We start from the raw sequence: 72,089 nt of genomic DNA, 5'->3' as shown, positions 1-72,089 counted from the left end.
ATTCCATTCCATTCCATTCCATTACATTCCATTGCATTCCATTCCATTCAATTCCATTCCACAAGGGTTGATTTCCTTCCTTTCGATTCTGTTCCATTCCATATCACTCCGATTGATTCCATTCCATTCCTTTCCATTCCATTCCATTTGATTCCATTCCATTCCAATCCAATCTGGTTGCTTCCATTCCATTCCATGCCGTTCCATTTCATTCCATTCCATTTCATTCCATTCCAGTTGATTCCATTCCATTCCATTCCATTCCATTCCATTCCACTACATTCCACTGGGTTTGATTCCATTCCATTCCATTCCATTTCATTCCATTCCAGTTGATTCCATTCCATTCCATTCCACTACATTCCACTGGGTTTGATTCCATTCCATTCCATTCCATTTCATTCCATTTCACTCCATTCCATTCCTTTCCAGTCAGGTTGATTCCACTGCATTCCATTCCATTCCACTCGGGTTGATTCCATTCCTCTCCATTTCATTCCAATTCATTCCATTCCATTCTATTCCATTACAGTTGATTCCATTCCGTTCCATTCCATTCCATTCCATTCCATTCCATTCCACTGCACTAGAGTTGATTTCATTCCATTCGATTCCATTCCATTCTGTTCAGGTTGAATCCATTCCATTCTTTTCCATTCCACTAGGGTTGATTTCATTCCATTCGAATCCATTCCATTCTATTCAGGTTTAATCCATTCCATTCCATTCCATTCCATTCCACTCGGGTGGATTCCATTCCATTGCATTCCATTCTATTCCACTGGGGTTGAATCTATTACATTACATTCCATTCCATTCATTTCCATTCTTTCATTCCATTCCATTCCATTTCACTCAGGTTGATTCTATTCCTTTCCATTTCATTCCATTTCACTCCATTCCACTCATCTCCACTCAACTCCGCTCCACTCCACTCCACCCTCCACTCGGTTTGATTCCATTCCATTATATTCCACTCCATTCATTTCCATTCCATTCCACTTGGGTTGATTCCATTCCATTCCATTCCATCCCATTCCATTCCATTCCATTCCATTCCGTTCCATTCCGTTCCTTTCCATTCCCTTCCATTCCACTCCTTTCCATTCCTTTCGAGTTGATACCATGACATTCCATTCCATTCCATTCCATTCCATTCCATTCCATTCCACTCCATTCCACTCGGGTTGATTCCATTCCATTCCATTCCATTGCATTCCAATCCACTCCATTCCATTACACTCAGGTTGATTCCTTTCGATTCCATTCCATTTCATTACACTACATTCTGTTCCATTCCTTTCCTCTCGGGTTGATTACATTAACTGTATTCATTCAATTCCATTCCACTCCATTCCATTCCATTCCATTCCATTCCATTCCATTCCATTCCATTCCACTCCATTACATTCCATTCCATTCCACTCGGGTTGATTGAATTCCATTCCATGCAATTCCTTTCCATTCCATTCTATTTTATTTGATTCCATTTCTTTCCATTCCTTTCCATTTTCCATTCCATTGCATTCCAGTTGATTCCATTCCAATGCATTCCATTCCATTCCATTCCATTCCAATCCATTCCATTATATTCCGCTCGGTTTGATTCCATTCCATTCCATTCCTTTGTATTCCATTACATTCCATTCCATTCCCTTCCAGTCGGGTTGATTGCATTCCATTCCATTCTTTTCCACTCCATTCTATTCCATTCCATTCCATTCCATTCCATTCCATTCCATTCCATTCCATTCCATCCCATTCCATTCCATTCCATTCCATTCCGTTCTACTCGGGTTGATTCCATTCTATTCCATTCCATTCCATTCCATTCCATTCCATTCCATTCCATTCCATTGCATTCCATTTCGTTCTACTCGGGTAGTTTCAAACCCATTCCATTCCTTTCCATTCCCTTCCATTCCACTCCTTTCCATTCCATTCGAGTTGATACCATGACATTTCATTCCATTCCATTCCATTCCATTCCATTCCATTCCATTCCATTCCATTCCATTCCATTCTACTTCATTCCACTCGGGTTGATTCCATTCCATTCCATTCCATTGCATTCCAATCCAATCCATTCCATTACTCTCAGGTTGATTCCTTTCGACTCCATTCTATTTCATTACACTACATTCTGTTTCATTCCTTTCCTCTCGGGTTGATTGCATTAACTATATTGATTCCATTCCATTCCATTCCGTTCCATTCCATTCCATTCCATTCCACTCCATTCCATTCCATTCCATTCCATTCCATTCCGTTTCATTCCGTTCCGTTCCATTTCATTCCATTCGGTTCTTCTCGGGTGGATTCCATTCCATTCCATTCCATTCCATTCCGTTTTACTCGGGTAGATTCCATTCCATTCCATTCCATTCCATTCCATTCCATTCCATTCCATTCCATTCCATGCCATTCTTCTCGGGTGGATTCAATTCCATTCTATTCCATTCCGTTTCGACCCGTTCCGTTCCATTCCGTTCTGTTCTACTCGGGTTGATTCAATTCCGTTCTATTCCACTCCATTCCTTTGCAATCCATTCCATTCCATTCCATTCCATTCCATTCCATTCCATTCCATTCCATTCCACTCCGTTCTACTTGGGTAGTTTCAAATCCATTCCATTCCATTCCATTCCTTTCCATTCGATTCGATTCCATTCCATTCCATTCTATTCCATTCCATTCTATTCCATTCCATTCCATTCCATTACATTGCATTCCATTCCGTTCTACTCGGGTTGTTTCAAATCCATTCCATTCCTTTCCATTCCTTTCCATTCCATTACATTCTCTTCCATTCTGTTCCATTCCATTCCGTTCTTCCCGGGTGGATTCCCTTCCATTCCAATCCTTTCCATTCCATTCCACTCCACTGCATTCCTTTCCATTCCATTCCATGCCATTCCATTCCATTCCATTCCATTCCATTCCATTCCATTCTGTTCCGTTCTACTCGGGTAGATTCCATTCCATTCCATTCCATTTCATTCTGTTCCATTGCATTCCATTCCGCTCCATTCCATTCCGTTCCATTCCATTCCATTCCATTCCATTCCATTCCATTCCATTCCATTCCATGCCATTCCATTCCATTCTATTCTATTCCATTGCACTCTTTCCATTCCATTCCATTCCATTCCATTCCATTCCATTCCATTCCATTCTCCTCGGGTGGATTCAATTCCATTCTATTCCATTCCGTTCCGACCCGTTCCGTTCCATTCCGTTCTGTTCTACTCGGGTTGATTCAATTCCGTTCTATTCCACTCCATTCCTTTGCAATCCATTCCATTCCATTCCATTCCATTCCATTCCATTCCATTCCATTCCATTCCATTCCATTCCACTCCACTCCGTTCTACTCGTGTAGTTTCAAATCCATTCCATTCCATTCCATTCCTTTCCATTCGATTCGATTCCATTCCATTCCATTCTATTCCATTCCATTCCATTCCATTACATTGCATTCCATTCCGTTCTATTCGGGTTGTTTCAAATCCATTCCATTCCTTTCCATTCCTTTCCATTCCATTCCATTCTCTTCCATTCTGTTCCATTCCATTCCGTTCTTCACGGGTGGATTCCATTCCATTCCAATCCTTTCCATTCCATTCCACTCCACAGCATTCCTTTCCATTCCATTCCATGATATTCCATTCCATTCCATTCCATTCCATTCCATTCCATACTGTTCCGTTCTCCTCGGGTAGATTCCGTTCCATTCCATTCCATTTCATTCTGTTCCATTCCATTCCATTCCATTCCGTTCCACTCGGGTAGATTCCATTCCATTCCATTCCACTCCATTCCATTCCATTCAATTCAATTCCATTCCAATCCATTCCATTCCGTTCCATTCCATTCCATTCCATTCCATTCCATTCCTTTCCATTCTATTCCTTTCTTTTCCATTCCGTTCCATTTCATTCCATTCCATTCTACTCAGGTAGATTCAATTCCATTCCATTCCATTGCATTTTGTTCTTCTCGGGTGGATTCCGTTCCATTCCATTCCAATCCATTCCATTCCGTTCCATTCCACACCATTCCATTCCATTCCATTCCCTTCCTTTCTACTCGGGTAGATTCCATTCCATTCCATTCCATTCCATTCCATTCCATTCCATTCCATTCCATTCCATTCCATTCCATTCCATTCCACTCCATTCCATTCCGTTCTACTCGGGTAGATTCCATTCCATTCCATTCCATTCCATTCCATTCCATTCCATTCCACTCCATTCCATTCCGTTCTACTCGGGTAGATTCCATTCCATTCCATTCCATTCTATTCCATTCCGTTCCGTTCCGTTCCGCTCCGTTCGGTATCGTTCCATTCCATTCCATTCCGTTCCATTCCATTCCATTCCATTCCATTCCGTTCCATTCCATTCCTTTCTGTAATACTCCGGTAGATTCCATTCCATTCCATTCCATTCCATTCCATTCCATTCCATTCCATTACATTCCATTACATTCCATTCCGTTGTACTCGGGTACATTCAATTCATTCCATTCCATTCCATTCCATTCCGTTCCGTTCCATTCCATTCCATTCCATTCCATTCCATTCCATTCCATTCCATTCCATTCCGTTCTACTCGGGTAGATTCCATTCCATTTCATTCCATTCCATTCCATTCCATTCCATTACATTATATTGCATTCCATTCCATTCGATTCCATTCCACAAGTGTTGATTTCCTTCCATTCGATTCTGTTCCATTCCATATCACTCCGATTGATTCCATTCCATTCCTTTCCATTCCATTCCATTTGATTCCATTCCATTCCAATCCAATCTGGTTGCTTCCATTCCATTCCATGCCGTTCCATTTCATTCCATTCCTTCTATTTCCATTCCAATTGATTCCATTCCATTCCATTCCATTCCATTCCATTCCACTACATTCCACTGGGTTTGATTCCATTCCATTCCATTCCATTTCATTCCATTTCACTCCATTCCATTCCTTTCCAGTCAGGTTGATTCCATTGCATTCCATTCCATTCCACTCGGGTTGATTCCATTCCTTTCCATTTCATTCCAATTCATTCCATTCCATTCTATTCCATTACAGTTGATTGCATTCCATTCCATTCCATTCCATTCCATTCCATTCCATTCCATTCCACTGCACTTGAGTTGATTTCATTCCATTCGATTCCATTCCATTCTGTTCAGGTTGAATCCATTCCAATCCATTCCATTCCACTAGGGTTGATTTCATTTCATTCGATTCCATTCCATTCTATTCAGGTTGAATCCATTCCATTCCATTCCATTCCACTCGGGTTGATTCCATTCCATTGCATTCCATTCTATTCCACTGGGGTTGAATCTATTACATTACATTACATTACATTCATTTCCATTCTTTCATTCCATCCCATTCCATTTCACTCAGGTTGATTCTATTCCTTTCCATTTCATTCTATGTCACTCCATTCCACTCATCTCCGCTCCTCTCCACTCCACCCTCCACTCGGTTTGAATCCATTCCATTATATTCCACTCCATTCATTTCCATTCCATTCCACTTGGGTTCATTCCATTCCATTCCATTCCATTCCATTCCATTCCATTCCATTCCATTCCATTCCATTCCATTCCGTTCCGTTCCATTCCGTTCCTTTCCATTCCCTTCCATTCCACTCCTTTCAATTCCATTTGAGTTGATACCATGACATTTCATTCCATTCCATTCCATTCCATTCCATTCCACGCCATTCCACTTGGCTTGATTCCATTCCATTCCATTCCATTGCATTCCAATCCAATCCATTCCATTACACTCAGGTTGATTGCTTTCGATTCCATTCCATTTCATTACACTACATTCTGTTCCATTCCTTTCCTCTCGGGTTGATTCCATTAACTGTATTCATTCAATTTCATTCCATTCCATTCCATTCCATTGCATTCCATTCCATTCCATTCCACTCCATTGCATTCCATTCCATTAGACTAGGGTTGATTGCATTCCATTCCATGCAATACCTTTCCATTCCATTCTATTTTATTTGATTCCATTTCTTCCCATTCCATTCCATTTTCCATTGAATTGCATTCCAGTTGATTCCATTCCAATGCATTCCATTCCATTCCATTCCATTCCAATCCATTCCATTATATTCCGCTCGGTTTGATTCCATTCCATTCCATTCCTTTGTATTCCATTACATTCCATTCCATTCCCTTCCAGTCGGGTTGACTGCATTCCATTCCATTCTTTTCCACTCCATTCTATTCCATTCCATTCCATTCCATTCCATTCCATTCCATTCCATTCCATTCCATTCCATTCCATTCCTTTCTACTCGGGTAGTTTCCATTCCATTCCATGCCATTCCATTCCATTCCATTCCATTCCATTCCATTCCATTCCATTCCATTCCATTCCATTCCATTCTGTTCCGTTCTACTCAGGTAGATTCCATTCCATTCGTTTCCATTTCATTCTGTTCCATTGCATTCCATTCCATTCCATTCCATTCCGTTCCACTCGGGTAGATTCCATTCCATTCCATTCCACTCCATTCCATTCCGTTCCATTCCATTTCATTCCATTCCATTCCATTCCGTTTTTCTCGGGTGGATTCCATTCCATTCCTTTCCATTCCATTCCATTCCATTCCATTCCATTGCATTCCATTCCATTCCATTCCACTCCATTGCATTCCATTCCATTCCACTAGGGTTGATTGCATTCCATTCCATGCAATACCTTTCCATTCCATTCTATTTTATTTGATTCCATTTCTTCCCATTCCATTCCATTTTCCATTGAATTGCATTCCAGTTGATTCCATTCCAATGCATTCCATTCCATTCCATTCCATTCCAATCCATTCCATTATATTCCGCTCGGTTTGATTCCATTCCATTCCATTCCTTTGTATTCCATTACATTCCATTCCATTCCCTTCCAGTCGGGTTGACTGCATTCCATTCCATTCTTTTCCACTCCATTCTATTCCGTTCCATTCCATTCCATTCCATTCCATTCCATTCCATTCCATTCCATTCCATTCCATTCCTTTCTACTCGGGTAGTTTCCATTCCATTCCATGCCATTCCATTCCATTCCATTCCATTCCATTCCATTCCATTCCATTCCATTCCATTCCATTCTGTTCCGTTCTACTCAGGTAGATTCCATTCCATTCCTTTCCATTTCATTCTGTTCCATTCCATTCCATTCCATTCCATTCCATTCCGTTCCACTCGGGTAGATTCCATTCCATTCCATTCCACTCCATTCCGTTTTTCTCGGGTGGATTCCATTCCATTCCTTTCCATTTCATTCTGTTCCTTTCCATTCCATTCCATTCCATTCCATTCCATTCCATTCCATTCCGTTCCGTTCCGTTCCATTCCATTCCATTCCATTCCACTCCATTCCTTTCCATTCCATTCCATTCCATTCCATTCCATTCCATTCCATTCCATTCCATTCCATTCCGTTGTACTCGGGTACATTCAATTCATTCCATTCCATTCCATTCCATTCCGTTCCATTCCATTCCATTCCATTCCATTCCGTTCTACTCGGGTAGATTCCATTCCATTTCATTCCATTCCATTCCATTCCATTCCATTCCATTCCATTCCATTGCATTCCATTCCATTCGATTCCATTCCACAAGTGTTGATTTCCTTCCATTCGATTCTGTTCCATTCCATATCACTCCGATTGATTCCATTCCATTCGTTTCCATTCCATTCCATTTGATTCCATTCCATTCCAATCCAATCTGGTTGCTTCCATTCCATTCCATGCCGTTCCATTTCATTCCATTACATTTCATTCCATTCCAGTTGATTCCATTCCATTCCATTCCATTCCATTCCATTCCACTAAATTCCACTGGGTTTGATTCCATTCCATTCCATTCCATTTCATTCCATTTCACTCCATTCCATTCCTTTCCAGTCAAGTTGATTCCATTGCATTCCATTCCATTCCACTCAGGTTGATTCCATTCCTTTCCATTTCATTCCAATTCATTCCATTCCATTCTATTCCATTACAGTTGATTCCATTCCGTTCCATTCCATTCCATTCCATTCCATTCCACTGCACTAGAGTTGATTTCATTCCATTCGATTCCATTCCATTCTGTTCAGGTTGAATCCATTCCATTCCTTTCCATTCCACTAGGGTTGATTTCATTCCATTCGATTCCATTCCATTCTATTCAGGTTGAATCCAATCCATTCCATTCCATTCCACTCGGGTTGATTCCATTCCGTTGCATTCCATTCTATTCCACTGGGGTTGAATCTATTACATTCCCCTCCATTCCATTCATTTCCATTCTTTCATTCCATTCCATTCCATTTCACTCAGGTTGATTCTATTCCTTGCCATTTCATTCCATTTCATTCCATTCCACTCATCTCCACTCAACTCAGCTCCACTCCACTTCACCCTCCACTCGGTTTGATTCCATTCCATTATATTCCACTCCATTCATTTCCATTCCATTCCACTTGGGTTGATTCCATTCCATTCCATTCCATTCCATTCCATTCCATTCCATTCCATTCCGTTCCATTCCGTTCCTTTCCATTCCCTTCCATTGCACTCCTTTCCATTCCTTTCGTGTTGATACCATGACATTTCATTCCATTCCATTCAATTCCATTCCATTCCATTCCATTCCATTCCATTCTACTCCATTCCACTCGGGTTGATTCCATTCCATTCCACTCCATTGCATTCCAATCCACTCCATTCCATTACACTCAGGTTGATTCCTTTCGATTCCATTCCATTTCATTACACTACATTCTGTTCCATTCCTTTCCTCTCGGGTTGATTCCATTAACTGTATTCATTCCATTTCATTCCATTCCATTCCATTCCATTCCACTCCATTCCATTCCATTCCACTCCTTTCCATTGCATTCCATTCCACTCGGGTTGATTGCATTCCATTCCATGCAATTCCTTTCCATTCCATTCTATTTTATTTGATTCCATTTCTTTCCATTCCATTCCATTTTCCATTCCATTGCATTCCAGTTGATTCCATTCCAATGAATTCCATTCCATTCCATTTCATTCCAATCCATTCCGTTATATTACGCTCGGTTTGATTCCATTCCATTCCATTCCTTTGTATTCCATTCCATTCCATTCCATTCCCTTCCAGTCGGGTTGATTGCATTCCATTCCATTCTTTTCCACTCCATTCTATTCCATTCCATTCCATTCCTTTCCATTCCATTCCATTCCATTCCATTCCTTTCTACTCGGGTAGATTCCATTCCATTCCATGCAATTCCATTCCATTCCATTCCGTTCCATTCTTTTCCATTGTACTCGGGTAGATTCCATTCCATTCCTTTCCATTTCATTCTGTTCTATTGCATTCCATTCCATTCCATTCCATTCCGTTCCACTCGGGTAGATTCCATTCCATTCCATTCCACTCCATTCCATTCCATTCCATTCCATTCCATTCCATTCCTTTCTACTCGGGTAGATTCCATTCCATTCCATGCAATTCCATTCCATTCCATTCCGTTCCATTCTTTTCCATTGTACTCGGGTAGATTCCATTCCATTCCTTTCCATTTCATTCTGTTCTATTGCATTCCATTCCATTCCATTCCATTCCGTTCCACTCGGGTAGATTCCATTCCATTCCATTCCACTCCATTCCATTCCATTCCATTCCATTTCATTCCATTCCATTCCATTCCGTTTTTCTCGGGTGGATTCCATTCCATTCCTTTCCATTCCATTCCATTCCATTCCATTCCATTCCATTCCATTAAATTCCATTGCATTCCATTCCGTTCCACTCGGCTAGTTTCCATTCCATTCCATTCCATTCCATTCCATTCCATTCCATTCCACTCCATTCCATTCCATTCCATTCCATTCCATTCCATTACGTTCCATTCCGTTCCATTCCATTTCATTCCACTCGGATCTTCTCGGGTGGATTCCATTCCATTCCATTCCATTCCATTCCATTCCATTCCATTCCATTCCATTCCATTCCATTCCGTTTTACTCGGGTAGATTCCATTCCATTCCATTCCATTCCATTCCATTCCATTCCATTCCATTCCATTCCATTCCATTCCATTCTTCTCGGGTGGATTCAATTCCATTCTATTCCATTCCACTCCATTCCTTTCCATTCCATTCCATTCCATTCCATTCCATTCCATTCCATTCCATTCCGTTGTACTCGGGTAGATTCAATTCATTCCATTCCATTCCATTCCATTCCGTTCCATTCCATTCCATTCCATTCCATTCCGTTCTACTCCGGTAGATTCCATTCCATTTCATTCCATTCCATTCCATTCCATTCCATTCCATTCCATTCCATTCCATTCCATTCCATTCCATTCCATTCCATTCCATTGCATTCCATTCCATTCGATTCCATTCCACAACGGTTGATTTCCTTCCATTCGATTCTGTTCCATTCCATATCACTCCGATTGATTCCATTCCATTCCTTTCCATTCCATTCCATTTGATTCCATTCCATTCCAATCCAATCTGGTTGCTTCCATTCCATTCCATGCCGTTCCATTTCATTCCATTACATTTCATTCCATTCCAGTTGATTCCATTCCATTCCATTCCATTCCATTCCACTACATTCCACTGGGTTTGATTCCATTCCATTCCATTCCATTTCATTCCATTTCACTCCATTCCATTCCTTTCCAGTCAGGTTGATTCCATTGCATTCCATTCCATTCCACTCGGGTTGATTCCATTCCTTTCCATTTCATTCCAATTCATTCCATTCCATTCTATTCCATTACAGTTGATTCCATTCCGTTCCATTCCATTCCATTCCATTCCATTCCACTGCACTAGAGTTGATTTCATTCCATTCGATTCCATTCCATTCTGTTCAGGTTGAATCCATTCCATTCCTTTCCATTCCACTAGGGTTGATTTCATTCCATTCGATTCCATTCCATTCTATTCAGGTTGAATCCAATCCATTCCATTCCATTCCACTCGGGTTGATTCCATTCCGTTGCATTCCATTCTATTCCACTGGGGTTGAATCTATTACATTCCCTTCCATTCCATTCATTTCCATTCTTTCATTTCATTCCATTCCATTTCACTCAGGTTGATTCTATTCCTTTCCATTTCATTCCATTTCATTCCATTCCACTCATCTCCACTCAACTCAGCTCCACTCCACTTCACCCTCCACTCGGTTTGATTCCATTCCATTATATTCCACTCCATTCATTTCCATTCCATTCCACTTGGGTTGATTCCATTCCATTCCATTCCATTCCATTCCATTCCGTTCCATTCCATTCCATTCCATTCCATTCCATTCCATTCCATTCCGTTCCATTCCGTTCCTTTCCATTCCCTTCCATTGCACTCCTTTCCATTCCTTTCGAGTTGATACCATGACATTTCATTCCATTCCATTCAATTCCATTCCATTCCATTCCATTCCATTCCATTCTACTCCATTCCACTCGGGTTGATTCCATTCCATTCCACTCCATTGCATTCCAATCCACTCCATTCCATTACACTCAGGTTGATTCCTTTCGATTCCATTCCATTTCATTACACTACATTCTGTTCCATTCCTTTCCTCTCGGGTTGATTCCATTAACTGTATTCATTCCATTTCATTCCATTCCATTCCATTCCATTCCACTCCATTCCATTCCATTCCACTCCTTTCCATTGCATTCCATTCCACTCGGGTTGATTGCATTCCATTCCATGCAATTCCTTTCCATTCCATTCTATTTTATTTGATTCCATTTCTTTCCATTCCATTCCATTTTCCATTCCATTGCATTCCAGTTGATTCCATTCCAATGCATTCCATTCCATTCCATTTCATTCCAATCCATTCCGTTATATTACGCTCGGTTTGATTCCATTCCATTCCATTCCTTTGTATTCCATTCCATTCCATTCCATTCCCTTCCAGTCGGGTTGATTGCATTCCATTCCATTCTTTTCCACTCCATTCTATTCCATTCCATTCCATTCCTTTCCATTCCATTCCATTCCATTCCTTTATACTCGGGTAGATTCCATTCCATTCCATGCAATTCCATTCCATTCCATTCCATTCCATTCCATTCTTTTCCATTGTACTCGGGTAGATTCCATTCCATTCCTTTCCATTTCATTCTGTTCCATTGCATTCCATTCCATTCCATTCCATTCCGTTCCACTCGGGTAGATTCCATTCCATTCCATTCCACTCCATTCCATTCCATTCCATTCCATTTCATTCCATTCCATTCCATTCCGTTTTTCTCGGGTGGATTCCATTCCATTCCTTTCCATTCCATTCCATTCCATTAAATTCCATTGCATTCCATTCCGTTCCACTCGGGTAGTTTCCATTCCATTCCATTCCATTCCATTCCATTCCATTCCATTCCACTCCATTCCATTCCATTCCGTTCCATTCCGTTCCATTCCGTTCCATTCCGTTCCATTCCATTTCATTCCACTCGGTTCTTCTCGGGTGGATTCCATTCCATTCCATTCCATTCCATTCCATTCCATTCCATTCCATTCCATTCCATTCCGTTTTACTCGGGTAGATTCCATTCCATTCCACTCCATTCCATTCCATTCCATTCCATTCCATTCCATTCCATTCCATTCCATTCCATTCTTCTCGGGTGGATTCAATTCCATTCTATTCCATTCCGTTCCGACCCGATCCGTTCCATTCCGTTCTGTTCTACTCGGGTTGATTCAATTCCGTTCTATTCCACTCCATTCCTTTGCAATCCATTCCATTCGATTCCATTCCATTCCATTCGATTCCATTCCATTCCACTCCACTCCACTCCGTTCTACTCGGGTAGTTTCAAATCCATTCCATTCCTTTCCATTCCTTTCCATTCCATTCCATTCAGTTCCATTCTGTTCCATTCCATTCCGCTCTCGCCAGGTGGATTCCATTCCATTCCAATCCTTTCCATTCCATTCCACTCCACTGCATTCCTTTCCATTCCATTCCTTGCCATTCCATTCCATTCCATTCCATTCCATTCTGTTCCGTTCTACTCTGGTAGATTCCATTCCATTTCATTCTTTTCCATTGCATTCCACTCCATTCCATTCCATTCCGTTCCACTCGGGTAGATTCCATTCCATTCCATTCCATTCCACTCCATTCCATTCCATTCCATTCCATTTCATTCCATTGCATTCCATTCCGTTTTTCTCAGGTTGATTCCATTCCATTCCTTTCCATTCCATTCCATTGCATTCCATTCCATTCCATTCCATTCCATTCCACTCGGGTAGATTCCATTCCATTCCATTCCATTCCATTCCATTCCTTTCCGTTCCATTCCATTCAATTCCATTCCAATCCATTCCATTACGTTCCATTCCATTCCGTTCAATTCCATTCCGTTCTTCTTTGGTGGATTCCATTCCATTCCATTCCATTCCGTTCCATTCCATTCCGTTCCATTCAATTCCACTCCATTCCATTCCATTCCATTCCATTCCTTTCTACTCGGGTAGATTCCATTCCATTCCATTCCACTCCATTCCATTCCATTCCATTCCGTTCCTTTCTACTCGGGTAGATTCCATTCCATTCCATTCCATTCCATTCCATTCCATTCCATTCCTTTCCGTTCCATTCCATTCCATTCCACTCCATTCCTTTCCATTCCATTCCATTCCATTCCATTCCATTCCATTCCATTCCATTCCATTCCATTCCATTCCATTCCGTTGTACTCGGGTAGATTCAATTCATTCCATTCCATTCCATTCCATTCCGTTGCATTCCATTCCATTCCATTCCATTCCATTCCGTTCTACTCCGGTAGATTCCATTCCATTTCATTCCATTCCATTCCATTCCATTCCATTCCATTCCATTCCATTCCATTGCATTCCATTCCATTCGATTCCATTCCACAGGGGTTGATTTCCTTCCATTCGATTCTGTTCCATTCCATATCACTCCGATTGATTCCATTCCATTCCTTTCCATTCCATTCCATTTGATTCCATTCCGTTCTTCTTGGGTTGATTCCATTCCATTACATTAAATTCCATTCCGTTCCATTCCATTCCTTTCCATTCCATTCCATTTCATTCCAGTCTACTTGTGTAGATTCCATTCCGTTCCATTCCATTCCATATCATTCCATTCCATTCCATTCTTTCTACATGTGTAGATTCCTTTCCACTCCAATCTACCCCATACCATTCCATTCCATTCCATTCCATTCCATTCCATTCCATTCGTTTGCATTCCATTCCATTCCATTCTGTTCTACTCGGGTAGATTCCATTCCATTCCATTCCGTTCCGTTCCGTTGCGTTTCGTTCCGTTCCGTTCCATTCCATTCCATTCCATTCCATTCCATTCTATTCCTTTCCGTTCCGTTCCTTTCCCTTCTTCCCGTTTGGATTCCATTCCATTCCATTCCATTCCATTCCATTCCATTCCATTCCATTCCATTCCATTCCATTCCATTCCATTCCTTTCTTTTCCATTCCCTTCCATTTCATTCCATTCCGTTCTACTCAGGTAGATTCAATTCCATTCCATTCCATTGCATTTTGTTCTTCTCGGGTGGATTCCATTCCATTCCATTCCAATCCATTCCATTCCGTTCCGTTCCATACCATTCCATTCCATTCCATTCCATTCCTTTCTACTCGGGTAGATTCCATTCCATTCCATTCCATTCCATTCCATTCTCTTATGGTGGATTAATTTCCATTCTATTCCATTCCGTTCCATCCCGTTCCGTTGCATTCCGTTCCGTTCCACTCGTGTTCATTCTATTCCGTTCTATTCCACTCCATTCCATTGCATTCCATTCCATTCCATTCCATTCCGTGTCCGTTCCATTCTATTATGTTCTTATAGGGTGGATTCCATTCCATTCCATACCATTCCGTTCCGTTCCATTCCATTCCATTCCATTCGATTCCATTCCATTCCATTCCATTCCATTCCATTCCATTCCATTCCACTCCATTCCATACCGTTCTACTCGGGTAGATTCCATTCCATTCCATTCCATTCTATTCCATTCCGTTCCGTTCCGTTCTGCTCCGTTCGGTATCTTTCCATTCCATTCCATTCCATTCCATTCCATTCCATTCCGTTCCATTCCATTCCTTTCTGTAATACTCCAGTACATTCCATTCCATTCCATTCCTTTCCATTCCATTCCATTCCATTCCATTCCGTTGTACTCAGGTAGATTCAATTCATTCCATTCCATTCCATTCCATTCCATTCCATTCCATTCCATTCCATTCCATTCCATTCCATTTCATTCCATTCCACTCCATTCCATTCCGTTCTACTCGGGTAGATTCCATTCCATTCCATTCCATTCTATTCCATTCCGTTCCGTTCCATTCTGCTCCGTTCGGTATCTTTCCATTCCATTCCATTCCATTCCATTCCATTCCATTCCATTCCGTTCCATTCCATTCCTTTCTGTAATACTCCACTACATTCCATTCCATTCCATTCCTTTCCATTCCATTCCATTCCATTCCATTCCGTTGTACTCGGGTAGATTCAATTCATTCCATTCCATTCCATTCCATTCCGTTCCATTCCATTCCATTCCATTCCGTTCTACTCGGGTAGATTCCATTCCATTTCATTCCATTCCATTCCATTCCATTACATTACATTCCATTGCATTCCATTCCATTCAATTCCATTCCACAAGGGTTGATTTCCTTCCATTCGATTCTGTTCCATTCCATATCACTCCGATTGATTCCATTCCATTCCTTTCCATTCCATTCCATTTGATTCCATTCCATTCCAATCCAATCTGGTTGCTTCCATTCCATTCCATGCCGTTCCATTTCGTTCCATTCCATTTCATTCCATTCCAGTTGATTCCATTCCATTCCATTCCATTCCATTCCATTCCATTCGACTACATTCCACTGGGTTTGATTCCATTCCATTCCATTCCATTTCATTCCATTCCAGTTGATTCCAATCCATTCCATTCCACTACATTCCACTGGGTTTGATTCCATTCCATTCCATTCCATTTCATTCCATTTCACTCCATTCCATTCCTTTCCAGTCAGGTTGATTCCATTGCATTCCATTCCATTCCACTCGGGTTGATTCCATTCCTTTCCATTTCATTCCAATTCATTCCATTCCATTCTATTCCATTACAGTTGATTCCATTCCGTTCCATTCCATTCCATTCCATTCCACTGCACTAGAGTTGATTTCATTCCATTCGATTCCATTCCATTCTGTTCAGGTTGAATCCATTCCATTCCATTCCATTCCACTAGGGTTGATTTCATTCCATTCGATTCCATTCCATTCTATTCAGGTTGAATCCATTCCATTCCATTCCATTCCACTCGGGTTGATTCCATTCCGTTGCATTCCATTCTATTCCACTGGGGTTGAATCTATTACATTCCATTCCATTCCATTCATTTCCGTTATTTCATTCCATTCCATTCCATTTCACTCAGGTTGATTCTATTCCTTTCCATTTCATTCCATTTCACTCCATTCCACTCATCTCCACTCAACTCCGCTCCACTCCACTCCACCCTCCACTCGGTTTGATTCCATTCCATTATATTCCACTCCATTCATTTCCATTCCATTCCACTTGGGTTGATTCCATTCCATTCCATTCCATTCCATTCCATTCCATTCCATTCCATTCCATTCCGTTCCATTCCGTTCCATTCCATTCCCTTCCATTCCACTCCTTTCCATTCCATTCGAGTTGATACCATGACATTTCATTCCATTCCATTCCATTCCATTCCATTCCATTCCATTCCATTCCATTCTACTCCATTCCATTCGGGTTGATTCCATTCCATTCCACTCCATTGCATTCCAATCCACTCCATTCCATTACACTCAGGTTGATTCCTTTCGATTCCATTCCATTTCATTACACTACATTCTGTTCCATTCCTTTCCTCTCGGGTTGATTCCATTAACTGTATTCATTCCATTTCATTCCATTCCATTCCATTCCATTCCACTCCATTCCATTTCATTCCACTCCTTTCCATTGCATTCCATTCCACTCGGGTTGATTGCATTCCATTCCATGCAATTCCTTTCCATTCCATTCTATTTTATTTGATTCCATTCCTTTCCATTCCATTCCACTCCATTCCATTTCATTCCACTCCTTTCCATTGCATTCCATTCCACTCGGGTTGATTGCATTCCATTCCATGCAATTCCTTTCCATTCCATTCTATTTTATTTGATTCCATTTCTTTCCATTCCATTCCATTTTCCATTCCATTGCATTCCAGTTGATTCCATTCCAATTCATTCCATTCCATTCCATTTCATTCCAATCCATTCCGTTATATTCCGCTCGGTTTGATTCCATTCCATTCCATTCCTTTGTATTCCATTACATTCCATTCCATTCCCTTCCAGTCAGGTTGATTGCATTCCATTCCATTCTTTTCCACTCCATTCTATTCCATTCCATTCCATTCCTTTCCATTCCATTCCATTCCATTCCATTCCATTCCTTTCTGTTCCATTCCATTCCATTCCACTCCATTCTTTTCCATTCCATTCCATTCCATTCCATTCCATTCCATTCCATTCCATTCCATTCCGTTGTACTCGGGTAGATTCAATTCATTCCATTCCATTCCATTCCATTCCGTTCCATTCCATTCCATTCCATTCCGTTCTACTCCGGTAGATTCCATTCCATTTCATTCCATTCCATTCCATTCCATTAAATTCCATTCCATTCCATTCCATTCTATTCCATTGCATTCCATTCCATTCGATTCCATTCCACAAGGGTTGATTTCCTTCCATTCGATTCTGTTCCATTCCATATCACTCCGATTGATTCCATTCCATTCCTTTCCATTCCATTCCATTTGATTCCATTCCATTCCAATCCAATCTGGTTGCTTCCATTCCATTCCATGCCGTTCCATTTCATTCCATTACATTTCATTCCATTCCAGTTGATTCCATTCCATTCCATTCCATTTCATTCCATTTCACTCCATTCCATTCCTTTCCAGTCAGGTTGATTCCATTGCATTCCATTCCATTCCACTCGGGTTGATTCCATTCCTTTCCATTTCATTCCAATTCATTCCATTCCATTCTATTCCATTACAGTTGATTCCATTCCGTTCCATTCCATTCCATTCCATTCCATTCCACTGCACTAGAGTTGATTTCATTCCATTCGATTCCATTCCATTCTGTTCAGGTTGAATCCATTCCATTCCATTCCATTCCACTAGGGTTGATTTCATTCCATTCGATTCCATTCCATTCTATTCAGGTTGAATCCATTCCATTCCATTCCATTGCACTCGGGTTGATTCCATTCCGTTGCATTCCATTCTATTCCACTGGGGTTGAATCTATTACATTCCATTCCATTCCATTCATTTCCATTATTTCATTCCATTCCATTCCATTTCACTCAGGTTGATTCTATTCCTTTCCATTTCATTCCATTTCACTCCATTCCACTCATCTCCACTCAACTCCGCTCCACTCCACTCCACCCTGCACTCGGTTTGATTCCATTCCATTATATTCCACTCCATTCATTTCCATTCCATTCCACTTGGGTTGATTCCATTCCATTCCATTCCATTCCATTCCATTCCATTCCATTCCATTCCGTTCCGTTCCGTTCCGATCCATTCCATTCCCTTCCATTCCACTCCTTTCCATTCCATTCGAGTTGATACCATGACATTTCATTCCATTCCATTCCATTCCATTCCATTCCATTCCATTCCATTCCATTCCATTCTACTCCATTCCATTCGGGTTGATTCCATTCCATTCCACTCCATTGCATTCCAATCCACTCCATTCCATTACACTCAGGTTGATTCCTTTCGATTCCATTCCATTTCATTACACTACATTCTGTTCCATTCCTTTCCTCTCGGGTTGATTCCATTAACTGTATTCATTCCATTTCATTCCATTCCATTCCATTCCATTCCACTCCATTCCATTTCATTCCACTCCTTTCCATTGCATTCCATTCCACTCGGGTTGATTGCATTCCATTCCATGCAATTCCTTTCCATTCCATTCTATTTTATTTGATTCCATTTCTTTCCATTCCATTCCATTTTCCATTGAATTGCATTCCAGTTGATTCCATTCCAATGCATTCCATTCCATTCCATTTCATTCCAATCCATTCCGTTATATTCCGCTCGGTTTGATTCCATTCCATTCCATTCCTTTGTATTCCATTACATTCCATTCCATTCCCTTCCAGTCGGGTTGATTGCATTCCATTCCATTCGTTTCCACTCCATTCTATTCCATTCCATTCCATTCCTTTCCATTCCATTCCATTCCATTCCATTCCTTTCTACTCGGGTAGATTCCATTCCATTCCATGCAATTCCATTCCATTCCATTCCATTCCATTCTTTTCCATTGTACTCGGGAAGATTCCATTCCATTCCTTTCCATTTCATTCTGTTCCATTGCATTCCATTCCATTCCATTCCATTCGGTTCCACTCGGGTAGATTCCATTCCATTCCATTCCACTCCATTCCATTCCATTCCATTCCATTTCATTCCATTCCATTCCATTCCGTTTTTCTCGGGTGGATTCCATTCCATTCCTTTCCATTCCATTCCATTCCATTCCATTCCATTCCATTCCATTCCATTCCATTGCATTCCATTCCGTTCCACTCCGGCAGATTCCATTCCATTCCATTCCATTCCATTCCATTCCATTCCATTCCATTCCATTCCACTCCATTCCATTCCATTACATTCCATTCCATTCCATTACATTACATTCCATTCCGTTTCTTTCCATTCCGTTCTTCCCGTGTGGATTCCATTCCATTCCATTTCATTCCGTCCCATACCATTCCATTCCGTTCCATTCCATTCCATTCCATTCCATTCTTTTCCATTGTACTCGGGAAGATTCCATTCCATTCCTTTCCATTTCATTCTGTTCCATTGCATTCCATTCCATTCCATTCCATTCGTTTCCACTCGGGTAGATTCCATTCCATTCCATTCCACTCCATTCCATTCCATTCCATTCCATTTCATTCCATTCCATTCCATTCCGTTTTTCTCGGGTGGATTCCATTCCATTCCTTTCCATTCCATTCCATTCCATTCCATTCCATTCCATTCCATTCCATTCCATTGCATTCCATTCCGTTCCACGCCGGTAGATTCCATTCCATTCCATTCCATTCCATTCCATTCCATTCCATTCCATTCCATTCCACTCCATTCCATTCCATTCCATTCCATTCCGTTCCATTCCGTTCCGTTCCATTTCATTCCACTCGGTTCATCTCGGGTGGATTCCATTCCATTCCATTCCATTCCATTCCATTCCATTCCGTTTTATTCGGGTAGATTCCATTCCATTCCATTCCATTCCATTCCATTCCATTCCATTCCATTCCATTCCATTCCATTCCATTCAATTCCATTCCATTCCATTCCGTTCTACACCGGTATATTCCATTCCATTCCATTCCACTCCATTCCATTCCATTCCATTCCGTTCTACTCGGGTAGATTCCATTCCATTCCATTCCATTCCATTCCATTCCATTCCATTCCATTCCATTCCATTCCATTACATTCCGTTTCTTTCCATTCCGTTCTTCCCGTGTGGATTCCATTCCATTCCATTTCATTCCGTCCCATACCATTCCATTCCGTTCCATTCCTTTCCATTCCATTCCATTCCATTCCATTCCATTCCATTCCATTCCATTACATTACATTCCGTTCTACTCGGGTAGATTCCATTCCATTCCATTCCATTCCAGTCCATTCCATTCCATTCTTCTCGTTTGATTCCATTCCATTCCATTCCATTACGTTCAATTCCATTCCATTCCATTCCATTCCTTTCCATTCCGTTCCATTCCATTAAATTCCCTTCCATTCCATTCTACTCAGGTAGATTCCATTCCATTCCATTCCATTCCATTCCATTCCATTCCATTCCATTCCATACCATTCCATTCCATTACATTCCCTTCCATTCCATTCTATTCCATTCTGTTCCGTTCCATTCCATTCCATTCCATTCTCCTTGGGTGAATTCAATTCCATTCTGTTCTATTCCGGTCCATTCCGTTCCATTCCGGTCCATTCCGTTCCATACCATTCCGTTCCGTTCTACTCGGGTTGATTCAATTCCGTTCTATTCCACTACATCTAATTCCACTCCATTCCATTCCATTCCATTCCATTCCGTTCCATTCCATTCAATTCCGTTCCATTCCATTCCATTGTATTCCATTGCATTCCATTCCATTCCATTCCATTCCATTCCATTCCATTCCATTCCATTCCATTCCATTCAATTCCATTCCATTCCATTCCATACAATTCGATTCCCTTCCATTTTTCTCGGGTGGATTCCATTCCATTCCAATCGTTTCCATTCCATTCCATTCCATTCCCTTCTACTCGGGTAGATTCCGTTCCATTCCATTCCATTCAATTCCATTCCATTCCATTCCATTCTCCTTGGATGGATTCAATTCCTTTCTATTGCATTCCGTTCCGTTCCCTTACGTTCCATTCCGTTCCGTTCTGCTCGGGTTGATTCAATTCCGTTCTATTGCACTCCATTCCTTTCCAGTACATTTCGTTCTTTTCGGGTTGATTCCATTCCACTCCATTCCATTCCTTTCCATTCCGTTCCATTCCATACCATTCCATTCCATTCCGTTCTACTCGGGTAGATTGAACTCATTCCATTCCATTCCAATCCATTCCATTCCACTACATTCCATTCCGTTCCATTCCATTCCATTCCATTCCATTCCATTCCATTCCATTCCGTTCTACTCGAGTAGATTCCCTTCCATTGCATTCCATTCCATTCCATTCTATTCCATTCCATTCCATTCCATTTAATTCCATTCCATACCATTCCATTCAATTCCATTCCATACCATTCCATTCAATTCCATTCCATTCCATTCCGTTCTACACGGTTTGATTCCATTCCATTCCATTCCACTCAATTCCATTCCATTCCATTCCATTCCATTCCGTTCCATTCCGTTCTTCTCGGGTGCATTCCATTCAATTCCGTTCCATTGCATTCCATTCCATTCCATTCCTTTCCATTCCATTCCCTTTTACTCGGGTAGATTCCATTCCCTTCCTTTCCATTCCATTCCATTCCATTCCGTTCCATTACATTCCGTTCTTCTCGGGTGGATTCCACTGCATTCCATTCCATCCCATTCCGTTCCATTCCATTCCATTCCATTCCGTTCTACTCGGGTAGGTTCCTCTCGATACCATTCCATTCCATTCCATTCCATTCCATTCCATTCCATACCTTTCCATTCCATTCCATTCTTCTCGGTTCGATTCGATTCCATTCCATTCCATTCCATGCCATTCCATTCCATTCCATTCCATTCCATTCCTTTCTACTCGGGTAGATTCAATTCCATTCCATTCCGTTCTCCTGGGGTGGATTCAATACCATTCTATTCCGTTCCGTTGCATCCCTTTCCGTTCCGTTCTACTCGAGTTGATTCAATTCCGTTCTATTTCACTCCATTCCATTCCATTCCATTCCATTCCATTCCATTCCATTCCATTCCGTTCTTCTCGTATGGATTCCATTCCATTCTGTTCCATTCTATTCCATTGCATTCCATTCCTTTCCATTCCATTCTGTTCTACACGGGTACATTCCATTCCATTCCATTCCATTCCATTTCATTCCATTCCATTCTTTTCCGTTCCCTTCCGTTTCATTCCATTCCGTTCTTCTGATGTGGATTCCATTCCATTCCATTCCATTCCGTTCCAATCCATTCCATTCCATTACATTACATTACATTACACTCCACTCTACTAGGGTAGATACCATTGCATTCCTTTCCATTCCATTCCATTCCATTCCATTCCATTCCATTCCATTCCATTCCATTCCATTCCGTTCCATTCAATTTTTCTCTTTTGGATTCCACTCTATTCCTTTCTATTCCGTTCCATTCCATTCCATTCCATTCCATTCCGTTACGTTCCATTCCATTCTATTCCATTCCATTCCATTCCATTCCATTCCATTCCATTCCATTCCACTCAGGTAGATTCCATTCCATTCCATTGCATTCAATACCGTTCCATTCCATTCCATTCCATTCAATACCATTCCATTCCATTCCATTCCATTCCATTCCATTCCATTCCATTCCATTCCATTCTATTATATTCCGTTCCGTTCCATTCCATTCCATTCCATTCCATTCTCCTTGGGTGGATTCAATTCCATTCTATTCTATTCCGGTCCATTCCGTTCCATTCAATTCCATTCCGTTCTACTCGGGTTGATTCAGTTCCGTTCTATTGCACTCCATTCCATTCCATTCTATTCCATTCCATTCCATTCCGTTCCGTTCCATTCCATTCCGTTCTTTTCGTGTTGATTCCTTTCCATTCCATTCCATTCCATTCCATTCCGTTCCATTCCATTGCATTCCATTCCATTCCTTTCTACTCGGTGGATTGAAGTCATTCCATTCCATTCCAATCCATTCCACTCCATTCCATTCCATTGCATTCCATTCCATTCCATTCCATTCCATTCCATTCCATTCCGTTCAATTCCATTCCATTCCGTCCTACTCAGGTAGATTCCAGTTCATTCCATTCCATTCCATTCCCTTCCGTTCCATTCCATTCCATTCCGTTCTATTCCATTCCGTTCCATTCCATTCCATTCTTTTCGGGTGGATTCCATTCCATTCCATTCCAATCCAATCCATACCATTCCATTCCGTTCCATTCCATTCCATTCCGTTCTACTCGGGTAGATTCCATTCCATTCCATTCCATTCCATTCCATTCCATTCCATTCCATTCCATTCTCCTTGGGTGGATTCAATTCCATTCTATTCTATCCCGGTCCATTCCATTCCATTCCATTCCGTTCCGTTCTAATCGGGTTGATTCAATTCCGTTCTATCCCACTCCGTCTAATTCAATTCCATTCCATTCCATTCCGTTCTACTCGGGTAGATTCCATTCCATTCCATTCCATTCCATTCCATTCCATTCCATTCCATTCCATTCCATTCTCTTGGTGGATTCAATTCCATTCTAGTCCATTCCGGTCCATTCCGTTCCGTTCCATTCCATTCCATTGCATTCCATTCCATTCCATTCCATTCCATTCTGTTCGTCTCGGGTGGATTCCTTTCCATTCCTTTCCATTCCATTCCATTCCATTGCATTCCGTTCTACACGGGTAGATTCCATTCCATTCCATTCCATTTCATTCCAATCCATTCCATTCCATTCCATTCTCCTTGGGTGGATTCAATTCCATTCTATTCCATTGTGTTCCGTTCCGTTACTTTCCATTCCGTTCCGTTCTGCAGGGGTTGCTTCAATTCCGTTCTATTCCACTCCATTCCATTCCATTCCATTCCATTCCATTCCATTCCGTTCCGTTCCGTTCCGTTCCGTTCCGTTCCATTCCATGCCATTCCATTCCCTTCTACTCTGTTATATTCGATTCCATACCATTCCTTTCCTTTCGGTTCCGTGGTGTTACGTTCCGTTCCGTTCCATTCCATTCCATTCTATTCCATTCTATTCCATTCCATTTTATTCCTTTCCTTTCCATTCCATTCCATTTCATTCCATTCCGTTCTACTCGGGTAGATTCCTTTCCTTTCCATTCCATTGCATTTCTTTCCATTCCTTTCCATTCCATTCCATTCCATTCTGTTCAATTCCATTCCGTTCTTCTCGGGGGATTCCGTTCCATTCCCATCCATTCCGATCCATTCCACTCCATTCCATTCCATTCCATTCCATTCCATTCCATTCCATTCCATTCCATTCCGTTCTACTCAGGTAGATTCCATTCCATTCCATTCCATTCCTTTCCATTCCACTGCGTTCCATTCCATTCCGTTCCATTCTATTCCGTTCTTCTCGGGTGGATTCCATTCCATTCCATTTCAATCCATTCCATTCCCTTCCATTCCATTCCTTTCCATTCCATTCCATTCCATTCCATTCCATTCCATTCCATTCCATTCCATTCCATTCCATTCCGTTCCATTCCGTTCTTCTCAGGTGGATTCCATTCAATTCCGTTCCATTGCATTCCATTCCATTCCATTCCTTTCCATTCCATTCCCTTCTTCTCGGGTAGATTCCATTCCCTTCCTTTCCATTCCATTCCATTCCATTCCGTTCCATTACATTCCGTTCTTCTCGGGTGGATTCCACTGCATTCCATTCCATCCCATTCCGTTCCATTCCATTCCATTCCATTCCGTTCTACTCGGGTAGATTCCTCTCGATACCATTCCATTCCATTCCATTCCATTCCATTCCATTCCATTCCATTCCATTCCATTCCATACCTTTCCATTCCATTCCGTTCTTCTCGGTTCGATTCGATACGATTCGATTCCATTCCATTCCATTCCATTCCATTCCATTCCATTCCATTCCATTCCATTCCATTCCATTCCTTTCTACTCGAGTAGATTCCATTCCATTCCATTCCATTCTCCTCGGGTGGATTCCATACCATTCTATTCCGTTCCGTTGCATCCCGTTCCGTTCCATTCCGTTCCGTTCTACTCGAGTTGATTCAATTCCATTCTATTCCACTCCATTCCATTCCATTCCATTCCATTCCATTCCATTCCATTCCATTCCATTCCGTTCGTCTCGTATGGATTCCATTCCATTCTGTTCCATTCTATTCCATTCCATTCCATTCCTTTCCATTCCATTCCGTTCTATCTGGGTAGATTCCATTCCATTCCATTCCATTCCATTCCGTTCCATTCCATTCCATTCCATTCCATTTCATTCCATTCCATTCTTTTCCGTTCCATTCCGTTTCATTCCATTCCGTTCTTCTCGTGTGGATTCCATTCCATTCCATTCCATTCCATTCCATTACATTCCATTACATTACACTCCATTCTACTCGGGTAGATACCATTGCATTCCTTTCCATTCCATTCCATTCCATTCCATTCCATTCCATTCCATTCCATTCCATTCCATTCCATTCTTCTCTTTTGGATTCCACTCCATTCCTTTCTATTCCGTTCCATTCCATTCCATTCCATTCCATTCCGTTCCGTTCCACTCCATGCTATTCCATTCCATTTCATTCCATTCCATTCCATTCTAGTCAGGTAGATTCCATTGCATTCCATTGCATTCAATACCGTTCCATTCCATTCCATTCCATTCAATACCATTCCATTCCATTCCATTCTATTCCATTCGATTCGATTCCATTCCATTCTATTATATTCCGTTCCGTTCCATTCCATTCCATTCCATTCCATTCTCCTTGGGTGGATTCAAATCCATTCTATTCTCTTCCGGTCCTTTCCGTTCCATTCCATTCCGTTCTACTCGGGTTGATTCCGTTCCGCTCTATTCCACTCCATCTAATTCCACTCCATTCCATTCCATTCCATTCCATTCCATTCCATTCCATTCCATTCCATTCCATACAATTCCATTCCATTCTATTCTTCTCGGTTGGATTTCATTCCATTCCAATTGATTCCATTCCATTCCATTCCATTCGTTTCTACTCGGGTAGATTCCGTTCCGTTGCATTCCATTCCAATCCATTCCATTCCATTCTCCTTGGGTGGATTCAATTCCATTCTATTCCATTCCGTTCCGTTCCGTTACGTTCCATTCCGTTCCGTTCTCCTCGAGTTGATTCCATTCTGTTCTATTGCACTCCATTCCATTCCATTCTATTCCATTCCATTCCATTCCATTCCATTCCGTTCCGTTCCATTCCATTCCATTCTTTTCGTGTTGATTCCATTCCATTCCATTCCATTCCATTCCATTCCATTCCGTTCCATTCCATTGCATTCCATTCCATTCCGTTCTACTCGGGTAGATTGAAGTCATTCCATTCCATTCCAATCCATTCCACTCCATTCCATTCCATTCCTTTCCATTCCATTCCATTCCATTCCGTTCCATTCCATTCCATTCCGTTCTACTCAGGTTGATTCCATTTCATTCCATTCCATTCCATTCCCTTCCGTTCCATTCCGTTCTATTCCATTCCGTTCCATTCCATTCCATTCTTCTCGGGAGGATTCCATTCCATTCCATTCCAATCCACTCCATACCATTCCATTCCGTTCCATTCCATTCCATTCCGTTCTACTCGGGTAGATTCCATTCCATTCCATTCCATTCCATTCCATTCCATTCCATTCCATTCCATTACATTCCATTCTCCTTGGGTGGATTCAATTCCATTCTATTCTATTCCTGTCCATTCCGTTCCATTCCATTCCGTTCCGTTCTACTCAGGTTGATTCAATTCCGTTCTTTTCCACTCCGTCTAATTCCATTCCATTCCATTCCATTCCATTCCATTCCATTCCGTTCCATACCATTCCATTCCATTCCATTCCATTCCATTCCATTCCATTCCATTCCATACAATTCCATTCCATTCCATTCTTCTCGGGTGGATTCTCTTCCATTCCGATCGATTCCATTCTATTCCGTTCCATTCCGTTCAACTCGGGTAGATTCCGTTCCATTCCATTCCATTCCATTCCTTTCCGTTCCATTTCTTTCCATTCCATTCTACTCGAGTAGATTCCATTCCATTCCTTTCCATTCCGTTCCGTTCCATTCCGTTCCATTCCATTCCATTCCATTTCATTCCGTTCTACTGGGGTAGATTAAATTCCATTCCATTCCACTCCATTCCATTCCACTCCATTGCCTTCCATTCCATTCCATTCTTCTCTTGTGGATTCCATTCCATTCCGTTCCATTCCATTCCAATCCATTCCATTCCATTCCATTCCATTCGATTCCGTTCCATTCCATTCCGTTCTGCTCGTGTGGATTCCCTTCTATTCCAATCCATTCCATTCCATTCCATTCCGTTCCATTGCATTCCAATACATTACATTACTTTCCGTTCTACTCGGGTAAATTCCAGTACATTCCATTCCATTCCATTGCATTCCATTCCATTCCATTCTTCTTGTTTGGATTCCATTCCACTCCATTCCATTCCATTCCATTCCGTTCCATTCCATTCCATTCCATTCCATTCCATTCCATTCCGTTCCAATCCATTCCATTCCATTCCTTTGTACTCGGCTAGATTCCATTCCATTCCATTCCGTTCCATACCATTCCATTCTATTCCATTCCATAGCATTCCATTCCATTCCATTCCGTTCCATTCCATTCCATTCCATTCTCTTGGTGGATTCAATTCCATTCAAGTCCATTCCGGTCCATTCCGTTCCGTTCCATTCCGTTCCATTCCATTCCATTCCATTCCATTCCATTCCATTCCATTCTGTTCTTCTCGGGTGGATTCCTTTCCATTCCTTTCCATTCCATTCCATTCCATTGCATTCCGTTCTACACGGGTAGATTCCATTCCATTCCATTCCATTTCATTCCAATCCATTCCATTCCATGCCATTCTCCTTGGGTGGATTCAATTTCATTCTATTCCATTGCGTTCCGTTCCGTTACTTTCCATTCCATTCCGTTCTGCAAGGGTTGATTCAATTCCGTTCTATTCCATTCAATTCCATTCCGTTCCATTCCATTCCATTCCATTCCATTCCATTCCATTCCATTCCATTCCGTTCCATTCCATTCCATTCCCTTCTACTCTGTTAGATTCGATTCCATACCATTCCTTTCCTTTCGGTTCCGTGGCGTTACGTTCCGTTCCGTTCCGTTCCATTCCATTCTATTCCATTCTATTCCATTCCATTTTATTCCTTTCCTTTCCATTCCATTCCATTTCATTCCATTCCGTTCTACTAGGGTAAATTCCATTCCATTCCATTCCATTCCATTCCATTCCATTCGATTCCATTCGATTCGATTCCATTCGATTCCATTCCATTCCATTCCATTCCATTCCATTCCTTTCCATTCCCTTCCATTCTATTCTATTGAATTACGTTCCATTCCATTCCATTCCATTCTGTTCAATTCCATTCCGTTCTTCTCGGGGGATTCCGTTCCATTCCCATCCATTCCGATCCATTCCACTCCATTCCATTCCATTCCATTCCATTCCATTCCGTTCCATACCATTCCATTCCATTCTCTTGGTGGATTCAATTCCATTCAAGTCCATTCCGGTCCATTCCGTTCCGTTCCATTCCGTTCCATTCCATTCCATTCCATTCCATTCCATTCCATTCCATTCTGTTCTTCTCGGGTGGATTCCTTTCCATTCCTTTCCATTCCATTCCATTCCATTGCATTCCGTTCTACACGGGTAGATTCCATTCCATTCCATTCCATTTCATTCCAATCCATTCCATTCCATGCCATTCTCCTTGGGTGGATTCAATTTCATTCTATTCCATTGCGTTCCGTTCCGTTACTTTCCATTCCATTCCGTTCTGCAAGGGTTGATTCAATTCCGTTCTATTCCATTCAATTCCATTCCGTTCCATTCCATTCCATTCCATTCCATTCCATTCCATTCCATTCCATTCCGTTCCATTCCATTCCATTCCCTTCTACTCTGTTAGATTCGATTCCATACCATTCCTTTCCTTTCGGTTCCGTGGCGTTACGTTCCGTTCCGTTCCGTTCCATTCCATTCTATTCCATTCTATTCCATTCCATTTTATTCCTTTCCTTTCCATTCCATTCCATTTCATTCCATTCCGTTCTACTAGGGTAAATTCCATTCCATTCCATTCCATTCCATTCCATTCCATTCGATTCCATTCGATTCGATTCCATTCGATTCCATTCCATTCCATTCCATTCCATTCCATTCCTTTCCATTCCCTTCCATTCTATTCTATTGAATTACGTTCCATTCCATTCCATTCCATTCTGTTCAATTCCATTCCGTTCTTCTCGGGGGATTCCGTTCCATTCCCATCCATTCCGATCCATTCCACTCCATTCCATTCCATTCCATTCCTTTCCATTCCGTTCCATACCATTCCATTCCATTCCATTCCATTCCATTCCATTCCATTCCATTCCATTCCATACAATTCCATTCCATTCCATTCTTCTCGGGTGGATTCTCTTCCATTCCGATCGATTCCATTCTATTCCATTCCATTCCGTTCAACTCGGGTAGATTCCGTTCCATTCCATTCCATTCCATTCCTTTCCGTTCCATTTCTTTCCATTCCATTCTACTCGAGTAGATTCCATTCCATTCCTTTCCATTCCGTTCCGTTCCATTCCGTTCCATTCCATTCCATTCCATTTCATTCCGTTCTACTGGGGTAGATTAAATTCCATTCCATTCCACTCCATTCCATTCCACTCCATTGCCTTCCATTCCATTCCATTCTTCTCTTGTGGATTCCATTCCATTCCGTTCCATTCCATTCCAATCCATTCCATTCCATTCCATTCCATTCGATTCCGTTCCATTCCATTCCGTTCTGCTCGTGTGGATTCCCTTCTATTCCAATCCATTCCATTCCATTCCATTCCGTTCCATTGCATTCCAATACATTACATTACTTTCCGTTCTACTCGGGTAAATTCCAGTACATTCCATTCCATTCCATTGCATTCCATTCCATTCCATTCTTCTTGTTTGGATTCCATTCCACTCCATTCCATTCCATTCCATTCCGTTCCATTCCATTCCATTCCATTCCATTCCATTCCATTCCATTCCATTCCATTCCATTCCATTCCGTTCCATTCCATTCCATTCCATTCCTTTGTACTCGGGTAGATTCCATTCCATTCCATTCCGTTCCATACCATTCCATTCTATTCCATTCCGTTGCATTCCATTCCATTCCATTCCGTTCCATTCCATTCCATTCCATTCTCTTGGTGGATTCAATTCCATTCTAGTCCATTCCGGTCCATTCCGTTCCATTCCATTCCATTCCATTCCTTTGTACTCGGGTAGATTCCATTCCATTCCATTCCGTTCCATACCATTCAATTCTATTCCATTCCATTGCATTCCATTCCATTCCATTCCGTTCCATTCCATTCCATTCCATTCTCTTGGTGGATTCAATTCCATTCTAGTCCATTCCGGTCCATTCCGTTCCGTTCCATTCCATTCCATTGCATTCCATTCCATTCCATTCCATTCCATTCCATTCTGTTCGTCTCGGGTGGATTCCTTTCCATTCCTTTCCATTCCATTCCATTCCTTTGCATTCCGTTCTACACGGGTAGATTCCATTCCATTCCATTCCATTTCATTCCAATCCATTCCATTCCATTCCATTCTCCTTGGGTGGATTCAATTCCATTCTATTCCATTGTGTTCCGTTCCGTTACTTTCCATTCCATTCCGTTCTGCAGGGGTTGATTCAATTCCGTTCTATTCCACTCCATTCCATTCCATTCCATTCCATTCCATTCCATTCCATTCCGTTCCGTTCCGTTCCGTTCCGTTCCGTTCCGTTCCATTTCATGCCATTCCATTCCCTTCTACTCTGTTATATTCGATTCCATACCATTCCTTTCCTTTCGGTTCCATGGTGTTACGTTCCGTTCCGTTCCATTCCATTCCATTCTATTCCATTCTATTCCATTCCATTTTATTCCTTTCCTTTCCATTCCATTCCATTTCATTCCATTCCGTTCTACTCGGGTAGATTCCATTCCTTTCCATTCCATTGCATTTCTTTCCATTCCTTTCCATTCCATTCCATTCCATTCTGTTCTATTCCATTCCGTTCTTCTCGGGGGATTCCGTTCCATTCCCATCCATTCCGATCCATTACACTCCATTCAATTCCATTCCATTCCATTCCATTCCATTCCATTCCATTCCATTCCATTCCGTTCTACTCAGGTAGATTCCATTCCATTCCATTCCATTCCTTTCCATTCCATTGCGTTCCATTCCATTCCGTTCCATTCTATTCCGTTCTTCTCGGGTGGATTCCATTCCATTCCATTTCAATCCATTCCATTCCCTTCCATTCCATTCCTTTCCATTCCATTCCATTCCATTCCATTCCATTCCAATCCATTCCATTCCGTTCCATCCCGTTCTTCTCAGGTGGATTCCATTCCATTCTGTTCCATTGCATTCCATTCCATTCCATTCCTTTCCATTCCATTCCCTTCTTCTCGGGTAGATTCCATTCCCTTCCTTTCCATTCCATTCAATTCCATTCCGTTCTATTACATTCCGTTCTTCTCGGGTGGATTCCACTGCATTGCATTCCATCCCATTCCGTTCCATTCCATTCCATTCCATTCCGTTCTACTCGGGTAGATTCCTCTCGATACCATTCCATTCCATTCCATTCCATTCCATTCCATTCCATACCTTTCCATTCCATTCCGTTCTTCTCGGTTCGATTCGATTCGATTCGATTCGATTCCATTCCATTCCATTCCATTCCATTCCATTCCATTCCATTCCATTCCATTCCATTCCTTTCTACTCGAGTAGATTCCATTCCATTCCATTCCATTCTCCTCGGGTGGATTCCATACCATTCTATTCCGTTCCGTTGCATCCCGTTCCGTTCCATTCCGTTCCGTTCTACTCGAGTTGATTCAATTCCATTCTATTCCACTCCATTCCATTCCATTCCATTCCATTCCATTCCATTCCATTCCATTCCATTCCATTCCATTCCGTTCGTCTCGTATGGATTCCATTCCATTCTGTTCCATTCTATTCCATTCCATTCCATTCCTTTCCATTCCATTCCGTTCTATCTGGGTAGATTCCATTCCATTCCATTCCATTCCATTCCGTTCCATTCCATTCCATTCCATTCCATTTCATTCCATTCCATTCTTTTCCGTTCCATTCCGTTTCATTCCATTCCGTTCTTCTCGTGTGGATTCCATTCCATTCCATTCCATTCCATTCCATTACATTCCATTACATTACACTCCATTCTACTCGGGTAGATACCATTGCATTCCTTTCCATTCCATTCCATTCCATTCCATTCCATTCCATTCCATTCCATTCCATTCCATTCTTCTCTTTTGGATTCCACTCCATTCCTTTCTATTCCGTTCCATTCCATTCCATTCCATTCCATTCCGTTCCGTTCCACTCCATGCTATTCCATTCCATTTCATTCCATTCCATTCCATTCTAGTCAGGTAGATTCCATTGCATTCCATTGCATTCAATACCGTTCCATTCCATTCCATTCCATTCAATACCATTCCATTCCATTCCATTCTATTCCATTCGATTCGATTCCATTCCATTCTATTATATTCCGTTCCGTTCCATTCCATTCCATTCCATTCCATTCTCCTTGGGTGGATTCAAATCCATTCTATTCTCTTCCGGTCCTTTCCGTTCCATTCCATTCCATTCCGTTCTACTCGGGTTGATTCCGTTCCGCTCTATTCCACTCCATCTAATTCCACTCCATTCCATTCCATTCCATTCCATTCCATTCCATTCCATTCCATTCCATTCCATTCCATTCCATTCCATACAATTCCATTCCATTCTATTCTTCTCGGTTGGATTTCATTCCATTCCAATTGATTCCATTCCATTCCATTCCATTCGTTTCTACTCGGGTAGATTCCGTTCCGTTGCATTCCATTCCAATCCATTCCATTCCATTCTCCTTGGGTGGATTCAATTCCATTCTATTCCATTCCGTTCCGTTCCGTTACGTTCCATTCCGTTCCGTTCTCCTCGAGTTGATTCCATTCTGTTCTATTGCACTCCATTCCATTCCATTCTATTCCATTCCATTCCATTCCATTCCGTTCCGTTCCATTCCATTCCATTATTTCGTGTTGATTCCATTCCATTCCATTCCATTCCATTCCATTCCATTCCGTTCCATTCCATTGCATTCCATTCCATTCCGTTCTACTCGGGTAGATTGAAGTCATTCCATTCCATTCCAATCCATTCCACTCCATTCCATTCCATTCCTTTCCATTCCATTCCATTCCATTCCGTTCCATTCCATTCCATTCCGTTCTACTCAGGTTGATTCCATTTCATTCCATTCCATTCCATTCCCTTCCGTTCCATTCCGTTCTATTCCATTCCGTTCCATTCCATTCCATTCTTCTCGGGAGGATTCCATTCCATTCCATTCCAATCCACTCCATACCATTCCATTCCGTTCCATTCCATTCCATTCCGTTCTACTCGGGTAGATTCCATTCCATTCCATTCCATTCCATTCCATTCCATTCCATTCCATTCCATTCCATTCCATTCCATTCTCCTTGGGTGGATTCAATTCCATTCTATTCTATTCCTGTCCATTCCGTTCCATTCCATTCCGTTCCGTTCTACTCAGGTTGATTCAATTCCGTTCTTTTCCACTCCGTCTAATTCCATTCCATTCCATTCCATTCCATTCCATTCCATTCCGTTCCATACCATTCCATTCCATTCCATTCCATTCCATTCCATTCCATTCCATTCCATTCCATACAATTCCATTCCATTCCATTCTTCTCGGGTGGATTCTCTTCCATTCCGATCGATTCCATTCTATTCCGTTCCATTCCGTTCAACTCGGGTAGATTCCGTTCCATTCCATTCCATTCCATTCCTTTCCGTTCCATTTCTTTCCATTCCATTCTACTCGAGTAGATTCCATTCCATTCCTTTCCATTCCGTTCCGTTCCATTCCGTTCCATTCCATTCCATTCCATTTCATTCCGTTCTACTGGGGTAGATTAAATTCCATTCCATTCCACTCCATTCCATTCCACTCCATTGCCTTCCATTCCATTCCATTCTTCTCTTGTGGATTCCATTCCATTCCGTTCCATTCCATTCCAATCCATTCCATTCCATTCCATTCCATTCGATTCCGTTCCATTCCATTCCGTTCTGCTCGTGTGGATTCCCTTCTATTCCAATCCATTCCATTCCATTCCATTCCGTTCCATTGCATTCCAATACATTACATTACTTTCCGTTCTACTCGGGTAAATTCCAGTACATTCCATTCCATTCCATTGCATTCCATTCCATTCCATTCTTCTTGTTTGGATTCCATTCCACTCCATTCCATTCCATTCCATTCCGTTCCATTCCATTCCATTCCATTCCATTCCATTCCATTCCGTTCCAATCCATTCCATTCCATTCCTTTGTACTCGGCTAGATTCCATTCCATTCCATTCCGTTCCATACCATTCCATTCTATTCCATTCCATAGCATTCCATTCCATTCCATTCCGTTCCATTCCATTCCATTCCATTCTCTTGGTGGATTCAATTCCATTCAAGTCCATTCCGGTCCATTCCGTTCCGTTCCATTCCGTTCCATTGCATTCCATTCCATTCCATTCCATTCCATTCCATTCTGTTCTTCTCGGGTGGATTCCTTTCCATTCCTTTCCATTCCATTCCATTCCATTGCATTCCGTTCTACACGGGTAGATTCCATTCCATTCCATTCCATTTCATTCCAATCCATTCCATTCCATTCCATTCTCCTTGGGTGGATTCAATTTCATTCTATTCCATTGCGTTCCGTTCCGTTACTTTCCATTCCATTCCATTCTGCAGGGGTTGATTCAATTCCGTTCTATTCCATTCAATTCCATTCCGTTCCATTCCATTCCATTCCATTCCATTCCATTCCATTCCATTCCATTCCGTTCCATTCCATTCCATTCCCTTCTACTCTGTTAGATTCGATTCCATACCATTCCTTTCCTTTCGGTTCCGTGGCGTTACGTTCCGTTCCGTTCCGTTCCATTCCATTCTATTCCATTCTATTCCATTCCATTTTATTCCTTTCCTTTCCATTCCATTCCATTTCATTCCATTCCGTTCTACTAGGGTAAATTCCATTCCATTCCATTCCATTCCATTCCATTCCATTCGATTCCATTCGATTCGATTCCATTCGATTCCATTCCATTCCATTCCATTCCATTCCATTCCTTTCCATTCCCTTCCATTCTATTCTATTGAATTACGTTCCATTCCATTCCATTCCATTCTGTTCAATTCCATTCCGTTCTTCTCGGGGGATTCCGTTCCATTCCCATCCATTCCGATCCATTCCACTCCATTCCATTCCATTCCATTCCATTCCATTCCATTCCATTCCTTTCCATTCCATTCCATTCCATTCCATTCCATTCCGTTCTACTCAGGTAGATTCCATTCCATTCCATTCCATTCCTTTCCATTCCATTGCGTTCCATTCCATTCCGTTCCATTCCATTCCATTCTTCTCGGGTGGATTCCATTCCATTCCATTCCAATCCATTGCATTCCCTTCCATTCCATTCCTTTCCATTCCATGCCATTCCATTCCATACCATTCCGTTCTTCTTGGGTGGATTCCATTCCATTCCATTCCAATCCATTGCATTCCCTTCCATTCCATTCCTTTCCATTCCATTCCATTCCATTCCATTCCATTCCATTCCATTCCATTCCATTCCATTCCATTCCATCAACTCGGGTTGATTCCAATCCATTCCATTCCTTTCTATTCCACTCCATTGCATTCCATTATGCTCGGGTTGATTCCATTCGACTCCATTCCATTACATTACACTGCTTTCCGTCCCTTTAATTTCCTCTCGGGTTGATTCCCTTCCATTCTACTCATTCCATTCCATTCCACTCCATTCCATTGCATTCCATTTCTTTCCATTCTACTCATTCCATTCCATTCCATTCCATTCCATTGCATTCCATTTCTTTCCATTACTTTCCATTCCATTCCGTTCCATTCCACTGCATTACATTCCAATGTGGTTGATTCCATTCCATTCCATTCCATTCCATTCCATTCCATTCCTTTCCATTCCATTCCACTCGGTATAATTCCATTCCATTCCATGCAATTCCATTCCATTCCATTCCATTTTATTTGATTCCATTTCTTTCCATTCCCTTCCACTTTCCCATTCCATTCCATTCCTTTCCAGTTGATTCCATTCCATTGCATCGCATTCCATTCCATTCCATTCCATTCCACTCCATTCCATTATATTCTCTTGGGTTGATTCCATTCCATTCCATTTCTTTCCCTTCCTTTCCATTCCATACCGTTCCATTCCATTCCACTCCATTCCATTATATTCACTTCGGTTGATTCCATTCCATACCATTCCTTTCCATTCCATTCCATTCCATTCCATACCGTTCCACTCCATTCCATTCCATTCCACTCGGGTTGATTCAAATCCATTCCATTCTTTTCCACTCCTTTCTATTCTATTCCATTCCATTCCATTCCACTCTACTCCATTCCATTCCGTTGTCTTCCATTCCATTCCACACTGGTTGATTCCATTGCATTCCATTCCATTCCATTCAATTTTATTCCATTCCGTTCCATTCTGGTTGATTCCATTCCATTTTATTCCATTCCATTCCATTCCATTCCGTTCCATTCCATTCCATTCCATTCCATTCCATTCCATTCCATTCCATTGCATTCCATTCCATTCCATTGCATTCCATTCTACTCGGGTTGTATCCATTCTTTTCCATTCCATTCCACTCCATTCCATTCCATTCCATTCTATTCCATTCCATTCCATTCCATTCCTTTCCATTCCATTCCATTCTCCTTGGGTGGATTCAATTCCATTCTATTCTATTCTGGTCCATTCCGTTCCATTCCGTTCCGTTCCGTTCTACTAGGGTTGATTCAATTCCGTTCTATTCCACTCCGTTTAATTCCATTCCATTCCATTCCATTCCATTCCATTCCATTCTATTCCATTCCGTTCCATTCCATTCCATACAATTCCATTCCATTCCATTCTTCTCGGGTGGATTCCATTCCATTCCGATCGATTCCATTCTATTCCGTTCCATTCTGTTCAACTCGGGTACATTCCGTTCCATTCCATTCCATTCCATTCCATTCCATTCCATTCCGTTCCATTTCTTTCCATTCCATTCCATTCCATTTCATTTCATTCCGTTCTACTGAGGTAGATTAAATTCCATTCCATTCCACTCCATTCCATTCCACTCCATTGCCTTCCATTCCATTCCATTCCTCTCTTGTGGATTCCATTCCATTCCGTTCCATTCCATTCCAATCCATTCAATTCCATTCCATTCCATTCGATTCTGTTCCATTCCATTCCGTTCTTCTCGGGTGGATTCCCTTCTATTCCAATCCATTCCATTCCATTCCATTCCGTTCCATTGCATTCCATTACATTACATTACTTTCCGTTCTACTCGGGTAAATTCCATTATATTCCATTCCATTCCATTGCATTCCATTCCATTCCATTCTTCTTGTTTGGATTCCATTCCACTCCATTCCATTCCATTCCATTCCGTTCCGTTCCATTCCATTCCATTCCATTCCATTCCATTCCATTCCGTTCCATTCCATTCCATTCCATTACTTTGTACTCGGGTAGATTCCATTCCATTCCATTCCGTTCCATACCATTCCATTCTATTCCATTCCATTGCATTCCATTCCATTCCATTCCGTTCCATACCATTCCATTCTATTCCATTCCATTGCATTCCATTCCATTCCATTCCGTTCCATTCCATTCCATTCCATTCTCTTGGTGGATTCAATTCCATTCAAGTCCATTCCGGTCCATTCCGTTCCGGTCCATTCCGTTCCATTGCATTCCATTCCATTCCATTCCATTCCATTCTGTTCTTCTCGGGTGGATTCCTTTCCATTCCTTTTCATTCCATTCCATTCCATTCCATTCCATTCCATTGCATTCCGTGCTACACGGGTAGATTCCATTCCATTCCATTCCATTCCAATCCATTCCATTCCATTCCATTCCATTCTATTCCATTCTCCTTGGGTGGATTCAATTCCATTCTATTCCATTGCGTTCCGTTCCGTTACTTTCCATTCCATTCCGTTCTGCAGGGGTTGATTCAATTCCGTTCTATTCCACTTCTTTCCATTCCATTCCATTCCATTCTATTCCATTCCATTCCATTCCATTCCATTCCATTCCATTCCATTCCATTCCATTCCATTCCATTCCCTTCTACTCTGTTAGATTCGATTCCATACCATTCCTTTCCTTTCGGTTCCGTGGCGTTATGTTCCGTTCCGTTCCGTTCCATTCCATTCTATTCCATTCTATTCCATTCCATTTTATTCCTTTCCTTTCCATTCCATTCCATTTCATTCCATTCCGTTCTACTCGGGTAGATTCCATTCCTTTCCATTCCATTGCATTTCTTTCCATTCCTTTCCATTCCATTCCATTCCATTCTGTTCAATTCCATTCCGTTCTTCTCGGGGGATTCCGTTCCATTCCCATCCATTCCGATCCATTCCACTCCATTCCATTCCATTCCATTCCATTCCTTTCCATTCCATTGCGTTCCATTCCATTCCGTTCCATTCCATTCCGTTCTTCTCGGGTGGATTCCATTCCATTCCATTCCAATCCATTCCATTCCCTTCCATTCCATTCCTTTCCATTCCATTCAATTCCATTGCATTCCATTCCATTCCATTCCATTCCATTGCATTCCATTCCATTCCATTCCTTTCCATTCCACTCGGGTTGATTCCAATCCATTCCATTCCATTCCATTCCACTCCATTCCATTCCATTATGCTAGTGTTGATTCCATTCCATTGCATTCCATTACATTACACTACTTTTCGTTCCTTTCATTTCCTCTCGTGTTGATTCCCTTCCATTCTACTCATTTAATTCCATTCCATTCCATTCCATTGCATTCCATTTGTTTCCATTCTGCTCATTCCATTCCATTCCATTCCATTCCATTGCATTCCATTTCTTTCCATTACTTTCCATTCCATTCCGTTCCATTCCACTGCATTACATTCCAATGAGGTTGATTCCATTCCATTCCATTCAATTCCATTCCTTTCCATTCCATTCCACTCGGTATAATTCCATTCCATTCCATGCAATTCCATTCCATTCCATTCCATTTTATTTGATTCCATTTCTTTCCATTCCATTCCACTTTCCCATTCCATTCCATTCCTTTCCTGTTGATTCCATTCCATTGCATCGCATTCCATTCCATTCCATTCCACTCCCCTCCATTCCATTATATTCTCTTGGATTGATTCCATTCCATTCCATTCCTTTGCATTCCATTCCATTCCATACCGTTCCATTCCATTCCACTCGGGTTGATTCAAATCCATTCCATTCTTTTCCACTCCATTCTATTCTATTCCATTCCACTCCATTGCCCTCTACTCCATTCCATTCCGTTGTCTTCCATTCAATTCCACACGGGTTGATTCCGTTCCATTCTATTCCATTCCATTCCATTCCATTCCATTCCATTCCATTCCATTCCATTGCATTCCATTCCATTCCATTGCATTCCATTCTACTCGGGTTGTATCCATTCTGTTCCATGCCATTCCATTGCATTCCATTCCATTCCATTCCATTCCATTGCATTCCATTCCATTCCATTCCATTCCATTCCATTCCATTGCTTTCCATTCCATTCTAGTCCATTCCATTCCATTCCATTCCATTGCTTTCCATTCCATTCTAGTCCATTCCATTCCATTCCATTCCATTCCATTCCATTCCATTTCATTCCGTTCCATTCCTTTCCTTTCGTTTCCATTCCGTTCCATTCCATTCCATTCCATTCCATTCCATTCCATTCCATTCCATTCCTTTCAAATGCATTCAAATTTATTCCATTCCATTCCATTCCATTCCTTTCTAATGCATTCTAATTTATTCAATTCCTTTCAAATGCATTCGAATTTATTCCATTCCATTCCATTCCATTCCATTCCATTCCATTCCATTCCATTCCATTCCACTCGTCTTGACTCCATTCTAATCCATTCAATTCATTCCATTCCACTCGGGTTGATTCCATTCCATTCCATTCCATTCCATTCCATTCCATTCCATTCCATTCCATTCCATTCCATTCCATTCCATTCCATTCCATTCCATTGAATTCCATTCCATTCCATTCCATTCCATTCCATTCCATTCCGTTCTTCACAGGTGGATTCCATTCCATTTCATTCCATTCCATTCCATTGCATTCCATTCCATTCCATTCCATTCCATTCCACTCGGTTGGATTCAATTCCATTCTATTCCATTCCATTCCGTTCCGTTTCATTCCATTCTGTTCCGTTCTACTCGGGTTGATTAAATTCCGTTCTATTCCACTCCATTTCATTTCATTCCGTTCCATTCCATTCCGTTCGGTTCCATTACATTCCGTTCTTCTTGGGTTAATTCCATTCCATTCCGTTCCATTCCATTCCATTCCATTCCATTCCGTTCTACTCGGGTAGATTCAATTCATTTCATTCCATTCCATTCCATTATATTCCATTCCATTCCATTCCATTCTGTTCCATTCCATTCCGTTCTTCTCGAGTGGATTCCATTCCATTCCTTTCCATTCCATTCCATTCCATTCCAATCGATTCCATTCCATTTCATTGCATTCAGTTCCATTCCGTTCTTCTTTGGAGGATTCCATTCCATTGCATTCCATTCCATTCCGTTCCATTCCGTTCCATTCCATTCCATTCCATTCCATTCCATTCCATTCCGTTCTACTCGGGTAGATTCCATTCCAGTCCCCTGCGTTCCCTTCTGTTCCATAGCTTTCCGTTCCGTTCCATTCCTTTCCATTCCATTCCATTCCATTGCATTCCATTACATTCCATTCCATTCCTTTCTTCTCTGGTGGATTCCATTCCATTCTATTCCATTCCATTCCTTTCCATTCCATTCCATTCCATTCTACTCCATTCCTTTCCATTCCATTCCATTTCATTCCATTCCATTCTACTCGGGAAGATTCAATTCCATTCCATTCTTCCATTCATTTCCATTCCATTCCACTCGGGTTCATTCCATTCCATTCCATTCCATTCCATTCCGTTCCATTGCATTCCATTCCATTCCATTCCATTCCATTCCATTCCATTCCATTCCATCCCATTCCATTCCATTCTCCATGGGTGGGTTCTATTCCATTCTTTTCCATTCCGTTCCGTCCCATTCCGTTCCATTCTGTTCCGCTCTACTCGGGTAGATTGAATTCCGTTCTATTCCACTCCATTCCATTGCATTCCACTCCTTTCCATTCCAATCCATTCCGTTCCGTTCCGTTCCATTCCGTTCTTACAGGGTGGATTCTACTCCATTTCCTACCATTCCATTCCGTTCTTTTCCATTCTATTCCATTCCATTCCATTCCATTCCGTTCTACTCGGGTAGATTCAGTTCATTCCAATCCATTCCATTTCACTAAATTTCATTCCACTCTCGTCGGTTGGATTGGATTCCATTCTATTCCATTCAATTCCGTTCCGTTCTGTTCCATTTCATTCCGTTCTACTCGGGTTCATTCAATTCTATACTATTCCACTCCACTCCATTCCATTCCATTCAATTCCATTTCGTTGCACTCCTTTCCGTTCTTCTCGGGTGGATTCCACTCCTTTCCATTCCATTCTATTCCGTTCCGTTCCATTCCGTTCCATTCCATTCCATTCCATTCCGTTTTTCTCGGGTAGATTCCATTCCATTCCATTCCATTCCATTCCATTCCATTCCATTCCATTCCATTCCATTCCATTCCGTTCTTCTCAGTTGGATTCCATTCCATTCCGTTCCGTTGCATTCCATTCCATTCCATTCCTTTCTAATCCATTCCGTTCTACTCGTGTAGATTCCATTCCTTTCCATTCCATTCCATTCCATTCCATTCCATTCCGTACTACTCAGGTAGATTTCATTGCATTCCATTCCATTCCATTCCATTCCATTCCATTCCATTCCATTCCGTTCTACTCGGGTAGATTCCATTCCATTCCATTCCATTCCGTTCCATTCCATTCCATTCCATTGCATTCCATTCCATTCCGTTCCATTCCATTCCGTTCTTCACAGGTGGATTCCATTCCATTCCATTCCATTCCATTCCATTCCATTCCATTCCATTCCATTCCATTCCATTCCATTCTGTTCTACTCGGGTAGATTCCATTCCATTCCATTCCATTCCGTTCCATTCCATTCCATTCCATTGCATTCCATTCCATTCCGTTCCATTCCATTCCGTTCTTCTCAGGTGGATTCCATTCCATTCCATTCCATACCATTCCTTTCCATTCCATTCCATTCCATTCCGTTCTACTCTGGTAGATTCAATTCCATTCCATTCATTCCTTTCCATTCCATTCGTTTCCATTCCATTCCATTCCATTCCATTCCATTCCTTTCCATTCTTTTCCATTCCATTCCTTTCTTCTCGGGAAGATTCCTTTCCATTCCGTTCCATTCCACTCCATTCCATTCCATTCCATTCCAATCCATTCCATTCCATTCAATTAAATACCATTCCATTCCGTTCTACTCGGGTAGATTCCATTCCATTCCATTCCATTCCATTCCATTCCATTCCATTCCATTCCATTCCGTTCTCCTCGGGTGGATTCAATTCCTTCCTATTTAGATCCGTTCCGACCCGTTCCATTCCATTCCATTCCGTTCTACTCGGGTTGATTCAATTCCGTTCTATTCCACTCCATTCCATTCCGTTCCATTCCATTATATTCCGTTGTTATAGGGTGGATTCCATTGCATTCCATGCCATTCCATTCCGTTCCTTTCCATTCCTTTCCATTCCATTCCATTCCACTCCATTCCATTCCATTCTACTCAGGCAGATTCAATTTCATTCCATTCCATTCCATTCCCTTCCGTTCTGTTCCGTTCCGTTCCATTCCATTCCATTCCATTCCATTCCATTCCATTCCATTCCATTCTCCTCGGGTGGATTCCATTCCATTCCATTCCATTCCATTCCATTCCATTCCATTCTCCTCGGTTTATTCAATTCCATTCTATTCCATTTCGTTCCGACCTGTTCCGTTCCATTCCGTTCTGTTCTACTCGGGTTGATTCAATTCCGTTCTATTCCACTCCATTCCGTTGCATTCCATTCCATTCCATTCCACTTTGTTCCGTTCCATTCCATTCCGTTGTTATAGTGTGGATTACATTCCATTCCATGCCATTCCATTCCGTTTCTTTCCTTTCCATTCCATTCCATTCCATTCCACTCCATTCAATTCCTTTCTACTCAGGTAGATTCAATTTCATTCCATTCCATTCCGTTCTGTTCTTTTCCGTTCCGTTCCATTCCATTCCATTCCATTCCACTCCATTCCATTCCCTTCTACTCAGGTAGATTCCATTCCATTCCATTCCATTCCATTCCATTCCATTCCGTTCTACTTGGGTAGATTCCATTCCATTCCATTCCATTCCATTCCGTTCCATTCCATTCCATTCCTTTGCATTCCATTCCATTCCGTTCCATTCCATTCCGTTCTTCTCGGGTGGATTCCATTCCATTCCATTCCATTCCATTCCATTCCATTCCATTCCATTCCATTCCATTCCGTTCCATTCCATTCCATTCCATTCCGTTCTACTCGGGTAGATTCCATTCCATTTCATTCCATTCCGTTCCATTCCATTCCATTCCATTGCATTCCATTCCATTCCGTTCCATTCCATTCCATTCCATTCCATTCCATTCCTTTCCTTTCTTCTTGGGTGGATTCCATTACATTCCATTCCATCCCATTCCATTCCACTCCATTCCATTCCATTCCATTCCGTTCCTTTCTACTCGGGTAGATTCCATTCCATTCCATTCCATTCCATTCCTTTCCATTCTATTCCACTCCATTCCATTCCGTTCTACTCGGGTAGATTCCATTCCATTCCATTCCATTCTATTCCATTCCGTTCCATTCCGTTCCGCTCCGTTCGGTATCGTTCCATTCCATTCCATTCCATTCCATTCTATTCCATTCCATTCCATTCCATTCCATTCCATTCCATTCCATTCCGTTCTACTCGGGTAGATTCCATTCCATTCCATTCCATTCCATTCCATTCCATTCCATTCCATTCCATTCCATTCCACTCCATTCCATTCCGTTCTACTCGGGTAGATTCCATTCCATTCCATTCCATTCTATTCCATTCCATTCCGTTCCGTTCCGCTCCGTTCGGTATCGTTCCATTCCATTCCATTCCATTCAATTCCATTCCATTCCATTCCGTTCCGTTCCATTCCATTCCACTCCATTCCATTCCATTCCATTCCGTTCCTTTCTACTCGGTTAGATTCCATTCCATTCCATTCCACTCCATTCCATTCCATTCCATTCCGTTCCTTTCTACTCGGGTAGATTCCATTCCATTCCATTCCATTCCATCCCGTTCCATTCCATTCCATTCCATTCCATTCCATCCATTCCATTCCATTCCATTCCAATTAAATCCATTCCATTCCATTCCATTCCATTCCATTCCATTTCATTCCATTCCATTCCGTTCTTCTAGGGTGGATTCCATTCCATTCCATTTAATTCCATTCGGTTCCATTCCATTCCTTTCTATTCCATTCCATTCCATTCCGTTCTACTTGTGTAGATTCCATTCCGTTCCATTCCTTTCCATATCATTCCATTCCATTCCATTCCATACCATTCCATTCCATTCCATTCCATTCCATTCCATTCCATTCCATTCTTTCTACATGGGTAGATTCCTTTCCACTCCATTCCATTCCATACCATTCCATTCCATTGCATTCCATTCCATTCCATTCCATTCCTTTGCATTCCATTCCATTCCATTCTGTTCTACTCGGGGAGATTCCATTCCATTCCATTCCGTTCCGTTCCGTTCCGTTGCATTCCGTTCCATTCTGTTCCGTTACATTCCATTCCATTCCATTCCATTCCATTCCATTCCATTCCATTCCATTCCATTCCATTCCTTTCCGTTCCATTCCATTCCCTTCTTCTCGGATGTATTCCATTCCATTCCATTCCATTCCATTCCATTCCATTCCATTCCATTCCATTCCATTCCATTCCATTCCATTCCATTCCATTCCGTTCGTTTGCATTCCATTCCATTCCATTCCATTCTGTTCTACTCGGTTAGATTCAATTCCATTCCATTCCGTTCCATTCCGTTCCGTTGCGTTCCGTTCGGTTCCATTCCATTCCATTCCATTCCATTCCATTCCTTTCCGTTCCTTTCCATTCCCTTCTTCTCGGTTGGATTCCTTTCCATTCCATTCCTTTCCATTCCATTCCATTCTATTCCTTTCTTTTCCATTCCGTTCCATTTCATTCCATTCCGTTCTACTCAGGTAGATTCAATTCCATTCCATTCCATTACATTTTGTTCTTCTCGGGTGGATTCCATTACATTCCATTCCAATCCATTCCATTCCGTTCCATTCCATACCATTCCATTCCAATCCATTCCATTCCTTTCTACTCGGGTAGATTCCATTCCATTCCATTCCATTCCATTCCATTCCTTTCCGTTCCATTCTCTTATGGTGGATTAAATTCCATTCTATTCCATTCCGTTCCATCCCGTTCCGTTCCATTCCGCTCCGTTCCACTCGTGTTCATTCTATTCCATCCTATTCCACTCCATTCCATTGTATTCCATTCCATTTCAATCCATTCCGTGTCCGTTCCATTCTATTCTGTTCTTATAGGGTGGATTCCATTCCATTCCATACCATTCCATTCCATTCCATTCCATTCCATTGCATTCCATTCCATTCCATTCCATTCCATTCTATTCTATTCCATTCCATTCCATTCCATTCCACTCCATTCCATTCCGTTCTACTCGGGTAGATTCCATTCCATTCCATTCAATTCCATTCCATTCCATTCCATTCCATTCCACTCCATTCCATTCCGTTCTACTCGGGTAGATTCCATTCCATTCCATTCCATTCTATTCCATTCCGTTCCGTTCCGTTTCGCTCCGTTCGGTATCGTTCCATTCCATTCCATTCCATTCAATTCCATTCCATTCCGTTCCATTCCGTTCCATTCCATTCCTTTCTGTAATACTCCGGTAGATATTCCATTCCATTCCATTCCATTCGATTCCATTCCATTCCATTCCATTCCATTCCATTCCATTCCATTCCATTCCATTCCATTCCATTCCATTCCATTCCATTCCATTCCATTGTACTCGGGTAGATTCAATTCATTCCATTCCAATCCATTCCATTCCGTTCTGTTCCATTCCATTCCATTCCATTCCATTCCATTCTATTCCATTCCATTCCATTCCGTTCTACTCGGGTAGATTCCATTCCATTTCATTCCATTCCATTCCATTCCATTCCATTCCATTACATTACATTCCATTGCATTCCATTCCATTCGATTCCATTCCACAAGGGTTGATTTCCTTCTATTCGATTCTGTTCCATTCCATATCACTCCGATTGATTCCATTCCATTCCTTTCCATTCCATTCCATTTGATTCCATTCCATTCCTATCCAATCTGGTTGCTTCCATTCCATGCCATGCCGTTCCATTTCATTCCATTCCATTTCATTCCATTCCAGTTGATTCCATTCCATTCCATTCCATTCCATTCCACTACATTCCGCTGGGTTTGATTCCATTCCATTCCATTCCATTTCATTCCATTTCACTCCATTCCATTCCTTTCCAGTCAGGTTGATTCCATTGCATTCCATTCCATTCTGTTCCGTTCTACTCGGGTAGATTCCATTCCATTTCATTCTGTTCCATTGCATTCCATTCCATTCCATTCCATTCCATTCCGTTCCACTCGGGTAGATTCCATTCCATTCCATTCCACTCCATTCCATTCCATTCCATTCCATTTCATTCCATTCCATTCCATTCCGATTTTCTCTGGTGGATTCCATTCCATTCCTTTCCATTCCATTCCATTCCATTCCATTCCATTCCATTCCATTCCATTCCGTTCCACTCGGGTAGATTAAATTCCATTCCATTCCATTCCATTCAATTCCATTCCAATCCATTCCATTCCGTTCATTTCTACTCGGGTAGTTTCCATTCCATTCCATTCCACTACATTCCATTCCATTCCATTCCGTTCCTTTCTTGTCGGGTAGATTCCGTTCCTTTCCATTCCGTTCCATTCCGTTCCATTCCATTCCATTCCATTCCATCCATTCCATTCCGTTCCATTCCAATTAATTCCATTCCATTCCATTCCATTCCATTCCATTCCATTCCATTCCATTCCATTCCGTTCTTCTAGGGTGGATTCCATTCTATTCCATTAAATTCCATTCCGTTCCATTCCATTCCATTCCATTCCATTCCATTCCATTTCATTCCATTCCATTCCATTCCGTTTTTCTCGGGTGGATTCCATTCCATTCCATTCCATTCCATTCCATTCCATTCCATTACATTACATTCAATTCCATTCCGTTCTTCTCGGGTGGATTCCATTCCATTCCATTCCATTCCATTCCATTCCATTCCCTTCGATTCCATTCCTTTCCATTACATTCCATTCGACTAGGTTTGAATCCGTTCCTTTCCATTCATTTCCAGTACTTTCCATTCCATTCCATACCATTTGATTCCATTCCTTTCCTATCCACTCCATTCCACTCGTGTTGCTTCCTTTCCATGCCATTGCCTTCCATTCCTTTCCATTTCATTCCATTCCAGTTGATTCCATTCCATTTAATTCCATTCCATTCCATTTCATTCCACTCGTGTTGATTGCATTCCTTTCCTTTCCATTCCTTTCCATTCTTCCATGCCATTTCATTCCATTCCACTCGGATGGATTCTTTTCCGTTCCATTCCATTCGATTCGATTCGATTCCATTCCATCACCTTCCATTCCATTCCATTCCATTCTTCCATTCCTTTCCATTCCATTCCACTCGGGTTTATTCCATTCCATTCCATTCCATTCCATTCCGTTCCTTTCCATTCCATTCCATTCCATTCCATTCCATTCCATTCCATTCCATTCCATTCCATTCCATTCCATTCTCCATGGGTGGATTCAATTCCATTCTATTCCATTCCGTAACGTCCCGTTCTGTTCCATTCTGTTCCGCTGTTCTCGGGTAGATTAAATTCCGTTCTATTCCACTCCATTCCATTGCATTCCACTCCTTTCCATTCCATTCCATTCCGTTCCGTTCCATTCCATTCCGTTCTTATAGGGTGGATTCCACTCCATTTCATACCATTCCATTCCGTTCTTTTCCATTCGATTCCATTCCATTCCATTCCATTCCGTTCTACTCGGGTAGATTCAGTTCATTCCAATCCATTCCATTCCACTCCATTTCATTCCACTCTCGTTGGGTGGATTGAATTCCGTTCTATTCCACTCAATTCCCTTCCGTTCCATTCCATTCCATTCCGTTCTACTCCGGTTGATTCAATTCCGTACTATTCCACTCCACTCCATTCCATTCCATTCCATTCCATTCCATTCCGTTGCACTCCTTTCCGTTCTTCTCGGGTGGATTCCATTCCTTTCCATTCCATTCCATTCTGTTCTGTTCCATTCCGTTCCATTCCATTCCATTCCATTCCATTCCGTTCTTCTCGGGTAGAATCCATTCCATCCCATTCCATTCCGTTCTTCTCGGGTGGATTCCATTCCATTCCGTTCCGTTGCATTCCATTCCATTCCTTTCCTTCCTATTCCATTCCGTTCTACTCGGGTAGATTCCATTCCATTTCATTCCATTCCATTCCGTTCCATTCCATTCCGTTCCACTCGGGTAGATTCCATTCCATTCCATTCCATTCCATTCCATTCCATTCCATTCCATTCAATTCCATTCCAATCCATTCCATTCCGTTCCATTCCATTCCATTCCATTCCGTTCAATTCCATTCCGTTCTTCTCGGGTGGATTCCATTCCATTCCATTCCATTCCATTATGCTAGTGTTGATTCCATTCCATTGCATTCCATTACATTACACTACTTTTCGTTCCTTTCATTTCCTCTAGTGTTGATTCCCTTCCATTCTACTCATTTAATTCCATTCCATTCCATTCCATTGCATTCCATTTGTTTCCATTCTGCTCATTCCATTCCATTCCATTCCATTCCATTGCATTCCATTTCTTTCCATTACTTTCCATTCCATTCCGTTCCATTCCACTGCATTACATTCCAATGAGGTTGATTCCATTCCATTCCATTCAATTCCATTCCTTTCCATTCCATTCCACTCGGTATAATTCCATTCCATTCCATGCAATTCCATTCCATTCCATTCCATTTTATTTGATTCCATTTCTTTCCATTCCATTCCACTTTCCCATTCCATTCCATTCCTTTCCTGTTGATTCCATTCCATTGCATCGCATTCCATTCCATTCCATTCCACTCCCCTCCATTCCATTATATTCTCTTGGATTGATTCCATTCCATTCCATTCCTTTGCATTCCATTCCATTCCATACCGTTCCATTCCATTCCACTCGGGTTGATTCAAATCCATTCCATTCTTTTCCACTCCATTCTATTCTATTCCATTCCACTCCATTGCCCTCTACTCCATTCCATTCCGTTGTCTTCCATTCAATTCCACACGGGTTGATTCCGTTCCATTCTATTCCATTCCATTCCATTCCATTCCATTCCATTCCATTCCATTCCATTCCTTTCCATTCCATTGCATTCCATTCCATTCCATTGCATTCCATTCTACTCGGGTTGTATCCATTCTGTTCCATTCCATTCCATTGCATTCCATTCCATTCCATTCCATTCCATTGCATTCCATTCCATTCCATTCCATTCCATTCCATTCCATTGCTTTCCATTCCATTCTAGTCCATTCCATTCCATTCCATTCCATTGCTTTCCATTCCATTCTAGTCCATTCCATTCCATTCCATTCCATTCCATTCCATTTCATTCCATTCCATTCCTTTCCTTTCGTTTCCATTCCGTTCCATTCCATTCCATTCCATTCCATTCCATTCCATTCCATTCCATTCCATTCCATTCCATTCCATTCCATTCCTTTCAAATGCATTCAAATTTATTCCATTCCATTCCATTCCATTCCTTTCTAATGCATTCTAATTTATTCAATTCCTTTCAAATGCATTCGAATTTATTCCATTCCATTCCATTCCATTCCATTCCATTCCATTCCATTCCATTCCACTCGTCTTGACTCCATTCTAATCCATTCAATTCATTCCATTCCACTCGGGTTGATTCCATTCCATTCCATTCCATTCCATTCCATTCCATTCCATTCCATTCCATTCCATTGAATTCCATTCCATTCCATTCCATTCCATTCAATTCCATTCCGTTCTTCACAGGTGGATTCCATTCCATTTCATTCCATTCCATTCCATTGCATTCCATTCCATTCCATTCCATTCCATTCCACTCGGTTGGATTCAATTCCATTCTATTCCATTCCATTCCGTTCCGTTTCGTTCCATTCTGTTCCGTTCTACTCGGGTTGATTAAATTCCGTTCTATTCCACTCCATTTCATTTCATTCCGTTCCATTCCATTCCGTTCGGTTCCATTACATTCCGTTCTTCTTGGGTTAATTCCATTCCATTCCGTTCCATTCCATTCCATTCCATTCCATTCCGTTCTACTCGGGTAGATTCAATTCATTTCATTCCATTCCATTCCATTATATTCCATTCCATTCCATTCCATTCCATTCTGTTCCATTCCATTCCGTTCTTCTCGAGTGGATTCCATTCCATTCCTTTCCATTCCATTCCATTCCATTCCAATCGATTCCATTCCATTTCATTGCATTCAGTTCCATTCCGTTCTTCTTTGGAGGATTCCATTCCATTGCATTCCATTCCATTCCGTTCCATTCCGTTCCATTCCATTCCATTCCATTCCATTCCATTCCATTCCATTCCGTTCTACTCGGGTAGATTCCATTCCAGTCCCCTGTGTTCCGTTCTGTTCCATAGCTTTCCGTTCCGTTCCATTCCTTTCCATTCCATTCCATTCCATTGCATTCCATTACATTCCATTCCATTCCTTTCTTCTCTGGTGGATTCCATTCCATTCTATTCCATTCCATTCCTTTCCATTCCATTCCATTCCATTCTACTCCATTCCTTTCCATTCCATTCCATTTCATTCCATTCCATTCTACTCGGGAAGATTCAATTCCATTCCATTCTTCCATTCATTTCCATTCCATTCCACTCGGGTTCATTCCATTCCATTCCATTCCATTCCATTCCGTTCCATTGCATTCCATTCCATTCCATTCCATTCCATTCCATTCCATTCCATTCCATTCCATTCCATCCCATTCCATTCCATTCTCCATGGGTGGGTTCTATTCCATTCTTTTCCATTCCGTTCCGTCCCATTCCGTTCCATTCTGTTCCGCTCTACTCGGGTAGATTGAATTCCGTTCTATTCCACTCCATTCCATTGCATTCCACTCCTTTCCATTGCAATCCATTCCGTTCCGTTCCGTTCCATTCCGTTCTTACAGGGTGGATTCTACTCCATTTCCTACCATTCCATTCCGTTCTTTTCCATTCTATTCCATTCCATTCCATTCCATTCCGTTCTACTCGGGTAGATTCAGTTCATTCCAATCCATTCCATTTCACTAAATTTCATTCCACTCTCGTCGGTTGGATTGGATTCCATTCTATTCCATTCAATTCCGTTCCGTTCTGTTCCATTTCATTCCGTTCTACTCGGGTTCATTCAATTCTATACTATTCCACTCCACTCCATTCCATTCCATTCAATTCCATTTCGTTGCACTCCTTTCCGTTCTTCTCGGGTGGATTCCACTCCTTTCCATTCCATTCTATTCCGTTCCGTTCCATTCCGTTCCATTCCATTCCATTCCATTCCGTTTTTCTCGGGTAGATTCCATTCCATTCCATTCCATTCCATTCCATTCCATTCCATTCCATTCCATTCCGTTCCGTTCTTCTCAGTTGGATTCCATTCCATTCCGTTCCGTTGCATTCCATTCCATTCCATTCCTTTCTAATCCATTCCGTTCTACTCGTGTAGATTCCATTCCTTTCCATTCCATTCCATTCCATTCCATTCCATTCCGTACTACTCAGGTAGATTTCATTGCATTCCATTCCATTCCATTCCATTCCATTCCATTCCATTCCATTCCGTTCTACTCGGGTAGATTCCATTCCATTCCATTCCATTCCGTTCCATTCCATTCCATTCCATTGCATTCCATTCCATTCCGTTCCATTCCATTCCGTTCTTCACAGGTGGATTCCATTCCATTCCATTCCATTCCATTCCATTCCATTCCATTCCATTCCATTCCATTCTGTTCTACTCGGGTAGATTTCATTCCATTCCATTCCATTCCGTTCCATTCCATTCCATTCCATTGCATTCCATTCCATTCCGTTCCATTCCATTCCGTTCTTCTCAGGTGGATTCCATTACATTCCATTCCATACCATTCCTTTCCATTCCATTCCATTCCATTCCGTTCTACTCTGGTAGATTCAATTCCATTCCATTCATTCCTTTCCATTCCATTCGTTTCCATTCCATTCCATTCCATTCCATTCCATTCCTTTCCATTCTTTTCCATTCCATTCCTTTCTTCTCGGGAAGATTCCTTTCCATTCCGTTCCATTCCACTCCATTCCATTCCATTCCATTCCATTCCAATCCATTCCATTCCATTCAATTAAATACCATTCCATTCCGTTCTACTCGGGTAGATTCCATTCCATTCCATTCCATTCCATTCCATTCCATTCCATTCCATTCCATTCCATTCCATTCTCCTCGGGTGGATTCAATTCCTTCCTATTTAGATCCGTTCCGACCCGTTCCATTCCATTCCATTCCGTTCTACTCGGGTTGATTCAATTCCGTTCTATTCCACTCCATTCCATTCCGTTCCATTCCATTATATTCCGTTGTTATAGGGTGGATTCCATTGCATTCCATGCCATTCCATTCCGTTCCTTTCCATTCCTTTCCATTCCATTCCATTTCACTCCATTCCATTCCGTTCTACTCAGGCAGATTCAATTTCATTCCATTCCATTCCATTCCCTTCCGTTCTGTTCCGTTCCGTTCCATTCCATTCCATTCCATTCCATTCCATTCCATTCCATTCTCCTCGGGTGGATTCCATTCCATTCCATTCCATTCCATTCCATTCCATTCCATTCTCCTCGGTTTATTCAATTCCATTCTATTCCATTTCGTTCCGACCTGTTCCGTTCCATTCCGTTCTGTTCTACTCGGGTTGATTCAATTCCGTTCTATTCCACTCCATTCCGTTGCATTCCATTCCATTCCATTCCACTTTGTTCCGTTCCATTCCATTCCGTTGTTATAGTGTGGATTACATTCCATTCCATGCCATTCCATTCCGTTTCTTTCCTTTCCATTCCATTCCATTCCATTCCACTCCATTCAATTCCTTTCTACTCAGGTAGATTCAATTTCATTCCATTCCATTCCGTTCTGTTCTTTTCCGTTCCGTTAAATTCCATTCCATTCCATTCCACTCCATTCCATTCCCTTCTACTCAGGTAGATTCCATTCCATTCCATTCCATTCCATTCCATTCCATTCCGTTCTACTTGGGTAGATTCCATTCCATTCCATTCCATTCCATTCCGTTCCATTCCATTCCATTCCTTTGCATTCCATTCCATTCCGTTCCATTCCATTCCGTTCTTCTCGGGTGGATTCCATTCCATTCCATTCCATTCCATTCCATTCCATTCCATTCCATTCCATTCCATTCCGTTCCATTCCATTCCATTCCATTCCGTTCTACTCGGGTAGATTCCATTCCATTTCATTACATTCCGTTCCATTCCATTCCATTCCATTGCATTCCATTCCATTCCGTTCCATTCCATTCCATTCCATTCCATTCCTTTCCTTTCTTCTTGGGTGGATTCCATTACATTCCATTCCATCCCATTCCATTCCACTCCATTCCATTCCATTCCATTCCGTTCCTTTCTACTCGGGTAGATTCCATTCCATTCCATTCCATTCCATTCCTTTCCATTCTATTCCACTCCATTCCATTCCGTTCTACTCGGGTAGATTCCATTCCATTCCATTCCATTCTATTCCATTCCGTTCCATTCCGTTCCGTTCCGTTCGGTATCGTTCCATTCCATTCCATTCCATTCCATTCTATTCCATTCCATTCCATTCCATTCCATTCCATTCCATTCCATTCCATTCCGTTCTACTCGGGTATATTCCATTCCATTCCATTCCATTCCATTCCATTCCATTCCATTCCATTCCACTCCATTCCATTCCGTTCAACTCGGGTAGATTCCATTCCATTCCATTCCATTCTATTCCATTCCATTCCGTTCCGTTCCGCTCCGTTCGATATCGTTCCATTCCATTCCATTCCATTCAATTCCATTCCATTCCATTCCGTTCCGTTCCATTCCATTCCACTCCATTCCATTCCATTCCATTCCGTTCCTTTCTACTCGGTTAGATTCCATTCCATTCCATTCCACTCCATTCCATTCCATTCCATTCCGTTCCTTTCTACTCGGGTAGATTCCATTCCATTCCATTCCATTCCATCCCGTTCCATTCCATTCCATTCCATTCCATTCCATCCATTCCATTCCATTCCATTCCAATTAAATCCATTCCATTCCATTCCATTCCATTCCATTCCATTTCATTCCATTCCATTCCGTTCTTCTAGGGTGGATTCCATTCCAATCCATTTAATTCCATTCGGTTCCATTCCATTCCTTTCTATTCCATTCCATTCCATTCCGTTCTACTTGTATAGATTCCATTCCGTTCCATTCCTTTCCATATCATTCCATTCCATTCCATTCCATACCATTCCATTCCATTCCATTCCATTCCATTCCATTCCATTCCATTCTTTCTACATGGGTAGATTCCTTTCCACTCCATTCCATTCCATACCATTCCATTCCATTGCATTCCATTCCATTCCATTCCATTCCTTTGCATTCCATTCCATTCCATTCTGTTCTACTCGGGGAGATTCCATTCCATTCCATTCCGTTCCGTTCCATTCCGTTGCATTCCGTTCCATTCTGTTCCGTTCCATTCCATTCCATTCCATTCCATTCCATTCCATTCCATTCCATTCCATTCCTTTCCGTTCCATTCCATTCCCTTCTTCTCGGATGTATTCCATTCCATTCCATTCCATTCCATTCCATTCCATTCCATTCCATTCCATTCCATTCCATTCCATACCATTCCATTCCATTCCATTCCATTCCATTCCATTCGTTTGCATTCCATTCCATTCCATTCTGTTCTACTCGGTTAGATTCAATTCCATTCCATTCCGTTCCATTCCGTTCCGTTGCGTTCCGTTCGGTTCCATTCCGTTCCATTCCATTCCATTCCATTCCTTTCCGTTCCTTTCCATTCCCTTCTTCTCGGTTGGATTCCTTTCCATTCCATTCCTTTCCATTCCATTCCATTCTATTCCTTTCTTTTCCATTCCGTTCCATTTCATTCCATTCCGTTCTACTCAGGTAGATTCAATTCCATTCCATTCCATTACATTTTGTTCTTCTCGGGTGGATTCCATTACATTCCATTCCAATCCATTCCATTCCGTTCCATTCCATACCATTCCATTCCAATCCATTCCATTCCTTTCTACTCGGGTAGATTCCATTCCATTCCATTCCATTCCATTCCATTCCTTTCCGTTCCATTCTCTTATGGTGGATTAAATTCCATTCTATTCCATTCCGTTCCATCCCGTTCCGTTCCATTCCGCTCCGTTCCACTCGTGTTCATTCTATTCCATCCTATTCCACTCCATTCCATTGTATTCCATTCCATTTCAATCCATTCCGTGTCCGTTCCATTCTATTCTGTTCTTATAGGGTGGATTCCATTCCATTCCATACCATTCCATTCCATTCCATTCCATTCCATTGCATTCCATTCCATTCCATTCCATTCCATTCTATTCTATTCCATTCCATTCCATTCCATTCCACTCCATTCCATTCCGTTCTACTCGGGTAGATTCCATTCCATTCCATTCAATTCCATTCCATTCCATTCCATTCCATTCCACTCCATTCCATTCCGTTCTACTCGGGTAGATTCCATTCCATTCCATTCCATTCTATTCCATTCCGTTCCGTTCCGTTTCGCTCCGTTCGGTATCATTCCATTCCATTCCATTCCATTCAATTCCATTCCAATCCGTTCCATTCCGTTCCATTCCATTCCTTTCTGTAATACTCCGGTAGATATTCCATTCCATTCCATTCCATTCGATTCCATTCCATTCCATTCCATTCCATTCCATTCCATTCCATTCCATTCCATTCCATTCCATTCCATTGTACTCGGGTAGATTCAATTCATTCCATTCCAATCCATTCCATTCCGTTCTGTTCCATTCCATTCCATTCCATTCCATTCCATTCTATTCCATTCCATTCCATTCCGTTCTACTCGGGTAGATTCCATTCCATTTCATTCCATTCCATTCCATTCCATTCCATTCCATTCCATTACATTACATTCCATTGCATTCCATTCCATTCGATTCCATTCCACAAGGGTTGATTTCCTTCTATTCGATTCTGTTCCATTCCATATCACTCCGATTGATTCCATTCCATTCCTTTCCATTCCATTCCATTTGATTCCATTCCATTCCTATCCAATCTGGTTGCTTCCATTCCATGCCATGCCGTTCCATTTCATTCCATTCCATTTCATTCCATTCCAGTTGATTCCATTCCATTCCATTCCATTCCATTCCACTACATTCCGCTGGGTTTGATTCCATTCCATTCCATTCCATTTCATTCCATTTCACTCCATTCCATTCCTTTCCAGTCAGGTTGATTCCATTGCATTCCATTCCATTCTGTTCCGTTCTACTCGGGTAGATTCCATTCCATTTCATTCTGTTCCATTGCATTCCATTCCATTCCATTCCATTCCATTCCGTTCCACTCGGGTAGATTCCATTCCATTCCATTCCACTCCATTCCATTCCATTCCATTCCATTTCATTCCATTCCATTCCATTCCGATTTTCTCTGGTGGATTCCATTCCATTCCTTTCCATTCCATTCCATTCCATTCCATTCCATTCCATTCCATTCCATTCCATTCCGTTCCACTCGGGTAGATTAAATTCCATTCCATTCCATTCCATTCAATTCCATTCCAATCCATTCCATTCCGTTCATTTCTACTCGGGTAGTTTCCATTCCATTCCATTCCACTACATTCCATTCCATTCCATTCCGTTCCTTTCTTCTCGGGTAGATTCCGTTCCATTCCATTCCGTTCCATTCCATTCCATTCTATTCCATTCCATTCCATTCCATTCCACTCCATTCCATTCCGTTCTACTCGGGTAGATTCCATTCCATTCCATTCCATTCCATTCCATTCCATTCCATTCCATTCCATTCCACTCCATTCCATTCCGTTCTACTCGGGTAGATTCCATTCCATTCCATTCCATTCTATTCCATTCCGTTCCGTTCCGTTCCGCTCCATTCGGTTTCGTTCCATTCCATTCCATTCAATTCCATTCCATTCCATTCCATTCCGTTCCATTCCATTCCTTTCTGTAATACTCCGGTAGATATTCCATTCCATTCCATTCCATTCCATTCCATTCCATTCCATTCCATTCTATTCCGTTGTACTCGGGTAGATTCAATTCATTCCATTCCAATCCATTCCATTCCGTTCTGTTCCATTCCATTCCATTCCATTCCATTCCATTCCATTCCATTCCGTTCTACTCGGGTAGATTCCATTCTATTTCATTCCATTCCATTCCATTCCATTCCATTCCATTCCATTCCATTACATTACATTCCGTTGCATTCCATTCCATTCGATTCCATTCCACAAGGGTTGATTTCCTTCCATTCAATTCTGTTCCATTCCATATCACTCCGATTGATTCCATTCCATTCCTTTCCATTCCATTCCATTTGATTCCATTCCATTCCTATCCAATCTGGTTGCTTCCATTCCATTCCATGCCGTTCCATTTCATTCCATTCCATTTCATTCCATTCCAGTTGATTCCATTCCATTCCATTCCATTCCATTCCACTACATTCCGCTGGGTTTGATTCCATTCCATTCCATTCCATTTCATTCCATTTCACTCCATTCCATTCCTTTCCAGTCATGTTGATTCCATTACATTCCGTTCCATTCTGTTCCGTTCTACTCGGGTAGATTCCTTTCCATTCCATTCCATTTCATTCTGTTCCATTGCATTCCATTCCATTCCATTCCATTCCATTCCATTCCATTCCATTCCCTTCGATTCCATTCCTTTCCATTACATTCCATTCGACTAGGTTTGAATCCGTTCCATTCCATTCATTTCCAGTACTTTCCATTCCATTCCATACCATTTGATTCCATTCCTTTCCTATCCACTCCATTCCACTCGTATTGCTTCCTTTCCATGCCATTGCCTTCCATTCCTTTCCATTTCATTCCATTCCAGTTGATTCCATTCCATTTAATTCCATTCCATTCCATTTCATTCCACTCGTGTTGATTGCATTCCTTTCCTTTCCATTCCTTTCCATTCTTCCATGCCATTTCATTCCATTCCACTCGGATGGATTCTTTTCCGTTCCATTCCATTCGATTCGATTCCATTCCATTCCATCACCTTCCATTCCATTCCATTCCATTCTTCCATTCCTTTCCATTCCATTCCACTCGGGTTTATTCCATTCCATTCCATTCCATTCCATTCCGTTCCTTTCCATTCCATTCCATTCCATTCCATTCCATTCCATTCCATTCCATTCCATTCCATTCCATTCTCCATGGGTGGATTCAATTCCATTCTATTCCATTCCGTAACGTCCCGTTCTGTTCCATTCTGTTCCGCTGTTCTCGGGTAGATTAAATTCCGTTCTATTCCACTCCATTCCATTGCATTCCACTCCTTTCCATTCCATTCCATTCCGTTCCGTTCCATTCCATTCCGTTCTTATAGGGTGGATTCCACTCCATTTCATACCATTCCATTCCGTTCTTTTCCATTCGATTCCATTCCATTCCATTCCATTCCGTTCTACTCGGGTAGATTCAGTTCATTGCAATCCATTCCATTCCATTCCATTTCATTCCACTCTCGTTGGGTGGATTGAATTCCGTTCTATTCCACTCAATTCCCTTCCGTTCCATTCCATTCCATTCCGTTCTACTCCGGTTGATTCAATTCCGTACTATTCCACTCCACTCCATTCCATTCCATTCCATTCCATTCCATTCCGTTGCACTCCTTTCCGTTCTTCTCGGGTGGATTCCATTCCTTTCCATTCCATTCCATTCTGTTCTGTTCCATTCCGTTCCATTCCATTCCATTCCATTCCATTCCGTTCTTCTCGGGTAGAATCCATTCCATCCATTCCATTCCGTTCTTCTCGGGTGGATTCCATTCCATTCCGTTCCGTTGCATTCCATTCCATTCCTTTCCTTCCTATTCCATTCCGTTCTACTCGGGTAGATTCCATTCCATTTCATTCCATTCCATTCCGTTCCATTCCATTCCGTTCCACTCGGGTAGATTCCATTCCATTCCATTCCATTCCATTCCATTCCATTCCATTCCATTCCATTCCATTCCATTCCATTCCATTCAATTCCATTCCAATCCATTCCATTCCGTTCCATTCCATTCCATTCCATTCCGTTCAATTCCATTCCGTTCTTCTCGGCTGGATTCCATTCCATTCCATTCCATTCCGTTCCGTTCCATTCCATTCCGTTCCATTCCATTCCACTCCATTCCATTCCATTCCATTCCGTTCCTTTCTACTCGGGTAGATTCCATTCCATTCTATTCCACTCCATTCCATTCCATTCCATTCCGTTCCTTTCTACTCGGGTAGATTCCATTCCATTCCATTCCATTCCATTCCATTCCTTTCCGTTCCATTCCATTCCATTCCATTCCATTCCATTCCATTCCATTCCATCCATTCCATTCCGTTCCATTCCAATTAAATCCATTCCATTCCATTCCATTCCATTCCATTCCATTCCATTCCATTTCATTCCATTCCATTCCGTTCTTCTAGGGTGGATTCCATTCCATTCCATTTAATTCCATTCCTTTCTATTCCATTCCATTCCATTCCGTTCTACTTGTGTAGATTCCATTCCTTTCCATTCCATTCCATATCATTCCATTCCATTCCATTCCATACCATTCCATTCCATTCCATTCCATTCCATTCCATTCTTTCTACATGGGTAGATTCCTTTCCACTCCATTCCATTCCACACCATTCCATTCCATTCCATTCCATTCCATTCCTTTGCATTCCATTCCATTCCATTCTGTTCTACTCGGGTAGATTCCATTCCATTCCATTCTGTTCCGTTCCGTTCCGTTGCATTCCGTTCCGTTCTGTTCCGTTACATTCCATTCCATTCCATTCCATTCCATTCCATTCCATTCCATTCCATTCCATTCCATTCCTTTCCATTCCATTCCATTCCCTTCTTCTCGGTTGGATTCCATTCCATTCCATTCCATTCCATTCCATTCCATTCCATTCCATTCCATTCCATTCCATTCGTTTGCATTCCATTCCATTCCATTCTGTTCTACTCGGTTAGATTCCATTCCATTCCATTCCGTTCCATTCCGTTCCGTTGCGTTCCGTTCGGTTCCATTCCGTTCCATTCCATTCCATTCCATTCCTTTCCGTTCCTTTCCATTACCTTCTTCTCGGTTGGATTCCTTTCCATTCCATTCCATTCCATTCCATTCCATTCCATTCCATTCTATTCCTTTCTTTTCCATTCCGTTCCATTTCATTCCATTCCGTTCTACTCAGGTAGATTCAATTCCATTCCATTCCATTACATTTTGTTCTTCTCGGGTGGATTCCATTCCATTCCATTCCAATCCATTCCATTCCGTTCCATTCCATACCATTCCATTCCATTCCATTCCATTCCTTTCTACTCGGGTAGATTCGATTCCATTCCATTCCATTCCATTCCATTCCTTTCCGTTCCATTCTCTTATGGTGGATTAAATTCCATTCTATTCCATTCCGTTCCATCCCGTTCCATTCCATTCCGTTCCGTTCCACTCGTGTTCATTCTATTCCATCCTATTCCACTCCATTCCATTGTATTCCATTCCATTTCAATCCATTCCGTGTCCGTTCCATTCTATTCTGTTCTTATAGGGTGGATTCCATTCCATTCCATACCATTCCATTCCATTCCATTCCATTCCCTTCCATTGCATTCCATTCCATTCCATTCCATTCCATTTCATTCTATTCCATTCCATTCCATTCCATTCCACTCCATTCCATTCCATTGCATTCCATTCCATTCCATTCCATTCCATTCTATTCCATTCCATTCCATTCCATTCCACTCCATTCCATTCCGTTCTACTCGGGTAGATTCCATTCCATTCCATTCCATTCCATTCCATTCCATTCCACTCCATTCCATTCCGTTCTACTCGGGTAGATTCCATTCCATTCCATTCCATTCTATTCCATTCCGTTCCGTTCCGTTCCGCTCCGTTCGGTATCGTTCCATTCCATTCCATTCCATTCAATTCCATTCCATTCCATTCCATTCCGTTCCATTCCATTCCTTTCTGTAATACTCCGGTAGATATTCCATTCCATTCCATTCCATTCCATTCCATTCCATTCCATTCCATTCCATTGTACTCGGGTAGATTCAATTCATTCCATTCCAATCCATTCCATTCCGTTCTGTTCCATTCCATTCCATTCCATTCCATTTCATTCCATTCCATTCCGTTCTACTCGGGTAGATTCCATTCCATTCCATTCCATTCCATTCCATTCCATTCCATTCCATTCCATTCCATTACATTCCATTGCATTCCATTCCATTCGATTCCATTCCACAAGGGTTGATTTCCTTCCATTCGATTCTGTTCCATTCCATATCACTCCGATTGATTCCATTCCATTCCTTTCCATTCCATTCCATTTGATTCCATTCCATTCCTATCCAATCTGGTTGCTTCCATTCCATTCCATGCCGTTCCATTTCATTCCAATCCATTTCATTCCATTCCAGTTGATTCCATTCCATTCCATTCCATTCCATTCCACTACATTCCGCTGGGTTTGATTCCATTCCATTCCATTCCATTTCATTCCATTTCACTCCATTCCATTCCTTTCCAGTCATGTTGATTCCATTACATTCCGTTCCATTCTGTTCCGTTCTACTCGGGTAGATTCCTTTCCATTCCATTCCATTTCATTCTGTTCCATTGCATTCCATTCCATTCCATTCCATTCCATTCCGTTCCACTCGGGTAGATTCCATTCCATTCCATTCCACTCCATTCCATTCCATTCCATTCCATTTCATTCCATTCCATTCCATTCCGATTTTCTCGGGTGGATTCCATTCCATTCCTTTCCATTCCATTCCATTCCATTCCATTCCATTGCATTCCATTCCATTCCATTCCATTCCATTCCATTCCATTCCATCCCATTCCATTCCATTCTCCATGGGTGGGTTCTATTCCATTCTATTCCATTCCGTTCCATCCCATTCCGTTCCATTCTCTTCCGCTCTACTCGGGTAGATTGAATTCCGTTCTATTCCACTCCATTCCATTGCATTCCACTCCTTTCCATTCCATTCCATTCCGTTCCGTTCCATTCCATTCCGTTCTTATAGGGTGGATTCTACTCCATTTCCTACCATTCCATTCCGTTCTTTTCCATTCTATTCCATTCCATTCCATTCCATTCCGTTCTACTCGGGTAGATTCAGTTCATTCCAATCCATTCCATTTCACTCCATTTCATTCCACTCTCGTCGGTTGGATTGGATTCCATTCTATTCCATTCAATTCCGTTCCGTTCCGTTCCACTTCATTCCGTTCTACTCGGGTTGATTCAATTCTGTACTATTCCACTCCACTCCATTACATTCCATTCAATTCCATTTCGTTGCACTCCTTTCCGTTCTTCTCGGGTGGATTCCACTCCTTTCCATTCCATTCTATTCCGTTCCGTTCCATTCCGTTCCATTCCATTCCATTCCATTCCGTTTTTCTCGGGTAGATTCCATTCCATTCCATTCCATTCCATTCCATTCCATTCCATTCCATTCCATTCCATTCCATTCCATTCCGTTCTTCTCAGTTGGATTCCATTCCATTCCGTTCTGTTGCATTCCATTCCATTCCATTCCTTTCTAATCCATTCCGTTCTACTCGTGTAGATTCCATTCCTTTTCATTCCATTCCATTCCATTGCATTCCATTCCGTACTACTCAGGTAGATTTCATTGCATTCCATTCCATTCCATTCCATTCCATTCCATTTCATTCCATTCCATTCCATTCCATTCCAATCCATTCGATTCCATTCCATTGCATTCTCCTCGGGTGGATTCAATTCCATTCCATTTCATTCCATTCCATTCCATTCCATTCTCCTCGGGTGGATTCAATTCCATTCTATTCCATTCCGTTCCGACCTGTTCCGTTCCATTCCGTTCTGTTCTACTCGGGTTGATTCAATTCCGTTCTATTCCACTCCATTCCGTTGCATTCCATTCCATTCCATTCCACTTCGTTCCGTTCTATTCCATTCCGTTGTTATAGTGTGGATTCCATTCCATTCCATGCCATTCCATTCCGTTTCTTTCCTTTCCAATCCATTCCATTCCATTCCACTCCATTCAATCCCTTTCTACTCAGGAAGATTCAATTTCATTCCATTCCATTCCGTTCTGTTCTTTTCCGTTCCGTTCCATTCCATTCCATTCCATTCCACTCCATTCCATTCCCTTCTACTCGGGTAGATTCCATTCCATTCCATTCCATTCCATTCCATTCCGTTCTACTTGGGTAGATTCCATTCCATTCCATTCCATTCCGTTCCATTCCATTCCATTCCATTGCATTCCATTCCATTCCGTTCCATTCCATTCCGTTCTTCACGGGTGGATTCCATTCCATTCCATTCCATTCCATTCCATTCCATTCAATTCCATTCCATTCCATTCCATTCTGTTCTACTCGGGTAGATTCCATTCCATTCCATTCCATTCCGTTCCATTCCATTCCATTCCATTGCATTCCATTCCATTCCGTTCCATTCCATTCCGTTCTTCTCAGGTGGATTCCATTCCATTCCATTCCATTCCATTCCATTCCATTCCATTCCATTCCATTCCATTCCATTCCATTCCGTTCTACTCCGGTAGATTCAATTCCATTCCATTCATTCCTTTCCATTCCATTCGTTTCCATTCCATTCCATTCCATTCCATTCCATTCCATTCCATTCCTTTCCATTCTTTTCCATTCCATTCCTTTCTTCTCGGGAGGATTCCTTTCCATTCCGTTCCATTCCACTCCATTCCATTCCATTCCATTCCATTCCAATCCATTCCATTCCATTCAATTAAATACCATTCCATTCCGTTCTACTCGGGTAGATTCCATTCCATTCCATTCCATTCCATTCCATTCCATTCCATTCCATTCTCCTCGGGTGGATTCAATTCCTTCCTATTTCGATCCGTTCCGACCCGTTCCATTCCATTCCATTCCGTTCTACTCGGGTTGATTCAATTCCGTTCTATTGCACTCCATTCCATTCCGTTCCATTCCATTATATTCCGTTGTTATAGGGTGGATTCCATTGCATTCCATGCCATTCCATTCCGTTCCTTTCCATTCCTTTCCATTCCATTCCATTACACTCCATTCCATTCCGTTCTACTCAGGCAGATTCAATTTCATTCCATTCCATTCCATTCCCTTCCGTTATGTTCCGTTCCGTTCCCTTCCATTCCATTCCATTCCATTCCATTCCATTCCATTCCATTCCATTCCATTCCATTCTCCTCGGGTGGATTCCATTCCATTCCATTCCATTCCATTCCATTCCATTCCATTCCATTCCATTCTCCTCGGTTTATTCAATTCCATTCTATTCCATTCCGTTCCGACCTGTTCCGTTCCATTCCGTTCTGTTCTACTCGGGTTGATTCAATTCCGTTCTATTCCACTCCATTCCGTTGCATTCCATTCCATTCCATTCCACTTCGTTCCGTTCTATTCCATTCCGTTGTTATAGTGTGGATTCCATTCCATTCCATGCCATTCCATTCCGTTTCTTTCCTTTCCAATCCATTCCATTCCATTCCACTCCATTCAATCCCTTTCTACTCAGGTAGATTCAATTTCATTCCATTCCATTCCGTTCTGTTCTTTTCCGTTCCGTTCCATTCCATTCCATTCCATTCCACTCCATTCCATTCCCTTCTACTCGGGTAGATTCCATTCCATTCCATTCCATTCCATTCCATTCCATTCCGTTCTACTTGGGTAGATTCCATTCCATTGCATTCCATTCCGTTCCATTCCATTCCATTCCATTGCATTCCATTCCATTCCGTTCCATTCCATTCCGTTCTTCACGGGTGGATTCCATTCCATTCCATTCCATTCCATTCCATTCCATTCAATTCCATTCCATTCCATTCCATTCTGTTCTACTCGGGTAGTTTCCATTCCATTCCATTCCATTCCGTTCCATTCCATTCCATTCCATTGCATTCCATTCCATTCCGTTCCATTCCATTCCGTTCTTCTCAGGTGGATTCCATTCCATTCCATTCCATTCCATTCCATTCCATTCCATTCCATTCCATTCCATTCCATTCCATTCCGTTCTACTCCGGTAGATTCAATTCCATTCCATTCATTCCTTTCCATTCCATTCGTTTCCATTCCATTCCATTCCATTCCATTCCATTCCATTCCATTCCATTCCATTCCTTTCCATTCTTTTCCATTCCATTCCTTTGTTCTCGGGAGGATTCCTTTCCATTCCGTTCCATGCCACTCCATTCCATTCCATTCCATTCCATTCCAATCCATTCCATTCCATTCAATTATATACCATTCCATTCCGTTCTACTCGGGTAGATTCCATTCCATTCCATTCCATTCCATTCCATTCCATTCCATTCCATTCTCCTCGGGTGGATTCAATTCCTTCCTATTTCGATCCGTTCCGACCCGTTCCATTCCATTCCATTCCGTTCTACTCGGGTTGATTCAATTCCGTTCTATTCCACTCCATTCCATTCCGTTCCATTCCATTATATTCCGTTGTTATAGGGTGGATTCCATTGCATTCCATGCCATTCCATTCCGTTGCTTTCCATTCCTTTCCATTCCATTCCATTCCACTCCATTCCATTCCGTTCTACTCAGGCAGATTCAATTTCATTCCATTCCATTCCATTCCCTTCCGTTCTGTTCCGTTCCGTTCCATTCCATTCCATTCCATTCCATTCCATTCCATTCCATTCCATTCCATTCTCCTCGGGTGGATTCCATTCCATTCCATTCCATTCCACTCCATTCCATTCCATTCCATTCTCCTCGGTTTATTCAATTCCATTCTATTCCATTCCGTTCCGACCTCTTCCGTTCCATTCCGTTCTGTTCTACTCGGGTTGATTCAATTCCGTTCTATTCCACTCCATTCCGTTGCATTCCATTCCATTCCATTCCACTTTGTTCCGTTCCATTCCATTCCGTTGTTATAGTGTGGATTAAATACCATTCCATGCCATTCCATTCCGTTTCTTTCCTTTCCATTCCATTCCATTCCATTCCATTCCACTCCATTCAATTCCTTTCAACTCAGGTAGATTCAATTTCATTCCATTCCATTCCGTTCTGTTCTTTTCCGTTCTGTTCCATTCCATTCCATTCCATTCCACTCCATTCCATTCCCTTCTACTCAGGTAGATTCCATTCCATTCCATTCCATTCCATTCCATTCCGTTCTACTCGGGTAGATTCCATTCCATTCCATTCCATTCCATTCCGTTCCATTCCATTCCATTCCTTTGCATTCCATTCCATTCCGTTCCATTCCATTCCGTTCTTCTCGGGTGGATTCCATTCCATTCCATTCCATTCCATTCCATTCCATTCCATTCCATTCCATTCCATTCCATTCCGTTCTACTCGGGTAGATTCCATTCCATTTCATTCCATTCCGTTCCATTCCATTCCATTCCATTGCATTCCATTCCATTCCGTTCCATTCCATTCCATTCCATTCCATTCAATTCCTTTCCTTTCTTCTTGGGTGGATTCCATTACATTCCATTCCATCCCATTCCATTCCATTCCATTCCATTCCATTCCATTCCGTTCCATTCCATTCCACTCCATTCCATTCCATTCCATTCCGTTCCTTTCTACTCGGGTAGATTCCATTCCATTCCATTCCACTCCATACCATTCCATTCCATTCCGTTCCTTTCTACTCGCGTAGATTCCATTCCATTCCATTCCATTCCATTCCATTCCATTCCGTTCCGCTCCGTTCCATTCCATTTTATTCCATTCCATTCCATTCCGATTTTCTCGGGTGGATTCCATTCCATTCCATTCCATTCCATTCCATTCTTTCCATTCCATTCCGTTCCATTCCAATTAATTCCATTCCATTCCATTCCATTCCGTTCTTCTATGGTGGATTCCACTCCATTCCATTAAATTGCATTATGTTCCATTCCATTCCTTTCCATTCCATTCCATTCCATTCCGTTCTACTTGTGTAGATTCCATTCCGTTCCATTCCATTCCATTCCATTCCATACCATTCCATTCCATTCCATTCCATTCCATTCCATTCCATTCCATTCCATTCTTTCTACATGGGTAGATTCCTTTCCACTCCATTCCATTCCATACAATTCCAGTCCATTCCATTCCATTCCATTCCATTCCATTCCTTTGCATTCCATTCAATTCCATTCTCTTCTTCTCGGGTAGATTCCATTCCATTCCATTCCATTCCATTCCGTTCTGTTGCGTTCCGTTCCGCTCCATTCCATTCCATTCCATTCCATTCCATTCCATTCCATTCCATTCCTTTCCGTTCCGTTCCATTCCCTTCTTCTCGGTTGGATTGCATTCCATTCCATTCCATTCCATTCCATTCCATTCCATTCCATTCCATTCCATTCTATTCCTTTCTTTTCCATTCCGTTCCATTTCATTCCATTCCGTTCTACCCAGGTAGATTCAATTCCATTCCATTCCATTGCATTTTGTTCTTCTCGGGTGGATTCCATTCCATTCCATTCCAATCCATTCCATTCCGTTCCATTGCGTACCATTCCATTCCATTCCATTCCATTCCTTTCTACTCGGGTAGATTCCATTCCATTCCATTCCATTCCATTCCATTCCATTCCATTCCATTCCATTCTCTTATGGTGGATTAAATTCCATTCTATTAAATTCCGTTCCATCCCGTTTCGTTCCTTTCCATTCCGTTCCACTCGTGTTCATTCTATTCCGTTCTATTACACTCCATTCCATTGCATTCCATTTCATTGCATTCCATTCCGTGTCCATTCCATTCTATTCTGTTCTTATAGGGTGGATTCCATTCCATTCCATACCATTCCATTCCGTTCCATTCCATTCCATTCCATTCCATTCCATTCTATTCCATTCCATTCCACTCCATTCCATTCTGTTCTACTCGGGTAGATTCCATTCCATTCCATTCCATTCCAATCCATTCGATTCCATTCCGTTCCATTCCATTCCATTCCACTCCAATCCATTCCTTTCTACTCGGATAGATTCCATTCCATTCCATTCCATTCTATTCCATTCCGTTCCGTTCCGTTCCGCTCCGTTCGGTATCGTTCCATTCCATTCCATTCCATTCCGTTCCGTTCCATTCCATTCCTTTCTGTAATTCTCCGGTAGATTCCATTCCATTCCATTCCATTCCATTCCGTTCCTTTCCATTCCATTCCTTTCTGTAATTCTCAGGTAGATTCCATTCCATTCCATTCCATTCCATTCCATTCCATTCCATTCCATTCCATTCCGTTGTGCTCGGGTAGATTCAATTCATTCCATTCCATTCCATTCCATTCCGTTCCGTTCCATTCCATTCCATTCCATTCCATTCTGTTCTACTCGGGTAGATTCCATTCCATTTCATTTCATTCCATTCCATTCCATTCCATTCCATTCCATTCCATTCCATTCCATTCCATTCCATTACATTGCATTCCATTCCATTCGATTCCATTCCACAAGGGTTGATTTCCTTCCATTCGATTCTGTTCCATTCCATATCACTCCGATTGATTTCATTCCATTCCATTCCATTCCATTCCATTCCATTCCATTCCATTCCGTTCCTTTCCATTCCCTTCCATTCCACTCCTTTCCATTCCATTCGAGTTGATACCATGAAATTTCATTCCATTCCATTCCATTCCATTCCATTCCATTCCATTCCATTCCATTCCATTCCATTCCATTCCATTCCATTCCATTCTACTCCATTCCACTCGGGTTGATTCCATTCCATTCCATTCTATTGCATTCCAATCCAATCCATTCCATTACACTCAGGTTGATTCCTTTCGATTCCATTCCATTTCATTACACTGCATTCTGTTCCATTCCTTTCCTCTTGGGTTGATTCCATTAACTGTATTCATTCCATTCCATTCCATTCCATTCCTTTCCATTCAATTCCACTCCATTCTATTCCATTCCATTCCGTTCCATTCCGTTCCATTCCATTTCATTCCATTCCGTTCTTCTCTGGTGGTTTCCATTCCATTCCATTCCATTCCATTCCATTCCGTTTTACTCGGGTAGATTCCATTCCATTCCATTCCATTCCATTCCAATCCATTCCTTTCCATTCTTCTCGGGTGGATTCAATTCCATTATATTCCATTCCGTTCGGACCCGTTTCGTTCCATTCCGTTCTGTTCTACTCGGGTCGATTCAATTCCTTTCTATTCCACTCCATTCCTTTGCAATCCATTCCATTCCATTCCATTCCTTTCCATTCCATTCCAATCCATTCCATTCGACTCCGTTCTATTCGGGTAGTTTCAAATCCATTCCATTCCATTCCATTCCTTTCCATTCCTTTCCATTCCATTCCATTCTATTCCATTCTGTTCCATTCCGTTCTATTCTTCCCGGGTGGATTCCATTCCATTCCAATCCTTTCCATTCCATTCCCCTCCAATGCATTCCTTTCCATTCCATTCCATGCCATTCCATTCCATTCCATTCCATTCCATTCTGTTCCGTACTACTCGGGTAGATTCCATTCCATTCCATTCCATTTCATTCTGTTCCATTGCATTCCATTCCATTCCATTCCATTCCGTTCCACTCAGGTAGATTCCATGCCACTCCATTCCACTCCATTCCATTCCTTTCCATTCCGTTCCATTCCATTCCATTCCGTTCCACTCGGGTAGCTTCCATTCCATTCCATTCCATTCCATTCCATTCCATTCCATTCCATTCCATTCCATTCCATTCCATTCAATTCCATTCCAATCCATTCCATTTCGTTCCACTACATTCCATTCCATTCCGTTCAATTCCATTCCGTTCTTCTCGGGTGGATTCCATTCCATTCCATTCCATTCCATTCCATCCCATTCCGTTCCATTCCATTCCATTCCATTCCACTCCATTCCATTCCACTCCATTCCGTTCCTTTCTACTCGGGTAGATTCCATTCCATTCCATTCCATTCCATTCCATTCCATTCCATTCCTTTCCTTTCTACTCATGTAGATTCCATTCCATTCCATTCCATTGCATTGCATTCCATTCCATTCCATTCCATTCCATTCCATTCCATTCCATTCCATTCCATTCAATTCCATTCCATTCCGTTCTTCTAGGGTTGATTCCATTCCATTACATTAAATTCCATTCCGTTCCATTCCATTCCTTTCCATTCCATTCCATTTCATTCCATTCTACTTGTGTAGATTCCATTCCGTTCCATTCCATTCCATATCATTCCATTCCATTCCATTCTTTCTACATGTGTAGATTCCTTTCCACTCCAATCCACTCCATACCATTCCATTCCATTCCATTCCATTCCATTCGTTTGCATTCCATTCCATTCCATTCTGTTCTACTCGGGTAGATTCCATTCCATTCCATTCCGTTCCGTTCCGTTGCGTTTCGTTCCGTTCCGTTCCATTCCATTCCATTCCATTCCATTCCATTCCATTCCATTCCTTTCCGTTCCGTTCCTTTCCCTTCTTCCCGTTTGGATTCCATTCCATTCCATTCCATTCCATTCCATTCCA

Source organism: Gorilla gorilla, chromosome 23 (assembly GCF_029281585.2).
Source record: "Gorilla gorilla gorilla isolate KB3781 chromosome 23, NHGRI_mGorGor1-v2.1_pri, whole genome shotgun sequence".
Classification (NCBI taxonomy): domain Eukaryota; kingdom Metazoa; phylum Chordata; class Mammalia; order Primates; family Hominidae; genus Gorilla; species Gorilla gorilla.
Note: the sequence above shows the minus strand (reverse complement) of the source record.